At 40.4% G+C, this 59,354-nt stretch overlaps 1 protein-coding gene across 1 annotated transcript; it reads left to right on the top strand.

The window, feature by feature from the left end:
- Positions 1-9,774: 9,774 nt before the first annotated feature.
- Positions 9,775-50,359, top strand: ITIH2 (inter-alpha-trypsin inhibitor heavy chain 2). Its single transcript, XM_037847534.1, has 21 exons — positions 9,775-9,980; positions 11,317-11,391; positions 13,041-13,073; positions 14,313-14,482; positions 17,850-17,954; positions 19,796-19,958; positions 23,488-23,595; positions 30,377-30,505; positions 32,070-32,186; positions 34,059-34,227; positions 34,813-34,938; positions 36,311-36,492; positions 37,336-37,521; positions 37,918-38,057; positions 39,445-39,614; positions 41,579-41,716; positions 46,440-46,553; positions 46,972-47,170; positions 47,697-47,869; positions 48,558-48,669; positions 50,079-50,359. Exons 1-21 carry the CDS (start codon positions 9,807-9,809, stop codon positions 50,224-50,226), a joined length of 2,931 nt encoding a protein of 976 aa, XP_037703462.1. The 5' UTR covers positions 9,775-9,806; the 3' UTR covers positions 50,227-50,359.
- The last annotated feature ends 8,995 nt before the right edge of the window (positions 50,360-59,354 follow it).

A 59,354-nucleotide genomic window follows, 5' to 3' on the forward strand; every position in this document is an offset into this window, starting at 1 on the left:
AGTCATGAATCCATGACTGGTGAGCTGGAGAAGCAGGCTAAGATGTGGTTCAGAGTGGAGCTCTGGAACATCCGCCCAGTGTCAGACCCCTGCCTCTAACCCTGTGCCCTGGCCACAGCCCTGGATCACTTCTCAATCCACTGCTTCATCCAACAGCTCTGGCCAAATCCCTTACCTTCTCCAAACCTCCATTCATCAACTTTTAAATTAAGGAGTCAGGGTAGAAGAGCTCTAACGTGCGTCATGACTCCCAAATCCCAACATACTCCTTGCCCTACTTCCCCTCAGAGAAGGTCAGATAACACATATGAATGTGGTTCTCAGCCCGGCCCATGAGACACCAACACCAGAGCTAGTGATATGGTGAAAGTAGTGTTCAGGTGGGTCCTCTTCCCTGAGAGAAACACCCAGATCAACGTTGGAAGCTGCCCATTGGAATGAACCTATAATGGCTGATCGCCTGGCACCCTGAGCTCAACTGACCCTACTCTGGCAATGGGTGTAAATGTGAACTAAGATAGAGAACGCAAGACAGAACTGAAGCAACTCAACAGCACACCAAGCTTCCGTGGTGTTCCGGTTTGCCAATGCTGCCGGGATGCACAACACCAGAAATGGATCAGCTTTTATAAAGGGGGTTTATTTGGTTACACAGTTACAGTCTTAAGGCCATAAAGTGTCCAAAGTAACACATCAACAATCGGGTACCTTCACTGGAGGTGGCCAGTGGCATCTGGAAAACCTCTGCTGGTTGGGAAGGCACGTGGCTGGCATCTACTCCCGAGTTCTGGTTTCAAAATGGCTTTCTCCCAGGATGTTCCTCTCTAGGCTGCAGCTCCTCAAAAATGTCACTCTTAGTTGCTCTTGGGGCATTTGTCCTCTTTTAGCTTCTCTGGAGCAAGAATCTGCTTTCAAAGGCTGTTTCCAAAATGTCTCTGTAAGCTGATGCTCCTTTCTCAGCTCCTGTGTGTTCTTCAAAGTGTCCCTCTTGGCTGTAGCAAGCTCATTCCTTCTGTCTGAGCTTATATAGTGCTCTAGTAAACTAATCAAGGCCCAGGCTGAATGGGCAGGGCCACACTTCCATGGAAATTATCTAATCAGAGTTATCATCTACAGTTGGGTGGATTGCATCTCCATGGAAACACTCAAAGAATTATACTCTAATTAACACTAATACATCTGACCACACAAGATTGCACCAAAGATAATGGCGTTTTGGAGGACATAATACATTCTAACTGGCACACGTGGCTCAATCACTGAGGAAGAAGTTAGCCCCATACTCTCTTATTTCATATTTTTGGCTCACAGTACCTCTATTCAAGTTCTAACATTTTTCCTTCGTAAACTTCTTTAGATTCTGCCCCCAAATTACGCTACTCCACACCTATGCCCAAGAAAGAGGAGGGGAAATGGGGCAGTGTAATAGAAGATCATCTTGAGATATTAAAAACAAGTAATCCTAGCAGAACCAATAACAAAATAGGTTAACTTCACTATGAGGAGGAAGACATGAGAGTTCAGATATCTGGATGAAAAAGATCTTGTCCAAGTTATGCTTCATCTGAACTAAATAAGTATCAGATATAGTGAGTGGTTTGCAAGTTAGTTCAGGGTTGGCTTTGAACTTTTAAAATATACTCTTTCACAATAACAGAACCAGAACTGAATCCTATAAATGTGTGACTGCTATCATCATACTGTCAGCTAAGACATTCAGATTTCTATCCACACTCACAAATTTCGAGTTGATTGCTATTTTTCAGAACTCTCAATGGGTACTAAATGAGTTATTACTGTGTTCAAAACACGTTGGAACATAGTGAATACTTTTCTCAAGATTTCCACTGATTTTCACACATTTGAAAGTCAATGTTCTTGTGGCATTTCCACATTAGTGATTCCACCCTATAATAAGAGGGTTTAAGCCACAGTGAATACTGTCAATTCATCACGTTGCAGCTGCTGGGCTTGGGGGTGGGCGGCAGAGCCCCATTTTAGACCCCAATGACCTGAAAACACATACCACCCTCACAGGCAGCCACGGTGCTTCTGAACATAAAGAGAGATCAAACTGGTTGCTTTTCCAAGACCTTTGGATAAGGACACAGGCTACTCAAAAGGAGACAGATGACATTGCTTGTCCTTTATACTGGTTTGTTCTGAGGTAATTCTGAATATCAGATTAAAATCACCAAATATGAAATGGTCCCCAGAAAGGGACATAATTTTGAAAATCATAATTATTTTTGAAGAAAATAAAGCCATAGGGTCTTCATTGCCCAAGGCATTATCTCGGTGGAGAATACTGAAGCGGTGACAGAATTGTACCCACAAGGGCTGGGCTGAGGCTCACTCAGCTTGGAGCTCGCCCAGCCCATCCTGGAGGAAGGTGAGGAGCACCTTTTCCTCTCGTACATTATTCCAGAAGATTCATTTTCCCAGAAGATATATTGCCATGCAATTTCAATAGCTGAAGGGAAAACTTAGGCAGAAATATTGGGACAACTCTCAGTCATGTACCATGTGAATTTGACTTTACTCTCCGTACTGATTTTCTTTTGCTGTTTGGAACAATGGTGGCAGCAATACGGGTACAAGAGCAGACGTTCGCCTTGTGTCAGGTTCTGTACGCTTCACCTCATTCCCCATTTACCCTTTCTCCCAACAGCCCTATGGGGTAGACATTTGTTATGGGTTGGATTGCATTCCCTCCAAAGATATGTTCAAGTCCTAACCCAATCACCTGGCTGTGATCCCATTCGGAAATAGGGTCTTTGAACATGTGATTTGCTAAGCTGATACAATCTGCCTGGCATCCTTCTAAGAAAGGGAGAATTGGATCCAGATGGGTATGAGAAGACAGCCACATCACAGTGGCAGAGACTGAGTTATGCCGCAAGCCACTGCCAGAACCCTGAGTCCTCAGAGGGAGCACAGCTGGGAGTACAACTACAGATTTTGGATTTCCAGTCTCCAGATTTGTAAGACAATAAATTTCAGTCTGTGATACTTTGTTACAGCAGCCCCAGCAAACTAAGATGATTTTATATCCTCATTTTGAAGAAGAGGAAACCAAATTTTAAAGAGATAAAATACCTTGCTAAGACTATGCATCTGGCAGATTCTAGATTTTCAATACAGTAGTATGTCCCAGGATTGGGAAATAAAAAGCATAATGGTAAAATGTGAAAATTATTGAAAAGTAAAACATATGAGAGCAAAGATTTGTTGCCCTTATGCCCAAGTCATGTCCTTCCAATAGTGATTTGAGTCAGAGCCTACTGTGTTAAAATGCCTCATTGTGAGAGATCTAAGATGGTGGCATAGAGAGAAGTGGAAGCTAGTTAGTCCTCCTGGAACAACTAATAAACAACCAGGAAAAACTAGTAAATAATCTGGAATAACTGTGGGGGGACAAATGTGACCGTCCACTCATCATACACCAACCTGAATTGGGAGGAATGCCTGAGAACACAGCATAAAATCTGTAAGTAAAACTGCGGATCCAAGCCAGGAGACCCCTCCCCCCACAGCCTGAGCTGCAGAGCCTTGTGGTGCTAGAGAGCAGCACTCTCCAAGAAAGCAAATATAGCTCAGCTGAGCTCCAACTGGGGTTTTAATTAACAAACGTGGACTGCTTGATACAAGTTATGAATCCCCAACAAGCAGACAGAGGTTTTGGGTGACGACTGACCTTGAAGAGCCAGGGGGTGGCCATGGACTGGCCCTGAAGGGGGCTTTCTGTCCCTGTTTTGGCTCAGTGGAGAAAGCCTCAGCCATTTTCAGTTCCCAATGCTCTGACCCAGACAAGGGTGGAGATAGCACAGGCAGAGAGTCTATTCAAATTCTAATGACCTCTCCCTAGGGGGTTATCTTCCTTAAAAGGAAGGATGTGGGACCCAGCTCTACTACCTGCCTTCCATTCAGAACCAAACCCCAGAGCCTGGGGGAAAACAGCCATGGGCCACACCTCCTTACACCAGTCTGGTGTTACAGGCTGACAGGCAGCATCTGCTGGGCAGAAAAGCACAGTGACCTGAGGCCTCACAGGGTGTACCAATTTTCTAAGACACACCCTCAGGGAAACCGGATACTGAATATTTCTTTCTTCTGGAACCTGAGCCTGTTTTGGTCTGGGAGAACCTGATTGGGGTAACCAAGGAAACCAAATGCGTAGACAATAGAAAACTACAACCTTCACTAAGAAAAATGAAGCTATGACCCAGTCAAAGGCATAAACTTACACTTCAACTGAGATACAGGAATTTAAACAACTAATACTAAATCAATTCAAAAAGTTTAGGGAAGATATAGCAAAAGAGATGAACTGTATAATGAGAACACTGGACATACATAAGGTAGAAATTGAAAGTTCAAAAAACCACCTGGCAGAATCTATGGAAATGAAAGGCACGACACAAGAGATGAAAGACACAATGGAAACATACAACAGCAAATCTCAAGGGGCAGAAGAAAACCCTCAGGAACTGGAGAACAGGACACCTGAACTCCTACACACAAAAGAACAGATAGAGAAAAGAATGGAAAAATACAAGCAATGTCCCCAGGAACTTAAGGACAAAATGAGAAGCAGGAATGTGTGGGTCATTGGTGTCCCAGAAGGAGAAGAGAAGGGAAAAGAGGCAGAAACAATAATAGAGGAAATAATCAATGAAAATTTCCCATCTCTTATGAAAGACATAAAATTACAGATCCAAGAAGTGCAGTGTACCCCAAACAGAATAGATCTGAATAGGCCTCTGCCAAGACACTTAATAATCAGATTATCAAATGCCAAAGATAAAGAGAGAATCCTGAAAGCAGCAAGAGAAAAGCAATCCATCGCATACAAAGGAAGCTTGATAAGACTATGTGCGGATTTCTCAATAGAAACCAAGGAGGCAAGAAGGAAGTAGGGTGATATATTTAAGATACTGAAAGAGAAAAACCACCAACCAAGAATCCTATATCAGGCAGAACTGTCCTTCAAATATGAGGGCGAGCTTCAAATATTCTCTGGCAAACAGAACAATGACAGAGTTTGTGAACAAGATACCTGCTCTATAGGAAACACTAAAGGAAGCACTGCAGACAGAAAGGAAAAGACAGGAGTGAGAGGTTTGGAACACAGTCTTGGGTGATGGTAGCACAGCAATGTAAGTACACTGAACAAAGATGACTGTGAGTATGGTTGAAAGAGGAAGGTTAGGACCATGTGGGACACCAGAACAACAGATGAAAGATAAAGACTGGAACTGAATAACTCAGGAAAACCTAGGGTGCTAAATGATTGTAATAAAAGGTACAAATATGTTTTTACATGAGGAAGAACAAATGAATGTCAACATTGCAAGGCGTTAAAAATAGGGTGAGACTGGGGGGAAAGTACAATCAATGCAAACTAGAGACTATAATTAACAGAAATATTGTGTTATGCTTCCTTTAATTTAACAAAGGCAATGTACCAAAGCTAAATACATATTGTTGGTGGTGGGGGAGGGGATAGGAGAAGGGTTTGGGACTCCTGGCATTAGTGATATTGTCTGACTCTTTATTCTACTTTGGGTTAATGCTATCTTTCCTTTTGTTGCTTTCTAGATGTCATGTTTTGTTTTGTTTTCTCTCTCTTTTTACTTTTTATTTTGTCTCTCTGCCTTCTTTGACTCTTCCTCCTTCTTTGTGGAAGAAATGGAGATATCCTTATATAGATAGTGGTGATGATGCTGAATACATACATATGTGACTATACAGGGAACCAACGATTGTTTACTCAGGACTGAATGTATGGTGTGTGAACAAAACTGTCTTTAAAAAAACGGGTTGATGAAGAAACCTTGAGGGCACTATATTGAGTGAAATAAGAAAGACACATAAAGTCAAATATTGCAGAGTCTCAATGATATGAACTAATTATAATATATAAACTCATAGTCATGAAATATAAGTTACCAGGATATAGAATGAGGCTAAAGAATGGGGAGCGGTTGCTTATTATGAACATAATATTCAACTAGGGTGAACTTAAATGTTCAGAAATGGACAGAGGTGATGGTAACATGTTGTGAGAATAACTAACAGTGCTGAATAGTGTGTGAAGGTGGTGGAAAGGGTAAGCTCAGAGTCACGTATGTCACCGGAAAGAAAGTTGGAGGTTAAAAGATGGGAATGTGTAAAACAATGAATCTTGTGGTGGACAATGTCCGTGATTAACTGTACAAATATTAGAAATCTCTCTCACAAACTAGAACAAATGTATGACACTGTAACTAGAAGTTAATAATAGAGAGGCATATGGAAACCAACACATACCTATTGCAAACTATATACTATAGTTTGTAGTATTTTAACATTCTTTCATCAACAGTAACAAATGTACTATACCAAAACTATGAATCAATAATTGATTAGGGGTATGTGATTAGGGGTATGGGAGGATTTGAGTGTCCCTTTTTTTGTCTTTATTTCTTTTCTGGAGTAATGAAAATGTTCTAAATATTGAAAAAAAATTATTGTGGTGATGGATGCACAGCTGTATGATGGTACCATGGGCAATTTATTGTACACTTTGGATCTTTGGATAGTTGTATGGTATGTGAACAATCTCAATAAAAAAATATTTTAAAAAAAGCCTCATGGTGACAAGTGTGTGCAGTGCCATCACATAATAGGCTGTCCATAAATGAATACATGGTCTCTGCACTTGAGAAAATCTAAAATTTAAAAGACAAGTGTCCCAAGTGTCCACCAACCCATGAATGGTTAGACAAAATATGGTATATCCATACAATGGAATATTATTCAGCCATAAAAGAATGAAATTCTGATACCACTACAACATGGACAAATCTTGAAGAGATCATGTTGAGTGATACAAGTCTGACACAAAAGGACAAATATTGTATGGTTCCACTTACATGAAATATCTAGAATAAGCAAATTCATAGAGAACAAAAAGTGTGTTAGAGGTACCAGAGGTTGGGGGAGGGAAGGTTGGGGAGTTATTGTTCAATGGATGCAGAGTTTCTCTTTGGGGTCATGATAAATTTTGGAAGCAACATCTTCTCTGTGAAATGTGTCCCCACTTCTCAATATGAGTTGATCACACCTTCCTTTGCCCAACCTTTGCCCAGTAAACAACTCGCACGTTTATCATTTGCTGTAGGATATCATTCACCCTTCATGCCTCCCTCTCCACTAACATGATGAGCCACTTGAGAGTCAGAACTCGCTGTGAGTTATTTTCATGTCTCTAGCACCCACTACACAAGTCTCTGTCAATGTTTATGGTATATGAACTAATTTATTAATTAACTCAACTACTTTCTTAGCCATTTCTCCATCATCTGCCATTTTGCTTATCCATTTTTCACTGGTGGTTGAAACTTTTTGCTATATTTTTCCTTTTGCATTATTTCCTGGGAATTTGTTCCCCCAAGTATAAATAGTGTAGCAATGATTTTATAGTTCAAAGTTTATATTTAACATATTACTCAACAGAAAACCTGAACCACTCTGTACCACCAGCAATGTGTGATTATCTGTTCTCCATAACCTCCCAATGCAGTTTAAAAATTCCTAATTACATTTCTAGTGTGGCACATATTTGCTAGTAAATTAAAGGTGCCTTCATTTTCATTTATTTCATATGCGTCCATGAGCATTTTTACCTATGAAAAAATATTATCTGCATTTTCTTATATATAAACTGTCTGCTCATTTACTTTCCCCAGTATGGGTATGTCTTAGTTTCCTAGCTGCTAAAACAAATACCATACAGTGGGTTGGCTTAGCAACAAGAACTTATCGGCACACAGTTTCAGAGGCTAAAAGGCTTGCTTCTTCCCAGGGTCAGTATCTTCCTACTGACTGTCAACCTCTGGGGCTCCTTGACTTTTCTGTCACATGGCAATTCACATGGCAGCATCTTCTCCTTTCTTTTCTGGGTTCCATTGACTTCTGGCTTCTGGCTTCTGGCTGCTGCCTGTGGCTTCTCTCTCTGTCTGCCTTTCATTCTGCTTGTAAAGGACTCCAGTAATCCAGATCAAAACCCACCCTGATTTGGCTGAGCCACACTTTAACAGAAGAAACAACTTGAAGAGATCTTATTCACAATGGGTCCACACCCATCAGAATGCAGACCAAAACCGAGAACATGTCCAAACTGGGCTACACAGATCAATCCACCACATCATCCTACATTTTAATCTGTAAGTTTATCTTTTGGGTATTATTCTTGGCTTTCTCTTTTCACTTGCATCATTTTTTAAATAAGCTTTAAACTACTCCCCTTTAAACAAACTCAGAAGACCATCAGACAACCAATCTATTTGTCCTGTGTTCAATTTAATCCTCGGAGTGACTGTATGAGGCACAAGGAAGCCTGCTGAGTCTGATTAGAATAGGATCTGGTGTGAACAATCATAAATCATCCTGTTTCAGAGGTCATAGCAGACTTTTGCCTGTTTCATATTGGTTTTATTTACCCCATGTGAGTGGACTTTTAGAGAGTAGTGGTTTCCAAGAGTGGGTCCATGACCAAGTCCTAGATCAGGGACACAGAACAGAGGAGAGTCAAGATAACAAGAAACCACAGGTTCCATCCTGGGGAAAGAACCAAGCAGAAAGGACATGGCATCCAGGTGCTTGACTGGCTACACTGGGGTTCAGAGCATGGCCCTGTTCAATCAGATGTCTAGAGTAGATATTGGGAAAACAAGGCTCAAGAAAAATGCTAGTCCAACAGACTTGCCACCCAGCTTGGGGGTTACAGGTATGTTCTAGTCTGAATTCGCACGTAGAATACCAGATCCCAGAGATGACATGGCCAATTGCTTCTCTTAGATGTAATAATGAAGAGCAAAGACTTTGGATTCAGGCAGATTTTGGTCTAAGTCTCCATCCCACCCCATGTAATAGCCATGAGATGTGGGGTAAATTTCTTAATCTTAATAAACTCTAATTTCCTCAACTGTGAATGAGGGTGCTGACAGTACACACTCCATTTGTGACTTACAAAGTTTAAAGAGGATACATGATCCAAGTCCAAGTGTCCAACTCAACGAAAGGCTCAATAAGTCTTACTCAACAGTATTATTATATCTAGACCATAAGTGGGAAAGAATAATATAAGATGCTGCCAGGCTGGTCTTCAGTGATTCTGGGACTGGGGAGAATTGTTGACCGCTGACCAGAGCAAGGCTGACCAAGGGTGGCAGGTACAGGTGTAGTTAGCTTAATGAAAGACATTAACGACGCATCCTTACTGACAACCATGACTTTGAATCCTTCACTTCACCTTACATGGTTCCTTCCGTGCAACAGGTAGTTGATTATCAAAGAGACAGGGAAAACCATTAACAGTGGAAAAAGAAAACCTAGTTCTTTGCTCAAAAACACATTGTCTTTCTCCTCACACTGTTTCTCAATTTCCTCTGTTTTCATTGATGTCAATGGATTTTGTATATAGAAACTTTTCGGATTACCCTTTTGCTCTCTGACTCCATTTCTTGGTTCAGTTCCTCATCGGTCCTTTAAAGAGGCTGACAATAATATGTAGGTGTTTCTGATTTTAAGATCAACAAAAATCAGCCAAAGAAAAAAATAAGCACATCCCACCAAAGTTGATTTATTCTCATAGCCCAGTTACTGCCACTGCCTCTGCTGTTTGAATAACCTCCCAGTGTCCGACCCACCCCTACAGTTCAAATTTGAGTTCCAAAACAAATATTTGTCCACTTGTGAACAAAGTTTGGGCACTTTCTTCTTCTTTTCCTTCTTTTACAAAACAGGCTGTCCTCCTCTGGATGCCTTTGAACTTGGTTCAGTGGGAAGGAGTGGAATTCTCCCCACACCATCTGCTCTTGGTGTGGAGCTTGGCAAGACTGTCCGGCAAAATGAAACGACTCACGTGCCTTCTCATCTGGTTATTTCTCTCTGAAGCACAGGGCTTGGAAATCCCTACAAACGGACTTCCTGAAGTAAGTACTTCCAGAAGACTCCTTGCTGTGGGCCTGTACGTATGCTCAGTAAACAACCTCTTTATTCAGTGACTGTATTCTGTGTGGAATGAAAATTTATGATAAAATTCATCTGAATTGAAGTGTTTGTTGTTATAATTACTGGAATTGTATGTATCTTTTAAAGCATTAACAGGTTTTGAATGAGAACTAAGTCAAGGTCAATGAGCTGGTACCACAGTTTAGCACCTCACTCCTTGTCTAAAGAATGGGAATAATAATAGACCCCAAAGGGTTGTTAAGAGAATTGAATGATATGTGTAAACTACCTAGCATCGTGCCTGACATTAGTAGCAGTTAATAATTATTAGTTATTAGTAGTACCATTAAGAAACAGTATCACTCTTTTACAAAAAGCATAAGAAGTCATTATTAAAGTACTACTGCTTTTTGTACCTAAGTGAACAATGATTTCCATAGTAAGGGCACTTCAAATATTCCTTTTAAGCAGGAAAATGTCAAGTGGGCTGTCAGAATGCAGGAACAATTCTCAGGAAGCTCAAGGACCCAGCTTTGGTCCCTTGGCTCTTCCCAATAGATGTCTTTTCAGAAGGAAGGTCTTGAATGGAGTAATTTTGAAAGAAATACAAGAGCTATGTGTACGTCAGAAAAGCAAAGTGTGTTATGGAAATATCCTACAAGGCAGTCACTTGTAATACTTGCAGAATAGAATAGATTACCTCCAAAAATGCCAAAGGATGTGCTGGCATATTTGCAGGGAAAAAAAAAAAAATCACTCTGCTGCTTAGAAACTTTCATGTTTTCCAACACTTTATAAACCACCAGAGTGTGTTGTAAATCTCATAGATAGAGCCAAGAATTGAAGCCCAAATGTGTTGGTGCTTTTTCAGTCACTTCTTATTGGTATTCTTTTTAGATCTACATTTTTAATTTAGACACTCATGAGTACATCTATCCACTGAAACACTGTTAAAGCCCCAAAATCTACCTAATACTTCCCCAGACACCTATCTAATAACTTGGGCACTTAGATCTCTACTGTCTCATCAATCTTCTGGCAAACTCAGAAATGAATTCCTGCAGCCAAAAAACAAAAAAATTAAAATGTTTACTTCCATTTACTCACCTCTGGAACATAATTAGCAAACATCAATATATTGAATAAATCATTGAATAAATATGAAATTGTCCAGAGTTATAGGAAAGGGATATAAAATAATATAAAGAATACCCTTCTACCTGCCACCAGCTGTGTCAAATCTTAACATTTTGCCTCTTTTGCTCTTGACCTTTTTTAAAAAAGAATAGAAATAAACATCCTAAATTCTTTTTTAAGTTTGCAGAATATGGAGATCTTGTGGAAGTGGCTCCAGGAAAATTTCAACTTGTGCCAGAGAACCGGAGATATCAGGTACAGAAAGTTTCCGTTCCAAAAGTGCAAGAGATCATGAATGAAGAAAAAAGGGAAGCAGTAAGATGCCTTTTGCTAGATTTTCTCAAGAGCTCATTTTTTACTGGAGAAGAGTTTGATGGCTTTGTACTTTGGTGGAAGCATTGTCAAGGTGAAATAAATAGAAGACCTCCATATAGCTGTCCATTAGCCTCCAAAACATAATGGTCACCTTTGTTCTTTAAAGAATATATATATAGCTGTGTTTTCTCCAAACTTAAGGATTATGGATAATTTTACTGTCTTGTAAGGAAGAATTTCCTGTTGGGAGGAAGTTTCCTATCCCAGCGGTGACAGCCACTTCCGATTGCACCTTGGACACCCTCCTTCCTCTAAGCCCTGCTGCCTCACTGGGGGGCTGCAGCCTTGAGGTCACCAGAAGCAACAGAGATGAGGTCTCTAACTAAATGGAGTGGGTTCTCCCACCTAGACCCCACATGCTGAGAAAGGAGGTATTTATGGAAGCAAAGCAAAATTAACACATGGCCTATTTTGCATGGGTATGAATTTTTGACTTTCAAAAAGTCCAGGTTTTTATAGACCAATATTGGAACCCAATAGGCAAGTCAGCCACACATCAGGGTCTTCCTGTAGCCACAAGAGAGAAATCTTAGTCATTGGGAAGCACATTCATAAAGTCTAAAAGAAGAAGGCAGCCATTGGCTTCACTGTAGTGCATAGCATCCACTAAAATCTCATTTCTCCCAAATCAGGCAAGCTGAGCTTTTATCCAACACCTGAGATTATTTTGAGGTCCATCAGACATTAACTGTTCACCCCTAACTCTTGAGCCATTCAGCTTTCAAAAGCAAGGAGACTACCTCTGCCTGTGACCACAGGACATGTTAGATAATTCTCTATTATGGTGGTTAAGAGCACAGAATTTTCCAGGGGCCAGTCACCATGCCGGGCTCTGGGGCTCCACCAAGGAAGAAACACATCCAAGTGTCCGTTCTCATGGAACTTAGTCCAAAGGAGAAGATGGATGATAACCAAATAATCCCTCAAACAGAATGAATAACTACAGAGCAAGGTGAATGCTTTGAAGGAAAGAAATATGCTGCTAGGAAAACACTTAGTAGAGGAAGCTGACCTGGACTGGGAAACTCAGAGAGAGCTTCCCTGAAGAACTTCTGCCCAAGCTGAGAGCTGAAAGATGAGTAGGAATTAGCTCTGTGGGGGAGGAGGGTGCAGAGGGTGGCTGGAAGGAGGGGAATTGCATACAGTGAGAATGCCCAGAGCCCTGGGGTAGGGTAGGGTATTGAAATAACCATTCAACTGGATTAAAAAAATCAAATAAATAGGGTAAAGGTGGTACGTGCTACTTAGCGTGAATTTGGTTGAATAACTTCATTTAAAAATATTTGCTTCAGCATCACATAAAAAAAAAATGATATGCATGCAATGTAGTAGAGAAATTTGTCCAAAGAAACTCACTACTGGGAAAATAGTATTCAAGCATATTTGTTATTCATGTCTCAGCTTCAATGAATGAATGAATTGCAGCTCAGAATTGAAGAAATATTTTTTGTCGGAGAGAAAACAAGTTTTGCCCTCGAGGTAATAAGTAACATATAGTTGAAAAATGATTATCTACCTTCCTTTCACAGAGAAGTGTTTCTGGAGAATCTGGAGAAATATTGGTAAGTTTACTTTGATTTTGTTAAACATTGATGTCTGAGTGATTTTTCTGTTAACTATTATCTGGAAAGCAGTCCAGTTGTTTCTCTTGTCTTCATCCCTGAGAGTATCTACCTGACTTTCGAAATACCCCATTGCCCAACTCTGTTTGGAAGTGTTTCTAAAATTCAGCATTAAAAAGTGCAGTATATTTGCAGATGCGAGAGATTCCACCAAGAGCCGAAAATGTCTTTTCTGTTTCCTCAAGTTTTGCCAACAACACAGGTTTCATCCAAGCATATGTATTTATCCCAACTTAACTGTAAGTTTCGATCAAATATGACACCTAACAGCTTTGGAGAGTAAAAGAGTGTCTCTGGGAAAGGAACTTTTGAACATGAAATGGCTCAATTCCTTGAAATGTTCAAAGTAGACCTTGCTGTGGCAAGCAAACAGGGAAAGGAAGAGGTTCGTGTTGTGCTGTCTACTCTGAACAGAGACTGTGAGAAGTACACTCTTAAGGGATAGAAAGGACAAATAAAGAGCCTGGATTTCATTCCAGTTTGAAGAGAGCTAAATGTTATTCACTTGAAAGATTTACCCAAAGCCAGACCCAAAGACAAAAGATACCTAGTATTGAAATAAGCAAATCCTTTTAGAGAAAAAAGCAAAATCAAAAGGGTTGTGCAATTGCCACAGTCCTGAAGAAGATTGCAGTTCTCAGGGACCTCCTAAAAGACATGTATTTTTATCATCTTGCCTCTGAGCATACTGACACACCGTCATTTTTTACCCCAGAACTGCCTTAAGTCAATAGAGAAGGGTTGGAAAATTTGCTTCCACCCCCAGCCCTGCCCACTCTGAAAACACAGCCAGTCTCCCCTCCCAACTCTGCAATTCTGTATTCTTTCCTTAGTTACAGGTTTGTCTTTGAAGTTACTTTCTGGACTTTCTCACATCCAATCATGCTGCCCACCACAATATTCTACTTGTATTCTAATAAAAAATACCACTATCGATAGACTCATGGAGCTAAAAGGCATCCTGAGATATCTCAAAACAAAGGTAGACTCCTGCTGTGGTATAACCCAACAAACTGGGGAAATTCCTAATAATACCTAAGATAGCCTCTTAACCATGTTTACAAATCTAGGGAAATGTACTTAGGAAATAAAATGTACTGCGATTAACAACAGATATGTAGGGAAATGCTGTGTGATTTCTCTATGAGTACAGTTATTACCCTTTCTTTCCAATCCCAGGAAGAGGATGACCAAATAACTCTTTATAGCTATAAAGTGAAGTCCACTATTACTTCTCGCTCGGCCAACACCATCATCCAAAGCAAAGTGGTCAACAACTCCCCGCAGCCTCAGAATGTGGTATTTGATGTTCAGATTCCCAAAGGAGCCTTCATTTCCAACTTCTCCATGTGAGTAATAACAACATAAGACCAGAAATCATGTACGCTGTACTCACAGTTAGAATGCAACGCAAGTGTTGTCAGTTCTAGTGATTCCGTCTATCAGAGCTGTGGACTCACAGAGTGTCAGGAGTCATTGGTGGGGGGGGAGCCCCAATAATTCATTTCTGTTTAAACTATTAGGATTTGTGAAAGATTTGCTTTTTGTCTGGAATAAACCAAAGCAAACTTTAAGGTTATCTCTATGGTAACAGCCTCACATTCATTTGCATTTTAATATGCTCTCTTAGATGGAAGAAAAATATATGGCATTGCCCTTGGCGTACAGAAAACCATATATCAGGATGTATGGAGCATGTTGGTTTTATCTATCTTAAGTTTCTCTATGGGGGAAAAAAAGGTTGAAAAACTGATTAAACACAAGCACCTATCCAGGCAAGTGGGTTATCCAAGCTTGACTTGAATCTCTCCTTAACGATAAACTCACTACTTCCCAAGACAATCCATTCAATAGTTGACAGCTTTGTTAGAATTATTTCTTATACTTAATTTAAATCTTTTTAAGTTTTCTACCCAATGACTTTCGTTCTACTCACATAGGACAAAAATGGTCTCTATAAAATGCATACTGAAGTATTCATGGTTGAAATGTTTTGCTTTCTGGGTTGACTTCAAAATAATCAAGTTGGAAAGAGTGGAGGCATAAAGGAAATTAAGACTGGCCAATCGCTGAGAGATTTCAAATGGAGTTGAGAGGTCACTCTGGTGGACATTCTTATGCACTATATAGATAACACCTCTTAGGTTTTAATGTATTGGAATAGCTAGAAGTAAATACCTGGAACTACCAAACTCCAACCTAGTAGTCTGGACTCTTGCAGACAATTGTATAACAATGTAGATTACAAGGGGTGACAGTGTGATTGTGAAAGCCTTGTGGATTGCACTCCCTTTATCCAGTGTATGGATGGATGAATAGAAGAATGGGGACAAAAACTAAATGAAAAATAGGGTGGGATGGGGGGGATGATTTGGATGTTCTTTTTTACTTTTATTTTTTATCTTATTCTGATTCTTTCTGATGTAAGGAAAATGTTCAAAAATAGATTGGGGTGATAAATGCATAACTATATGATGGTACTGTAAACAGTTGATTGTGCACCATGGATGATTGTATGGTATGTGAATATATTTCCATAAAACTGAATTAAAAAAGAAAAGATTGGCCAAGTGTTAACAGTGGTATAGCTGAGTGATGGTTACATGGTTTTTTTATTTATATATTACTCTATTTTTGGTATGTTTGGAATTTTCTAAAATAAAAAGAAGTTTTTTAACTTGCTCTGATACCTTTCAAGTAGTTAAGGCCAGTTATTTTGTCCCACATGGAGCCTTCAGTAATCAAGGCTAAACATTCCCTTTTCTTCCAAGTGATTGGAATGGTTTTCTACTGCCTGGCCATCCAGGTACCCTCCCCAGAATGTGCTCCAATTTGTCAGTGTCCCCCTTAAGTCACCTAAAAAAAGAGCACAAGAGTCTGCATACAGTCTGGCTTTAAAAAAATTTTTTTTGTTTGAGATACCTCTCACCTGCTTTTGTCTTTTGTACACAAGGTAACCAATGATAAGTGTTGATAAAGTAAACAATTCAATTACCATGCACTTTGGCTTCTCAAAACTGCAGAGCCATGATGATTGTATTTTCTAAATAAAGTAGACTCAAAAAAGCATGTATGCAGCTAAAAAAAGAAAATTAAATCTAGTATTCTTTGAAGTGGCTTAAAACTTCATGATTTTTTCTTTGGTCAGCCTTTTCTAAAAGGCAAAGGGAGAAGGTAAAGTTTTTATGTAGTGCTATTATAAGACATCATGTCTAAAAATTATATTTTAAACTATTTTAATAAATTCTTATTTTTAAACCACATAACCAGAACGTATCCTAGGTGTGTCCTCTTTTCTTTTTCCTTCATGCTTTCCTTTCTTGCCCATGTCATTCCATAGAAGATATGAAGTGAGAAGTTTCACGGAATTGTGAAATATTCATTTATTTTGATCTCCCTCTACTCAGGCTGAATTTATAAGACCAGACAGGAAAACTACCTATATTGCCACAATTTAAGATCAGCTGTGCAGACCTCCATGTCTGGCCAAAAGATTTCTTCTGCCTTTTTATCAAGGTTCCAAATAGTCTACCCTTTTGTCTTGAAGACTTTTTTTTTAGTCTTTGAACTTTGGTGTGATCTCATGGAAGAGTCCTGACCTGGACACATGGGTTCCGGTTCTAGCTATTTCTGTGACCAGCTATGTGACTTTGAGCAAGTCACTTGACCCCTTGGGTCTGATTTCCCTCGTTTAAAGGGGTAAGCCTAGAAGTTTCCCTTGACAAGGGTGCTATTGGCATTCGGAGTAGGAAAACTCTCTGCTAGAATTTTCCCTCACATCACAGAGTGTCTAGAAGGCATCAGAACAACCCAAAACCTTACACTTTTCCAAATCCCCCCTCTGGAGGGAGACACCGCCCACTTGAGTATCATAAGGCCCCTTTACTTCTAAAGTTCTCTAATCCTACCGCCCTGAGCAACCACCGTTCGGCAAGGGTTAGGTGGTAGTCAGGTTGAGTAAGGTGGGTAGAGGTGGAGATGAAAAGAGAAGAAAGAGGTGACCAAAAGAAAAGTTATAGGGATCTAAACAGACTCTAAAAAGGATTCACCAGCACCCTCCTGCACCTTCCGTTATGCTTTTCCATCCTTGTAAGAGGACATAATATCCGAGTTTATGCCAGATCTTTAACTCCTAAGAAACCAGATGCAAGTCAGATAACTAGTAAGTTTATCAGTCACCTCTCCTGGGCACATTTGCAATTCAAAAGTGAGACCCAAAGACAATACGTCTCCACCTGAAGGATAAAGTTTGGAAATGAAGAAAAATTTTAAACACAAACAAAAGCACATGACAGAATATTTTTAGGACCGGAGCTTACCTTAGTCCTTGTCAAATCACACTGTCAGATAAAGGGAGCTGAGCTATGAAATAATCAAATGACATTATGCTGATTGAATCTAGAGAGTAAGAAGTAGAAGCTACTTTAGACTTATTAAGACATTTGCATGTCAAAGGGTGGGAAATACAGCCAAAAAAACTCAGATGCCTTCCGCCTCTGTGATAGTCCAAGGCCTCCTTTGGTGTGGAGCATGTTGATACATTCCTTCTAGGGTGAAGGATAGGGCAGTGAAGGCACATTGAAACTACAAGTTTCTCTTCTAGTTTCCTACAGATGCAAAACGATGACTAAATCAGCCTTGCTGCGTTGCTTGCTTGTTGTTTGTTTTGTTAAGACGGATCTTCCAACCAACTGGCTGCCTTCTGTCATTTTCTAGGACTGTGAATGGCACAACCTTTACTAGCTCCATTAAAGAAAGGACAGCAGGGCGAGCCTTCTACGCTCAGGCGAAAGCAAAAGGCAAGACGGCGGGATTGGTGAGGTGAGCCTGGGCAAGGGAGCATGGCTGTGCCGTCTCATCTCCACTGCTGCTCCCTGTGTATCCCACTCCCCAACCGCAACCGAAGAGACTTCCGGGAAGACACCAACCTAAGAAATGGGACAAGCTCCTGTAGTCAGATGGTGGAATTAGGCATCACAATTCCTGTTTCCCTACAGGACACTTATCTATGAATGGGCTTTGGGTGATATTACTTAGATTACCCTTACATATCCTGCTTTGCAGGTAGGTGGATGTTATGTAAGTAAATATAGATTGTTTTTAAAAGGTGCCGAAAGCAACGACAGAAGTATTGGTTATCTTGTTACAAAGCTTACCATATGTCCAGGAAGAAAGGTGTGATTATTTAATTATTTGTTTTAATTATTTATTCTGCCTTATTTTTATGGAGATAGGGCCTTTTAAGCATCAGCAACTTAGCTTAAATTTTGAAGATTTTTTTCCCTTCTAATCCTTAATAAGACTCTGGGAAGGCTGAACTACCTTCAGAAAGCTACCTCTTAGGCAAGCAAGTTCAAAGCAATTTTTAACCTTCACTCCTTCAACTGCATGTCTAATCTAATGCCAAATCCTGCTGTCTTCTTTTCTTCATCTCCTCTCCCTCTAGATCTCCAAACTTAGTGTAGTTCAAGTTCCTTTCATTTCATTCATGCATTTTCTCATTTAACGAAAACGCTCAGAGTCCCAGAAAGGTAACTTTGTCTGAGAGGTCCAGAAATCATTACTGAAGTGGTGAGGTTTGAGGTGAGCCCAAATAAAGGAATAGAATTCAGGCCAGGTGAAGAAAGGAGGGAAGAAATTCCAAGCAGAGTGCACATCTCCATTGTGACTCCAAGTGAATCAATTCTTTTACCTTTACCTATCATTTTTGCCCCATCACCCATTCATTTATTCACATTTTCACGTCACAAATATTTATTTGCAACAGGAACCATTTTGGGCACTAGAGAGACAGCAAAGAACAAAACAGAGTTTTCATTGAGCACACGTTCTAGAGGGTTCCTCAGATAAATATGGGAACTCCCTGCCTGCTCTCCTTCTAAACCTTGCATCAATCATTGTCATCTTTTTCTTTATCTCCCCAATTCCCAAGCTTACTTCCCCATGCCAAATGAGCTGGGTAAGCACGATCTCATTTGTGTTTTAGCCTATTGCTCGAATGACCCTCACAAAATTATCCCGATGTTTTCTCTTTAAAACTGTAAACATCTTGATGGCAATGATCACATTTGACATGTACAGTGATAAAGAAGGACTTATGCTGGAAATACGTATCCATTTTGATGAAATAAAGATGTCTTCATTCCAAAGATCTTCAAAAGTATTAAAGAATGCCTAGAATGATTCTCGACTGCAGAAAAGCGTGCAGTCTTTGGAATCATCCAAACTTGGGTTTGAGACTTGGCTACGACTGACGAGCAGTGTGGTCCTGAGCAGGCTGTATGTTCTCTGAGGCTCATTTGTTTTCATCTGATAAATGATGGTAATGAGAGCCATCTTGCAGAACTGCTATACCGGAGGTGCCTCATCTGTCTTAGAGATCAATAATAGAGATCAACAAGCTGATATCTTTGTGGAGATGACACTTAAAACAGCAAGAAGCTTGGAAAGAAAAAGATCAGCTAGGAGAGGAGACTAAAACTCTGGGTGGAATCAAATTTATCTAGAAGTCAGGTTTATCTGTCTGGGACCTACTCTTCATTTACCTGAACCCTTGAGCAGTTTGATCTGCTTGGGGGAAGTCTGGATGCCCTCTGGCTAGGTCTGGGGTCTGTGGCTCTATCGTGCATGTGATGACTTATCTTGTGGGCTCCCACCTATAGGAGCAGTGCTCTCAATATGGAGAACTTCAAAACCGAAATCAATGTCCTCCCAGGAGCAAAGGTGCAGTTTGAACTTCACTACCAGGAAGTGAAGTGGAGGAAGCTAGGATCCTATGAACACAGGCTTCATCTGCAGCCTGGACGACTGGTCAAACACCTGGAGGTGAGCACGGGCATGTGTGCATGCAGTGGGGAGTGCAGAAGGGACAGCGATACCATCCCTTATCATTCCCATCCTCGATTTACACTTCCTGTTTTTCACCGGTGACTTGTGATGTTTGATGCCTCCTCGATCCTGCAGGACAGTGTGATGTGCTGAAAAGGTGATGACTTTGAAGTCAATCAAGCACTTCCTTACAGATCTCATTGCGAACTTGGCTACTTACCAGCTATCTGATGAGGGACAAGTTATACTGAGCCTCCATTTTCTCTGCTGTAGAAACGATTCTGTGACCTACTTTTCTTAGTTACAAGTGAGACGAACTTGGGAGATGGGTGGCAGATGATAGGAGCTCAGTGATGTTCTGTACTTGTCTTCCCATCCACTCCCACCCCATTCCCCACATCACACCCCAACTATCATCCCCTCAAAGGAGCAATATCTTTGGCATTACACTGGCCACCAACTTGAACTCTTGCCATAATCTTCATCTTGCTGTAATCTTCTTCTCTTGCTTTGAAATCAGAAATGCTCTTTTCTTTGGTTGACTCTTTGTGATATAACATGAACATTTAGTGTGTCCAAATGTATGAGGCAGAACAGAGTTGGAAGAAACATGGGAGGATGCACAATCCAACACACCTTTCCCATTCGACAGGTGGGAAAGTGAAGCAGAGAAGTTGTGAATTGCTCATAGATGTAGGAGAAGAAAGGGAGTGACTTCGTCATGGTGGAATATGAATTCCAATTTGAAAACTTGCATCTTTGGTACAAACACACTTTCTTCTTCATCACCACTGTATGGCATTAGCTCACTACCAGGATATGTGGTGTGGGTTCTTTTCAGGACCACCCTAGCACCTAAAGTGCCTTTGTGCCAGTTGGAAAAAGACGTCCTTCCTCTAGGCAGATGCAGTCGCAGGCGAGGTCTCATGACTTGGCAAATAGGTTATGGGGATGTCAGTCCTCCCTTTCCCCCAGGCCAGATGTCCTGCACAGCTCTCTATGTGATCCTGGTTATTTCTCCAGCAGTGACGATGAACGTGTTCTAGTCACCCACATGCTCTTGCTTCATATATGACCTCAGGGCAAGTAGTATGAAGCAGCAACTAGATGAGACTAGCTTCTAAATTTGCAATTGTTGAACTTGTTAATACTATTCATAATTGAAATACTCTGGCCTAGGTATTTATCCATATGATGTCATATAATCTTTGCCACAATTTGTGACTTAGATATCATTATCTCTAATTCACAGATGTGGAAATTCAGGCTCAGAGTAAAATAACTTGCCTAAGGCCACAGAACTAAAACAAACAAACAAACAGACAAATAAATAAATAAATAAATAAAATTTGAACCTAGGCCTAATTGCAGCTAAAATCACACTCTCTGCCATAAATCCAATAATTCAAGTTTTTGGTAGCATGCAAACAAATTGTTCTTACACTTTGTATGTTTTTAGTGACTCAAATCTCTCATGCTCTCAGGAATTCCTCTTCTTTAAAATGGGAAAGAAAGGGTTTGGTATATCAGGAAGAGTGTCAGGCAAAGAGGCATAGTTGCTGAGTTCTGGTCCAGAGTTGGCATTAACGAGATCTGGGATCTGGGCTTCCCTTTCTGGCCTTAATTGTCTCATCTGTGAAATGATAGACCACTTCTAAGATACCTTCCAATGCTATCATGCTATCATGCTATCATGCTATGAAATGTATTCATGTCCAAAAATGTTAGCTCTTATCCAGAGATAAATTGGGGAGACAGCATGAAAGGATAGATGTCTCCTTGTCTTTATTCCAAAAAAGCTTTCTAATCCCCATCAGAAGGGTCATCAAATTGGAATACATGCTTCTTACAGGAATCAAGGAGAATAAGATCTCTTTTTCTAAAAACCCATCAGCATATCAAACTTTGGGGAAGCTTTTTATTCCAAACTCTTTCATGCCTTATAGAAAGATCAACTAATATGGTGAGTGGCTTGAGGCCCCAGTGGGCTGGTCCTGACCTCCCGGAAGTGAGCAGAACCAGCTCCAGAGTCTAAGGCACACTCTGCCCACCCCACCCCACCCCCAACCCAATGCTCAGCATCCCAGCAAGTCCTGCTAGATTTTTAGTGCCCATATCTGCATCAGATTGAGCACACGTCTGCTAGGAGCTTCTGTGATCCTAGGTGAAAGTCCTCCTTCCTCTTCCTCTTGTGGTAGACAATCTTGTCCCAAGTACTCTACGCTCACTTAGAGATGGAAGCCTGTGGAAGAACAAAAGCAGAGGCCTCAGTTCTCTGCAACTCCCATGGGCTTTTTCTTCCTTTCCTCCAAGAGCCACTCAATTATCTATCAGGGATGGCCAGTCAGACTCTTCCAAGATGGGGCACCTGATTCTGCATAGACTTAGTTTTTGCCAACATGAAGAACTATTTGCTCTCTTGGAGGTTACAGGAATTCTAGAGGCAAATCATGTTCACATGTTATGCTGGAATTTGTAATAACCAACAAAAAAAATACTGGCTCTGTTTAAACGAGTGCCCAAGATTTTAGGAAAGCAGATACCAAAAAGAATGTTGCAGAGAAAGGGTAGGCAGCTTGCAAAGCCAGGGACTCCCAAGGGGAGAGAGCTTGTCTCTGTTGCAAAGGATCCTAATAGGAAGAGGTAGATAAGGAAACCAATGTGTGCACAGGATATTGTCTGATGAGCTAACAATCAAATGGGACTGTGTAAAAGAAGGGGGAAAATCTCATGAAAAAGCTATCAGAACATTATGACTTGGGGCCTGAAGAAAAGGGTGACATTGTTAACCCATGAACTGAAAAAAACTAAGCTGAGGCTGTTGCAAGCCAAGAAACAATATACAAAATATTAGGAATTCAGGTACTGGAGACTGTCAGAGCTGGTTTTTGGAGCCAGATTCTGTTACTTGTTAACCAGATTACTTATCCTCTCTGCTTCTTCATCTGTAAAATAGGAAATAATAATATTAGTGAAGGATAAATGAATTAATACATGTGAAGTGCTTAGCACAATACTTAGAAGAGAGCATTCAAGAAATGGCAGATTTTACTATGGTTTTGCCAAGAATCACCAAAAGTGTTCTTCACCTGTTTAGACAAAGAAGGAAGAAATAGGCTCTGGATTTGGGAGAAATGGTGGATTAACAGATCTATAGAATAAATGCAGAATAATTTAACAATGGCTTTGCTGCTGCTTCTTTTTTTTTTTCCCCCAAACAATGTGAATGCCTTTATAAATAAAAAGAATTGATTATAATGAGGAGGTGGAATTAAATCCTGAAGAAATGAGATAATAGAGAGGGAGTACTATATTGCCAGAAGTGGCTTGAGCCTCCATGGTCTGATGAATCACATCCCAAGGAACTTAAAGAACTTACAGAATGATCATGGAACCATGCTGGGTAATCTTTGAGAAAACTTGAAGATGAGGAAAACATCAGAGGGCCTATTAGTAATTGTACTTCCTGATTAAGAAGCATAAATATATTTTTAATGCCTTAAATAATTTTCTCTCCCATCTCTAGGTAGACGTGTGGATTATTGAACCTCAGGGAATGCGATTTCTTCATGTTCCAGATACATTTGAAGGCCATTTTGATGGTGTTCCAGTCATATCTAAAGGAAACCAGAAGGTGCAATAGCATTGCATGCATGTTGGTAGGAGTCTAAGTGGCTAAGAGCTCGTGGTCTCTGTTCTTCTCTTATATGCTACAGAACAGAAAAGTGGTCGGGTCTTGAGCTAAAGACGTTATTCTGAAGGAACAGCAATCCCTGAATGGAGTCTAGGGTCCTTCACAGGACATACAAAAAAAAGTCCCAGCTGTCCCATTCCATCTTGACCAGTGGCTGTTCCTTTGGAGCCTTTTTTACCCCTGGTCACCCCCCCCCCCATTAGCTAAAAGACAGCTTTCATGTAACATGGTGGATTTTCAAATCACAACAGATATTTGGCTTACTTCTTTCTGCCTTAATAGCCAGGAACAACCAACTATGGAGAGGGTCACACTTTTCTAAGAACCTCTCACAAACTCTTTCTAGAGCTGGAGGCCATTTCTGCATTGGAGGCAGGGGAGTTCTTTGAATGTCTTTTTTAAAAAGCCTGAGCTATGGTTTAGAAAACAGAAAATAGCAAGTGTTGACAAGGATGTGGAGGAATTGAAACAATTGTACATTGCTGGTGGGAATGTAAAATGGTGCAGCTGCTCAACAAAACAGTTGAGCGGTTCCTCAAAACATTAAACATAGAATTACCATGTGTTCTAGTTTGCTAATGCTGGAGAATGCAAAACACCAGAGATGGATAGGCTTTTATAAAACGGGGGTTTATTTCACTACACAGTTACAGTCTTAAGGCCACAAAGCGTCCAAGGTAACACCTCAGCAATCAGGTACCTTCACCGGAGGATGGCCAATGGCATCCGGAAAACCTCTGCTAGCTAGGAAGGCAGCTGGCGTCTGCTCCAAAGCTCCGGCCTCAAAACGGCTTTCTCCCAGGACGTTCCTCTCTAGCAAGCTTGCTCCTCTTCAAAACATCACTCCCAGCTGCACTTGTTTCCTCCCCCCGAGTCAGCTCATTTATGTAGCTCCACCGATCAAGGCCCACCCTGAATGGGTGGGGCCATGACTCCATGGGAACATCTCATCAAAATGATCATTACCCACAGCTGAGTGGGGCACATTCCAAGCAAATCTAACCAGCACCAAAAACGTCTGCCCCACACAAGACCACAAAGATAATGGCATTTGGGGGACACAATACACTCAAACCGGCACATTCCACCCCCTGGACCCCAAAATGACACTATCTTTCCAAATACAAAATACATTCACTTCATCACAATATCACAGAAACTTAAATCATTTCAGTAACAAAAGTACAAGATCCCATCAAAATCAATTATAGGCATGGCCAGTCCTAAGGCATAATTTTTCTTTAGCTGTGGATTTGTGAACTTAGAACAAGTTATGTGCTCCCAATATACAAAGGAGAGACATTCATAGGATAAACATTTCCATTGCCATAAGGAGAAACAGTAAGGAAAACAGTGTTAACAGGAGCAAAACAGTTCCTAAAACCCACAGGACAAACTCCATTAGATTTCAAAGTCTGAGAGTCACTAACAGAACAATGTTGCATCCTTGGGGCTTGAGAGAGCCGGAGCCTAACCCTTCCTAAGGGCCTTTTCAGCAGCCCTTTCTTCTCCAAACGCTTGGGTGAGTGCTCCAACATACCCACACATTGGGGAGACCACCTTCTCGGCCCCACCCTCCTCAAACATCGGGGTAGCTCTCGGATTCCCTTCCATCTCCGGGGCACATGCTCAACCCCTTCAGAACAGTGTGGTGGCAGCCAGGCTCTCCCCAATTCCCTGGGAATGTGCTCCGCCCTCTTTGGGACCTCAGATGGCAAAACTCTTCCAGAGCATCGAGGCGGAAGGCCTGCCCTCGACCTCCAGGGCAAACTCACCCTTTCCATGCATGTGGGCTGCTCCGCTCTCCCAGCCCGAGACCTCCTGACTCCACACCTCAACCTCCATGGCTCTGTCTTTGAAGAGATTTTTCCTTTAATTTTTTCCTTGTCTGTCTCCTCCAGTCCAGACCGGCAATGGCTCTGTCTATAAAGATCTCGCAAAAATTCTGTTGGCTTTCCGTGAAGCACACAGGGGTCAAAGCCATCAGACAATAGGACTTTCCACAAATCCTTTCTACTTAACTCCTTTTCCAATCTTGGCTTGTACTGAAATGGCAGCTGGGTTCCATGTTTGGTTCCATCCTCACGTTGGGCTGTAGCTTCTGGGATTCCACCCCCTGGAAGCTCGTAATTTTCCAAGCCATCAACTTCTGGTTTCTTTGAAACCAAGAGTTCAGTTCTAAGTTTATCTCTCTCTGCTCGCATTTTACTATAAGCTGCAAGAAGAAGCCAGGGTACATCCTCCACACGTAGTCTGGAGATCTCCTCAGCTAAGTATTCCAGGTTGTTGCTTCCAGATTCTTCCTTCCATCTGACACCAGGACTCAATTTTGCCAAATTCTCTGCCACTTTAAAACAAGGATCACCTTTCTTCCAGTTCACAGCAACACATTGATCATCTCTGTTCAAGGCCTCATCTGAAGTATCTTTAGAGTCCATATTTCCACAAACAGTCTCTTTGAAGCAGTTTTGGCCTTTTCTATCAAGCTCCTCACAGTTCTTCCAGAAACTTCCCCTTATCCATTTAAAAAGCCGTTCCAACATGTTTGGTATTTGCAAACTCAGCAGCAAAAGCACCCCACTTCTCTGGTACCAAAATCTGTCTTGGTCTGCTAATGCTGGAGAATGCAAAACACCAGAGATGGATAGGCTTTTATAAAACGGGGGTTTATTTCACTACACAGTTACAGTCTTAAGGCCACAAAGCGTCCAAGGTAACACCTCAGCAGTCAGGTACCTTCACCGGAGGATGGCCAATGGCGTCCGGAAAACCTCTGCTAGCTAGGAAGGCAGCTGGCGTCTGCTCCAAAGCTCCGGCCTCAAAACGGCTTTCTCCCAGGACGTTCCTCTCTAGCAAGCTTGCTCCTCTTCAAAACATCACTCCCAGCTGCACTCGTTTCCTCCCCCCGAGTCAGCTCATTTATGTAGCTCCACTGATCAAGGCCTACCCCGAATGGGTGGGGCCATGCCTCCATGGGAACATCTCATCAAAATGATCATTACCCACAGCTGAGTGGGGCACATTCCAAGCAAATCTAACCAGTACCAAAAACGTCTGCCCCACACAAGACCACAAAGATAATGGCATTTGGGGGACACAATACACTCAAACTGGCACACCATGTGACCCAGCAATTCCACTCCTAGGTATATCCAAAAGAATTGAAAGCAGGGACTTGAACAGATACAGGCATACCTCGTTATATCGCACTTCACTTTATTGCGCTTCACAGATATTGCTGTTTGTAGTAGTTAGGGTTCTCTAGGGAAACAGAACCAACAGAAAGTATCGTAAATACGAGATTTTATAAAAGTGTCTCATGCAACTGTGGGGATGCACGAGTCCAAATTCCATAGGGCAGGCAGCAAGCTGGCAACTCCAGTGAAAGTCTTTGATGAACTCCCCAGGAGAGGCTGGCTGGCTGAAGAAGAAGTGAAAATTCTCTTTCTTCTCCCTTAAAAGTCTTCACCTGATTGGATTAAATCCAGTTGATTGAATTCTCTCATTATGGAAGACACACTCTTCATTGATGAAATCAGCCACAGATGCAGTCAATTGACTGCATCCAGCCTTCTGATTTATTAACCAGCCACAAATGTCCTTGCAATAACAGTTAGACCAGATACCTGGGCACTATCACCTGGCCAAGTTGACACATGAACCTAACCATCACACTGTTTTTACAAATTGAAGATTTGTGGCAACCTTGTATTGGGCAAGTCTATTGGCACCAGTTTTCCAACAGCAAGTGCTCTGTTCGTGTCTCTGTGCTACATTTTGATAATTCTTGCAATATTTCAAATGTTTTTATTGTAATTATTATTATTATATCAGTTATGATGATCTGTGATCAGTGATCTTTGATGTTACTATTGTAATTGTTTGGGGGCATCACGACCCACACATATATAAGATGGCAAACTTAATAAATGTTGTATGTGTTCTGACTTCTGCACTGACCAGCCATTTCCCCATCTTTCTGCCTCTCCTCAAACTTCCTTTTTCCCTGAGACTCAAAAATATTGAAACTAGGCCAATTAATAACCCTACCATGGCCTCTTAAGTGTTCAAGTGAAAGGAAGAGTCACACATCTTTCACTGTAAATCAAAAATTAGAAATGATTAAGCTTAGTGACAAAGACATATTGAAAGTCAAGTTAGACCAAAAGCTAGGGCTCTTGCTCCAAACAGTTGGCCAAGTAGTGAATGCAAAGGAAAATTTCTTGGAGGAAATTATAAGTTCTACTCCAATGAACACACGAATGTGTCAAGAAAGTGAAAACAGCCATGTTGCTGATGGAGAAAGTTTTAGTGTTCTGGATAGAAGATCAAACCAGCCACAATATTCCCTTAAGCCAAAGCTTAATCCAGACCAAGGCCTGACACTCTTCGTTCTATGGAGGCTTAGAGAGGTAAGGAAACTGCAAAAGAGAAGTTTGAGGCTAGCAGAGGTTGGTTTATGAGGTTTAAGAGAAGAAGCTGTCTCCATAACATAAAATGAAGCAGCAATTGCTGATGTGGAAGGTGCAGCAAGTTACCCAGAAGATCTAGCTAAAATCATTGATGGAGGTAGCTACAATAAATAACAGATTTTCACTGTAGATGAAAAAGCCTTCTATTGGAAGAAGATGCCATCTAGGACTTTCATAATTAGAGATGAGAAGTCAAAGCCTGGCTTCAAAGCTTCAAAGGACAGGCTGACTCTCTTGGTAGGAGATAATGCAGCTGGTGAGCTTCAGTTGAAGCCAGTGTTCATTTGCCATTCTGAAAACCCTAGGACCCTTAAGAATTATGCTAAATCGACTCTGCCTGTGCTCTATAAATGGAACAGCAAAGCCTGGATGACAGCACATCTGTTTGCACATGGTTTGCTGAATATTTGAAGCCCACTGTTGAGAAATACTCAGAAAAAAAAAGTTTCCTTTCAAAATATTACTGTTCATTGACAATACACCTGGTCACCCAAGAGCTCTGATGGAGAGATATACGAGATTAAGGTTGTTTTCATGCCTGCTAACACAACATCCATTCTGCAGCCCATGGATCAAGAAGTCATTTCAACTTTTAAGTCTTATTATTTAAGAAATACATTTCACAAGGCTATAGCTGCTGTAGATAATGATTCCTCTGATGGATCTGGCAAAAGTCAATTGAAAACCTTCTTGAAAGGATTCACCATTCGAGACACCATTAAGAACATTTGTGAATCATGGGAGGAGGTGAAAAACTCAACATGAACAGGAGTTTGGAAGAAGTCAGTTCCAACCCTTGTGGATGACTTTGAGAGTTTCAAGACTTCAGCAGAGGAACTGCAGATGTGGTGGAAACAGCAAGAGAACTAGAATTAGAAGTGGAGCCTGAATATGTGACTGAATCACAGCAATTTCATGGTAAAACTTTAACGGATGAGCTTCTTATGGATGAGAAAAGAAAGTGGTTTCTTGAGATGGAATCTACTCCTGGTGAAGATGCTATGCACATTGTTGAAATGACAACAAAGGATTTAGAATAATACATAAACTTAGTTGATACAGCAGCAGCCAGGTTTGAAAGCATTGACCCCAGTTTTGAAAGAGGTTCCACTGTGGGTAAAATGCTATCAAACAGCATCGCATGATACAGAGAAATTTTTCATGAAAGGAAGAGTTAATCAATGCATCAAATGTCATTGTTGTCTTATTTTAAGAAATTGCTGCAGCCCCCCAACCTTCAGCAACCATCATCCTGATCAGTCAGCAGCCATCAACATGGAGGCAAGACCCTCCACCAGCAAAAAGATTATGAGTCACTGAAGGTTCAGATGATGGTTAGCAGCTGGTGACTTTATCATTTTTTAACAATAAAGTATTTTTTAATCTAGGTATATACATTTTTTTAGACATAATGCTATTGCACACTTAATAGACTACAGTATAGTATAAACATAACTTTTATATGCACTGGGAAGCCAAAAAATTTGTATGACTTTGCTTATTGTGATATTCGTTTTCTTGCAGTGGTCTAGAACCGAACCCGCAATATCTCCGGGGCATGCCTGTATTTGTACACTGATTTTTGTAGTGTCATTATTACAATAGACAATGGTTGGGATCAACTCAAGTGTCTGCCTATCACGAGATGAACAGATATACAAAATGTGGTATATCCATACAATGGACTATTATTCATCTGTAAAAAGGAACAAAGTCCTGATACACACTACAACATGGATGAATCTTGAAGACATCATGTTGAGTAAAATAAGCCAGACACAAAGGACATATATGTATTGCATGATTTCACTTCTATGAAGTCCCTAGAATAAGCAAATTCATAGAGAGAGAAAGTAGATTTCAGGTTGCCAGGGGCTAGGGCAAGGGGCTGGGGGAAATGGGGAGTTATTGCTTAATGACTACTGTTTGGGATGATGAAAAAGTTTTGATCTTGGATGGTGGTGAATGTAATTAATGCCACTGAATTGTGCACTTAAAATGGTTATAGTAGCAAATTTTATGTTAAGTACATCTATGTTACCATGATAAAATTTAAATTAAAAAAGGCCTGAGAACCTGAGAAAGCAGCACCGCAGGCTGGCGGATGCACCCAGTGCTTGGGCACCGCCTCTTCCTTTCTGCTCCTGAGGATGGGGGATGCAGAAGGGCCCTGAGGCAGCTTTTCTCCCCCTGTGCAGCCTTGAGGGACAGGAGCAGAGATCAGGTTCTGAAAGCACTGTTCTTTCCAGGCGCATGTCTCCTTCAAGCCCACAGTGGCACAGCAAAGAAAATGCTCCAATTGCTCCGAGACTGCAGTGGAAGGGGAGCTGGTAGTGATGTATGATGTGAACAGAGAAGTGAAAGCTGGGGAGCTCCAGGTGAGTGGAAACAGACTCCAGAACTGGCACTCTGAGGCCAAAGAATTGCTTCTCGTCCAAAAACTCCCTGGCCTTTGGGTGGTTTCTAGCTACCAAGGTAAGTGTCGAGGCTGCAGAGAAGGGACAAAAATCATGTTTTCTAAAGTGTCCCTAAGTGGCATCTTCTTGTATGAAGAAAACCTAAAAAAAAAAAAGGGTCATTGGTCTCATGTCCTTGTCTCAGAAGGGCACCTCTAGTTCTCATAGGAAGAACAGTAGAAGATTCCAAGGTGGGAATGTTGGATAACTTCCCAAGGCCCTTTGCAATTAGACTTTCAAAGAAAGCACAGAGATTTGGGGGCTAGGAGGAAGATACAACCAACGTCTAGAGAAAGATCTGGAGCTAGTGGTAGATTCCAGGGTCAATGTTTGTTGAGAAATTTCTTGAAACTTTTCCTTTCCCTTTTTGTCATGTCTTAGCCTTCTGTCTGTATTTCCATTCTACTAAGATAAAAACCCTTAGAGGGTTTCAACAAGGTCGTGATTCCCTCGAAGGACAGGGAGGTAGAGAAGCGTCTTGGAACCCACTACTCACATCCTGCAGGTGGACATTGTAACCTCCTGGATGAAGCAACCAAAGGGCAGCAGAAAGAGAATTGGATGGGCCAATTATTACAGCCTGCAGTAGGAAGCAAAGAGAGGGATCAGGGTTCTAACTGGGATGGCTTCCCATCAACTTCAAGAAAAATCCAAATTCCCTAAAAGGGTGCATGAAAGTTCTCATGATCTGCCTGCTGGCACCATCCTGCTGAGTCACCTTTAGACCCCAACTGGGCCACATTCTCTCAACCCCGGGTCTGCACTGTATGGAGCGCTCCTTCCCACCCCATTCCCACCCAGGCCCCAGTTCCCACACTAACTCCAAACTCATCCTCAGGTCCCAGCTTAGATGCCTTTACCTTGGGAAAGCCTCTCCAGTCTGAGTTCAAATACCACCTGTGCTCTCTGGGAGCCCTTTGCTTTCCTGATCACAGCACTTACACTGTGCTACAATAGCCTCTTTACTCATCTGTATCTTCCACTGGCCTGGGGGCCTCATAAGGGGAGGAACTCTGCCTGATTCACAGTTGTTCAGCACAGTGCCTGGAACGAGGCTCCCAATAAATACTGAGCGAAGCAAAGAGAAGTGAAATAAAGTGAGGCAGGTGAAGAGAAGTGAAGTGAGCGGGGTGAAATGAAGTAAAGTGAAGTGAGGTGAGGTTAGATATGGTGAAATAAAATGAAGAGAAGTGAAGAGAAGTAAAATGAAGTGAAATGAAGTGAGCTGAGGCAGGTGAAGTGAAATACTTTGGGAGTTTAAACTGCTGAGAAGGCTTGGACCCTCACAGGAAAGGAATGAGGGGAAGCAGGAAGGAAAGAGGAGAGAAGGATGTATGCCAAGCTCCTACCTCTGCTCTCTTCTTTATGCCCATCATGCCTCCTGCTCACCATGGCTCACCTCTCCTCTCTTAGATCCCAGGTACCCATCTCCAGAGCTTCTAAGCATTGGTAATGATTTAACTCACAAATGTGGTCTATTTTGCAGGTATTTAATGGATATTTTGCCCACTTCTTTGCTCCTGAAAACCTGGACCCAATTCCTAAAAACATCCTGTTTGTCATTGATGTTAGTGGCTCCATGTGGGGAATTAAAATGAAACAAGTAAGTACCTCTTGTGTTTGGGACCCCCCCTGCCTTCTTTGACCCACTCCCAACCATGCAGTTGTTCCAACACTTCTCCCTGCTTAGGCTGCACTTAGCAAATGTCTTTTCTGGCTGACTGTGAACTCTTCCTAAAGTATTGAGATTATTGTTAAAAGGGTGCACACCTCAATCTGCCTGTCATTCCTCTCTTCTAAAATTTCCTTCCTTCTCATCTCCCCCTTCCCTCCTTCCCTTTCTCTCTCTTCTTCTTTTCTCTATTCTATATCCATTATTTCCTTGAAAAAAGTAGTTCAAAACTCACATTGTTGAAAAATATTCTTCTCTGTAAACTCCTTTTGTTCTGGACACTCCTCTGCTCCATATTCTTTCTGTTCTTCTGCATAATATTTTACTTTAATATTTTGGAATTGTTCGCAAGTCACGTTTTAATTGTTACATGCCTATCTTTTCTAATTATATTGGAATTCCTCGGGGGTGGTGATCCCGTCTCATGTTTTCCAGTTCTTTGGTCTTCCTCAAAGGTTTCAGTTTAGTTTGGAGTTCCATATAGGCTTGTTCAATGTCAAATGGTACAGATGCAATTTTTTTTTTATTAAATTCAGTTTTATTGAAATACATTCACACACCATACAATCATCCATGGTATACAATCCACTGTCCACAGTATGATAACATAGTTATGCGTTCATCACCACAATCTATCTCTGAACATTTTCCTTACATCAGAAAGAACCAGAACAAGGATAAAAAATAAAAGTGAAGAAAGAACACCCAAGTCACCCCCCATCCCATCCCATTTGTCCTTTAGTTTTTATCCCCATTTCTCTACTCATCCATACACTAGATAAAGGGGGTGTGATCCACAAGGTCTTCACAATCACACTGTCACCCCTTGTAATCTACATTATTATATAATTGTCTTCAGGAGTCCAGACTGCTGGGTTGGAGTTTGGTAGTTTCAGGTATTTACTTCTAGCTATTCCAATACTTTAAAACCTAAGAGGTGTTATCTATATAGTGCATAAGAATGTCCACCAGAGTGACCTCTCGACTCCATTTGAAATCTCTCAGCCACTGAAACTATTTCGTCTCATTTTGCATCCCCCTTTTGGTCAAGAAGATACTCTCAGTTCCATGGTGCCGGGTCCACATTCATCCCCTGGAGTCATTTTCTGCATTGCCAGGGAGATTTACAACCCTGGGAGTTGGGTCCCACGTAGGGGGGAGGGCAGCAAGTTCACCTGTCGAGATGGCTCAGTTAGAAAGAGAGAGGGCCACATACAGATGCAATTTTAAAGAGCAGACAAGGAAATATCTTAATTTGACATTCATCAGTCCATCCATCCAACCAGTGAAACAGCCAACTAACTCATTCAGTCATTTATTCACTCAATCATTTTTGACCACAAAAGTGTTCATTGCCATTCACTATTCTGTAGCAAATCCAAAGAAGTAAAAGATATGGATTGTGCCCATTTGTGTTTATGTGCCAAAACAGGATTTCTCGACAGACATTTTGGGCTGGAAAACTCTTTGTTGGGGGGACTGTGTTATACATTGTAGGATGTTTAGCAGCATGTCTGTCCTTTACCCACCCCCAGGCAAAATTGTCCTCAGACATTGCCAAATGTTACCTGGGGGGCAAAATTGCCCTCAGTTGAGAACCAACTCATTAAGCACTAACTATGTCTCAGGTACCTAGTTCATCAGAACTGTGTTGACTGAGGTAGATTCAAGAGGTTTTCTGGAAGAATTATAGCTTGAGTCAGTACTTCGAGGGTGATTAGGGTGAATTATTGGTCTCCCTAGTTTCCTCGTAGACTTTACAGCATATGTAATGAGACTTTTCTTTTCTCACTTTTGAAATAGACCGTGGAAGCAATGAAAACCATATTAGATGACTTAAGAGCTGACGACAAATTCTCTGTGGTTGATTTCAACCACAATGTTCGAACCTGGAGAAATGATTTGGTTCCAGCCACTAAAACACAGATCACAGATGCCAAGAAGTATATTGAGAAAATCCAGCCTAATGGTGGTGAGAGGGTTTGGCCTAAAGCCCAGTGAGAAACTTTGATAGGGTTCAAATCTTGGTTCACTTAAGAAAGGCGCCTTAAACCCTCCCACAATGCCCCATCTGCAATGGGGTCATAAACCACAAATTTATTATTAGAAGATGAATATTAAGTCTGTGGTGCAAGTACAGCACATAGTCCAGTCCACACAAGTTTTTAACTATTCCAACCTTTCTCAGAAAAGGGTGTCAGTAGATGAAATCCAACCTTCTTTGCTGCTTGAATAGCATAAAATATACCTGCCTTTACAGAAGCGACCAGTATCAGCAAGGATGGTTTAGGAACCTTAATTCTGGTGTTTCACAAAATGGCAGCCTTGGCACTTTAGAAGGGCTAATTCATCTCTAAGGATACGGTTTCTTACAAAGTGAACATTTTACCCAGTTGGGGAAACTTGACCAGCCTGGGGAAAAAATGGAAAGCAATCAAATTATTTTAGTACTGAACAAATTGTATATGAGTATTCACCCAACTGATGAATTTGAACTCAAGATGTGATTGTTTTTGTGAAAAGAAAAAGCATGCAATGGTATTTATTGTTTTAACAGGCACAAATATCAATGAAGCACTTCTACGGGCCGTCTTTATTTTGAATGAAGCCAATAACTTGGGATTGTTGGACCCTAACTCGGTCTCCCTGATCATTTTGGTTTCTGATGGAGATCCAACAGTAGGCACGTATCCCTTCATTTTCTAGTGACAAATATATTTACTGCTGTTTCATGGGAAAGCGATTGGCTTAAAATGGGAAATCTAATGGCATTTGCCTGGATTTCTATAACATTTTAAACCACACTTCCTAAAGGAAGACTTCTTCTGACCCTGAAGATCTTACTGCACCTGCCCCTCTTAACCCAGCCCTCAGCTTCTTTTTGTGGTGCCTGTGAATGCTTCGTCTTAGCCTACACAACATTGGGAAATTTTAATAGTATGTTAGCAGCTTCACTGATCCGCCCTAGAGAGATGCATTTATTTCCTCAACTTATGAATATGTGAAGGTGGTGTGTGGGGATTGTATGATAAGCATTTATCTCAGGTCTCCCAGTGGTAACTCTGGAGTCCACAGAATATGTTCGTCCATTGTTCTCCACATTTCTCTCCATTTTTTCACTGCATAAATGACTTCTCTCTGATGCATCCTTTCAGTTAAGCACAAAATGGCTTCCACATCTTCCTATTGTGATAAGTACTGTTATCTTCATTTGTTTTGTTTCTCGATGCTGGAAAATATAATTTAATAGTGAATACTAAATGGTGTCGAGTCAGTGACATAGACAGGAGCTGGGTCTACATGGTGCCTGATACACAGTTAAATGGAATAAAAATGAGTGAGTCAGTGACAACAGTGGCAACTGGGGTATTAGGAAGACTAAAGGCAAGCATTTTCTTAATAGTGAGGCTAGAATGAGCAGTTGTTATGTAGTTGCTGTAGGTTCAGTGTTTCTTCTTCAAATAAAGTTACTGTTAAAATTAAATTTTAGAATAAAAACATAAGGAATAAAAGGAGAGATAGTGAAAATACAATCTATTTGTCACCCCTGTCCCCCAACCATCCACTTCCCATCCCTGAAGGCAGCAAATGGTTACCAGTGCCATGTACATCTTTCCACAGATGTTCTTTGCATACCTGTATACTATATATACATTTACACACACATGCATACACATATATACAAATGCATCCTGTGTACACCAATCTTCACCTTGTTTTTTTCCTTTACAACTGTATCTTTGAGATCATTATACATAAAGAGTTGCCTTGTTCATTAAATGACTAAACTGTACCATAATTTAACCATTCCCCCTTACTGGTATATGCTTAAGATATTTCCCAAATGTTGCTATTCCCATTAATGTCACCCATACTCCATTTCAAAATGTGTGAGTGTATCTGTAAGAAAAATTCCTAGAATTCAAATTACCAGGTCAAAGGGAAATAAATTTTTACTTTTGACAAATTTTGCTGAACTGCCATACATACATTTTTCAAAAAACTTTATAACTTTGCTTCCTCATTCAGTTCCTTTCCGTTATCACCAACTTTAGGTGAACTGAAATTGTCAAAGATTCAAAAGAATGTAAAGCAGAACATACGAGACAATATCTCCTTGTTCAGTTTGGGAATAGGATTTGATGTGGACTATGATTTTTTGAAGAGACTCTCCAATGAAAACCGTGGAATTGCTCAAAGGATTTACGGAAACCAGGACACTGCTTCCCAGCTCAAGGTAACATTTTTTTCTGGTCTTTTGAAAATTTCCTTCACTCTAAATCATCCAACCAGCCATATTTAGTGCCTAAAAGAAGATGACCAAATTTAACTCAGTCATGTTCTGTTGCAAGAATCAAAAAAAGGATATTAGTTCCTTTCTCACGCAGCCTTACCTGCTTATATTTCAGCTGTAAGATCGTGGCTGTGCACTTCTTCTCCCCCTGAACTAGTCTTCTGACATCGGCAATGTTTCCTGTGGCTCTTGATTTCTGCTAAGCAATTGGCCCTCCTTACCCTCACAGCCACCTGGAAACTTTAAAGTACACTGGCATCTTTGGGATCCAATCTGTGTAATTTGTAAGACAGATCAAACTGCAGACAGAGAAACCTACAGATTTCCTAAAACAGAGAGGATATGGATTACTTGTTTATTTTAACTGAATGGGCCACACACACACAAAAAAAAGCAGACATAGAAGAACATACCTTAGCATGTCCTCTGTCAACACCAAGCACCATATTTAAACTTGGGGGCAGGTAAGAGGTCAGGTTCCAATTGGGTTTTCTTATTTTTGAGTATCCATGAGTTTTTTTAAACTAGTCTTAACAGAAGAACAAAATGCTGGGCTCTTAAGTCAAAGATAATGTTCTAGACAAACTTGTAACTTCTTAGGTCTCGGTTTTTTCACCTGATGATGTTGAGAATTTTTCTTTGTCCCATAGCTTCCCACAGAGATCCTGTGGGAACAAATGAAGAGATATCTACTAAGCATTTGAAGAATCTTGGAGAAAAATGCCTACAAAGCAGTGTGAAAATAATGACTTCTGTTTTTTGTTTTTGTTTTTTAATGAATTGTAGAAATTCTACAACCAGGTCTCTACTCCATTGCTCCAGAATGTTCAATTCAACTATCCCCATTCGTCAGTAATGGATGTCACCCAAAACAGTTTCCATAACTATTTTGGAGGCTCAGAGATTCTGGTGGCAGGAAAATTTGACTCTGACAAATTGGATCAATTACAGAGCATTGTCACCGCGTCTTCGGTACTTCCGCTTATCTGCTTATCCCAAAAATACTAAATGGTCCCCTGGGTATAGTTCACCTTGTATATTAACAGACTAATACCTCCCATTCCAAGAATCGTGTATGTAGAATAAAAGCAATAAGTGAAAGAAAAGGCATGGGAAAATTTATGCCATCCTCCCTAATATTCTATAAATCCTTACCTTTTCCGTCCCAAACCCAACCCCAAGCTCTGGGGGGGGTGGGGGATGGGATATGCTTACTTCCTCAAAAGATGCTATTCTTCTGTTTATTTTGTATTTCCCCTTAATGTGCACAGTGCCCTGATTCACTCACAGTAGGTTCCAAAAAAATGATAGCTGAGTAATGCTAATCATCCTCCACTGGTGTCTTCCAACCAAACCTTTGTCATCTAGGCTAACACGGAGTTAGTCTTGGAAACTCTGGCCCAAATGGACGACTTGGAGGCTTTTCTCTCAAGAGACAAGCATGCAGATCCTGATTTCACCAGGAAACTGTGGGCCTACCTAACAATCAACCAACTTCTAGCTGAGCGGTAAGAAGAGAAGAGTACATAGTATGGGGATTGGGAAAGGGAAATTTTTACCTGAAAATACACAAAGAAATGTTACCTTTGAAAATATACAAAAACATATCAAAAATTAACACCTTTCTGTATGTATGTTATATTTTACAATCATGGAAATAGCTCAAGTTGTGGAATTGTGACTCATGACATTCTCTGACATTTGCTAACTACTTGTTAAATTGTACTTTGAAAGTTATCACTGTAATGTATGTATGTAAAAATTCACAATGAAAAATGCATTAAAAAAAAGAAAATATACAAAGCAATATACAAATTGCTTTGAACCAAAAACAGCAAGTGGCACTGGATTTGGATTATTCATTTCCACTGGTCCCAAGCACTTTTGCTCAAGTTGGGACCTCTTCTCTCTTCTGTTGAGGTATGATGGGCAAACGGTTAAGTGAGTGGACTGCATTAACCTTAGGTGTGCAGTTTACTGAATTTTTATGTATATTATATATATATCACCCATGCAATCAACTCCCAGACCGAGATAGGAAACACTCCTGTCACCCATGGAGGTCCTCTTGTGTGCCTTCCCTTCCAATACTCACCCCTCACCTCACTCTTCTGAAGTCTGTGATCATCAATTAGTTTTGCCTGTTACCAGACTTCATAGAATCATACAGTTTGTTCTCTATCATTTCTGCCCTCTTTTGCTCAATATGATGTCTGTGAGATTTATCCATATGTATCAGTAGTCCATTTTGCATTTACTACTGAAGACAGGTTACTGTCCAAAGAGAAGTTTGGGATTATGATATCACACAAGTAAAGGTCTGCCTGAGGTCACCTAGTTCCCCTCTGGTTTCTCAGCTAAGACGCATTTCAACTGTCCGTAGAACTATTTTGCTAGAGAAATGAATGGTTCTTAGACCACTTGCATCAGAGTTACACGGGCTGTTTGATAAACAATACCCATTCCCAAGCCCCACTCCACCTATTAGATTCTCATGAAGAAAGAACATGGTCCTCTGAACTAGTTAGAAAGATGAACTCACTGATTTCACAGAGAAAATCCACGATGGTGGTATGATTATAAAACACTTGCAGTGCTATATGCTGTAGCTTTGAAGTAAGAGAGAAATATCCCTGGCTCTTTGACAGAAGCACACTGGATGGATTTAAAGTCATATAGCACATCACTGCAGAAGTTAGATATGAATTTATAAAAGACAGTCCCTGGGGACTGCACAGCTGGTTCAAACACTAAGCTGCATGCAGCCTGTTAGTCCTTTTCCTCTCCTACCTCGTGGCCCACCAGGGCTGAATGCTGTGAGCAGTGGGATGGTGGGATTTTAATTCAGCTTCAAACCTAATGATGTTCTACCATGTCTGCATTTCCCGAATACAGAAGTCTGGCTCCTACCGCTGCGGCCAAGAAGAAAATTACAAAGAAGATCGTGCAGTTATCTCTAGATCATCACATCCTGACCCCACTGACTGCGATGGTGATTGAGAACGATGCTGGGGATGAGCGGATGCTGGCAGATTCCCCTCCACAAGATCATTCTTGCTGCTCAGGTCAGTGGGGACCCTGGTGGAGAAACAGCACAAGACGAGCTCTTGCCCCTTATCGAGATCCTCGCACCCCGCTTCTCTCCCGCCTCCAGCCTGCCTTCTGCTCCTGGCTCACTCCGCCCCAGCTCTTCCTGCCACTTTTCTTTGGGGATGGTTCCCTGCTCAGGTCTTGGAACACCTTTGCTCACACATCTCCTAAAAGAGTTTTGCAAAACTATGTGTCCCCCCTCGCACATTTCTAAATCAACCTGTACAATTTTTTCACCCTCTTTAAATGGCTGCAAAGAATGCACATTTTGGCATGTTTAGTAACTACTGACCTTTTAAAACCAAACTGCTACATCACTGCTTTAAATAGATCCAATGAAGTGTAATATGGAATTTGCTACACATCACCATCCATTCAAAAAACTACGTGAACAAACTGGATTTTAATGATTGGAAATCTTATATTGTTCTTTCTTTCTAAATGAACTTGTATTTCCATCCCACTTTCCCCACAGAATGATATCCTGATACAATATGTTTTTATGCTTGGAAGTCTTTTATTTTTCGCCCTATCACTCCTTCGAAAGAAAGATGTTTACACATTTAAATTCAAATTTTTAAAATTTCTTATAAACTTAAGATTCTGACTGTTAAAAAAATTTTATTGGAAATCATCTCTGAATGAGACAAATGTGTCCAAGAGTTTTATCATGTGTTGATAGATCAAATGAGATGGGATTCAGCCTCAACTCTATTACTGTTTTTCATTTTTATGGCCGTAAGCCCTCATAAACCTTATTGACATAGATAAACTAAAAAGGAACGGAGAAAACTTTGTTACCACAATGTCACACAATTGTTTGAACTGTTCTCAAGCTGTATGCCAAAACTATCATTCAAAAATTATTTTTGATTACCTGTCTGCTGATGATTCAGCCCCTACTCCAACTTTGTTGAAAGTGAAGAATTGGAAAACATTGAACTCACAAAATATTCATTACCCAGGCCTCAGAGGCATCCATTTTTCTGGCACAACACTAATATTTCCTATTGACCCTTTGGTTCTGGGGCAATATCTTTTTTGGGGGGGTTGGTAAACAAGGAAAAAGCATGCCTTCCCTTTATAAACTAGAAAAAGGGTGATTGTGAAAGGGCTTTTCTTAGGAAAGAGGATGTGTGGAGGCTGAGAATCTAGAAATTGCCTTAAAATTCTCCCTGCTGTCTGTGTTCTGTGGGAAGTCTCCTGGGAACCCCCAAGGTTCACGTACCCCAGCTTAGAAGAGCTCTGGTTTATTAGTTTCTTTTTCTTCCTGTCTTTCTTAGTGACTAGTCCTATTGAGACATCCACTGAGGGGACCATTTTCTGCACTTTTAATTTAGTTTAATTAAAGCAGATTGCCAAGTGGTCTAGGATCCAGGAACTCGGATTTCTGACCTCCCAGTTCTGAGAGCCTGCAGTCCCCAATAGCTAAATGTATCTGGGGAGAATCCAACCCTGGGAACTGGCATATGTTTCTCAAAGACAGAGACTGACTGGATTTCAGAAGACAAAATGAGTTTTTTTTTAAATGTAAAGTTTCTCTCTCCAGTAGGGGAACCTCACTGGAAAACTAAGTTGTTCAAATTGTTGTTGGATGTGAGCGTGGTGACAGATGCAGAAGATGACTACAGAACCTAGACCTTCTCCAGGGGCTGGGCTGGACCTTCTCTCCCTGACCCTTCCCTGATCTCTGTGAGCCGTTCCTCCTACCCCAGACCCTAGTTAGCTAAGGCCCCAGACTCCAGAGAGAACCGTCGAGCGAGCCATGCCCTGTAGTCTCAGAGGGAGCCAAAAGAGAGACAATTCTGGGATCAAAACAGGGAGAGAAAACCTTAGCTGAGAACCTCCGGGGGCTGCAAAGAACAGATTCTTGACAATGGAACTAATTTCCTTGGGAAATTGAATGTGGTAACCAATGGACGCTGGTTTTCCCACCCAGGTGCGCTCTATTATGGCAGCAAAGTTGCTCCAAATTCTATCCCATCTTGGGTCCATCCTTCACCAACGCCAGCAATTTCACTACATTTAAAGGCAGCTCCAGTGATTGAAACAACTCCTCCTCCACACGTAATAAGAGGTAAGGCACCTGCAGCCACTGCTTGCACTTCCCAAATTGCAGTAGGATCACAATCCTGTGGAGCAGTTATATACATAAAAAAATTCCTGTGTCCTGATAAACGAGGTGACTTTTATAGGCATCATTGCCTGCCGTGAAGGAAGACAGCTCCATTTGCAAACATGCAAGGTGGACCTTCTGGAATGAAAGAGGTGTTCCCCTTGTGTTAGGTAGCCAATGGAGTATCAGTGAAAAGAGTACTCTCTGGAGTTCATACCACCTGTATGGCCTTGAGCCCATTGCTCAATGTTTCTGCACTTCATTTCCTTCATATTGAAAATAAGTCTAATGACACTTACCTAGCAAGGTTCTTGATTAATATGAAACTATCTTTAAAGTGCCGGCACATAGTAGTCACTCAGTAAGGGAATTTATTATTAAAGATTAGGAGCTCTAGGTTTTGCAATTAAAAAATACCTTAATGTTGTTTCCTCTATGCCTACATTTTTCAAATAGAATGAATACAAGTCCTAGTTTTGCTCAGTCTAAGAAACCCTTTCTACGGATGATTTCAGTGGAAGATATGGGCTATAGATGTGATCAACTGAAAGTCAGGAGAGCGTATTTCCACAAGAGCGTCTTGTAGCTGCTTCTTTCCCAGTTGTGGATCCATTTACCTACCCTTTACCAAGCCCTCCAGCATCTTTCCTTGCAGCCAGACACAGGAGCTGCCTGGAGGCAATGGGAGGGAGAGGGTCTCCACTCCCCTTCCCACCTCCCCACTGTTACCCCAAGAAACCAGGGACCGCTGCCTAGCAATCAGCTAGCCTGGTGTAGAAAGCCTGTGCATGCTTCTTTTTTCTTTCTTTTCTGCTTTATTAGAAAGGAAAGAGTTTCCTCATTCAAAGGGAGAGCATGTCCCTCTCCCGATAGGAAAGCTCAAAATAGCAGGTTCGCTTGTTTCCTGGACTGTTTGGAATAGAGATGATTCTACCAATAAATCCCCAGAATTGATTTCTCAAGATGATTGTGTACTGACACCGCTGACCAAACATGGTATTACAACAGAGAAAACTGAGCAAGGAATTCGAAAGGATATTTAAAGTGACTTCAGGTCACTTCTGTGGCTTGTCTCTAAAATGATGATGTGTGGGCCCAAAGAGACTTGTATCTTCACTTTTTTCTTGGTTATAATCATCCATACAGCCACGACCCACCTCCACTGTCTGGTCCCATCACCCCTGGCTATGAAGCATAACAAGAGACTTCGGATTTAACTTTCAGTTAAGAGAGGCAACTTCAAGCTGCACTTACGAGTAGGGAATCGATGTGGGACATCCCCACCCTTGCACAATCGCCACTTTTACTGTCTTTTCCAGTGACAGGCAGCTAAGAAGAGGAGACGACTGCAATGGCCTGAGAGCAAGCCGCTTAAACAGTGACTTTGCAGAATGAAGCTTTTGTAGAAAAATATAGAGATGAAGTTCTTTTCTTTTTAAATATTCTTTCCACGCACTTCCCTAACTTCCCCTCCCACTAAGAAGACAGCGCTTGCTCCGAGTTCCCAGTCTCTGCCTTGGGGGTGCACTAAAAGGACAAGGGCTTGAGAGTCATCAGTTATGGGGTCAAACTCTGCTCACATGACTCTGGACGCGGCACTGAACGGTCCCTGGGTCTCAGTGAGCCCAGCTTTAAAAGGGGATGATAATGCCTCCCCTGCAGAACGGTGAAGAGATAAGTTCCTGGCATCCAGTAGGAGCTCAATACATGCTGATTAGTTGTATGCCCTGAACCTCAGATCCCATGAGTCTATAAAATTAGCCATGGGCTAGGCCTCCCTATGGTTGTGCCTAAGAGCCTCCTCCCGAATGCCTCTTTGTTGCTCAGATGTGGCCCTCTCTCTCTGGCTAAGCCAACTTGAAAGGTGAAATCACTGCCCTCCCCCCTACGTGGGATCAGACACTCAGGGGAGTGAATCTCCCTGGCAACGTGGAATATGACTCCCGGGGAGGAATGTAGACCCGGCATCGTGGGACGGAGACCATCTTCTTGACCAAAAGGGGGATGTGAAAGGAAATGAAATAAGCTTCAGTGGCAGAGAGATTCCAAAAGGAGCCGAGAGATCACTCTGGTGGGCACTCTTACGCACACTTTAGACAACCCTTTTTAGGTTCTAAAGAATTGGGGTAGCTGGTGGTGGATACCTGAAACTATCAAACTACAACCCAGAACCCATGAATCTCGAAGACAGTTGTATAAAAATGTAGCTTATGAGGGGTGACAATGGGATTGGGAAAGCCATAAGGACCACACTGCACTTTGTCTAGTTTATGGATGAGTAGAAAAATAGGGGAAGGAAACAAACAGACAAAGGTACCCAGTGTTCTTTTTTACTTCAATTGCTCTTTTTCACTCTAATTATTATTCTTGTTATTTTTGTGTGTGTGCTAATGAAGGTGTCAGGGATTGATTTGGGTGATGAATGTACCACTATGTAATGGTACTGTAAACAATCAAAAGTACGATTTGTTTTGTATGACTGCGTGGTATGTGAATATATCTCAATAAAATGAAGATTAAAAAAAAAATGTAAAAAAAAAAAAAAATTAGCCATGGGGGTCCTCAAGCTATTTTCAGCCTAACAAAATGTAAAGCTGCACAGGCTAACTGTAACATAATGTTTCATTTATTTTGCCTGGAATTGTATCAATGTACTAGGGTAGCATTGATTAGCTATGGCTTATCAGAAGATCTGGATAGTAGGATTTGGGTTAATTAAAATGGCAAAAACAATCATTATTTTTAATAAAAGCAATTTCCTTCAAACAAAATATTTTTAACTTTGCATTTGTGTAGAGGAAGGAAGAGGATATCATGATAAATGATCTTTTGATTAAAAACAATGGATTGATAACCTCTTTTCTGTTTTAATGATGTAAAACAGTGCCCTGTTCCAACATGAAGTCAATTAATCAAATATTTATCAACTACATAGCATGAGTGTGGTAGTGTGAGGGATGCCCAAAAGTATAGGACTTTGTTCCTGCCCTGAATTAGTTTATCCTTTCTGTCAATTTCCAAAGTACACACTTGAAAATGAAAACAAAAAACAAAAAACAAAAAAAAACAAAAAAAAAAAAAACAGGGCTGCATAGCAGAGTGGTTGGGGCATGAGCTTGCCCTTGACAGCTAGAGTTTGAATCAATTTGGCCACTTATTAACTCTCTGATGTGAACACGGGCAAGTCACTTATCCTTTCTTCAAGGATATTGTGAGAATGTATAATTAATGTTTACAAGGAGATATGCTTAAAATATAGAGAAAACAGTAACCTCTCAATGGATGGTAGCCTACTCTTCCAATTTTATTCCAGAAATCACAACCACCGCAGTTCACTCACTCCAACTCAAATTTTCCACTTCCATCCCTTCAGTTACTGAGGTTAGAAATCTGGCTGCATTAAGTTTTTCCTATCCTCTTAGTTTACCAGATATTGTGGATTCTTTGGAAATGCCTCTTGAGCTTTCCCTCACAAGTCGATCGTAATTCATGATTTTAGTTCTTAAATATCACATTTCTCACCTGGGTTACAGCTTTAGTTGCTAAAAGGATCATCGATGTCTACTTTCCAATACTTTATTTATACTACTGCCAGTAATTTTCCTAAAATGATGGTCAAACCATGTCACATTTATGCTCCAAAACCTTTAATAGCCAACCAACAGAATGAAGGTCCATTCTTTAGCACGGTGTCCAAGGATATTTACGATCTACATTTTTAATCTTATTCTACGTTCTTCAAGAACCTATCCTCTAGCCACATTGACTGACTTTCCTAAACACATCACAAACTTATTTCTATGCCCTTCCTCATCTGTCCTCATCTGTCCACTCAGAATGGAATTCTCTCCCTCCTTTGTCCTCTCTGCCCCTCTTCTCCTTAGTTCAAAAGCCAACTCTTTCACGAGGCCCTGCTCAATTTTCTCAGGTGGAGTTAATCATCCTTTCTTCTCCATTCTCACAGCATTTTGATTGGGCCATTGATGTACCATTTACTTCATTCTGTCTTGCGATAGTGGTTATATCTGCCTCCTTCGCTAAATTATTTCTTTCTTGAAGCTACAGACTATGGCTTATTCATAGCTGCATCAAACATTGTCTGATTTGGTATTTTGCTCATAGCTTTTGTTTTTTCCTCACCAAATATTTGTTGAATGTTTAAGTGAAAGAGGAAAAAAAAAAAAAGACCAGGATGGACCAGCCAGGATAATTGTGTCCAGGGAATAAAGGAGTACTCTCCTAGGAGTGGCTTGATTCTTCATTGCTCTTGGAATTGATTCTTAATCTCTATGCCAACAAACGAAATTGTCTCCTTTAGTTTTCTGTATTTAGTATGACTACTCAAAAATACATATCTATCATCTACCTATATTTTTCTATCTATCTATCTAATGTGTCTCTCATTCCTTGTGTTCTTAACTTTTTTACCTCTAGTGTCTAGCGCAGGAAGTACACAATAAGTACCCACCATATGTATACAATAAGAAAGCTCTGATGGAGGCTCCAGAAGGAAGGGCTGACGGGGTGGGGACCCTGGGTTCCCAATTCCTAGTAACAGTACCAAGTGCACAGTGGAAGCATAAGAAATATTCGTTCTTGGTAAATTAATATTTGGGAATAAAATACTGTTCAAAATCGTCTTTCTTTTATGATTTTGTTTTAATTTTCTTTGTATGCTTTTCAGTTGAAAATGACCCACACTTCATCATTTACCTACCAAAGAGCAAAAAGAATATTTGTTTCAATATTGACTCAGAACCTGGAAAAATCCTCAACCTGGTTTCTGATCCAGAGTCAGGTAAAGTAAAATGAAATTCCATTTGAACTAGGAAAAGTTGCAATTGTCATGTTTCACTGTCACTACCTGGGATTTCTCTTTTTTTTTCTCTCACTTAATGGAAATCCTATATTTTTCAAACCCCAACAATTAGTGAGAAATAATTTATAAATATATTCCTAAGTATTTAGAACCATCATAGGTGAAATACTATGTAGTAGCAGATCTTATTTTGATATAATTACTTTATACTATAATAAAATATAATGGTTATAAAGTGAGGGATACAAAGGAAAAAGTGCTATTTAAATCCTGAAGTGAGATAGTAGTAATAATTTCCCCATATCGCAAAGTTTTATCAATTTGAATTACAGTGCCCCACCCCACCCCACCCACAAATGACAAATAAGAAAGGAAACCCTTTTTATTTTTTCTGTAGGCATTTTGGTCAATGGTCAACTCATTGGTGCCAAGAAGCCCAAGAATGGAAAACTAAACACCTACTTTGGAAAACTGGCATTGTATTTCCAAAGTGAAGACATGAAAATAGAAATCAGCACTGAAACCATCACGCTGAACCATGGGTCTCACACATCCATCTTGTCCTGGTCTGACACAGCTCATGTCATCAGTCAGAGGCAAGTAGGATCACGTCCAAATGAGGACCTGTCTTTGAGACATTATCACGTACATAACTCCAGACATCAGCAACTTCAGCATAGAACTTAAAGACATCATCTTGAATATGAGGAAGCTGAGGTTCAGAGAAATTTGTCTTATCCACTACTTGCTCCGCATCAGCAGGAACCTTGGTTTTTGGTCACCGTTGTGTCCAACTGACTAGCCTTATGTCTGGCATATAGTTAAGTCTTCAGTAAATATGTGTTTGATAAGTAAATGAATCCATCAACTGAAATCTGTAACTCAATCTTTGTCAAGGAGCTCAGAATTATTATGCTTGCATCTTATGTCTTATACATGATAGTATCCGTTAACACACATTTCAGCAGAATTTTAGAGATGGGAGCTAAAATAACATTCTGTAGCAAAAACATTGTAAAGTTCTAGAACACTAGTGGAATGGAAGTTCCATATTAGGGATGAGAAGAATGATCTAAAAAAGTCTGTTGCAGAATATTTCATTCCATTCTGACTATACACTAGGGTGCTCGTCTCAGTGAAGAAAGAAAGAACTCTGACGATCACCCTGGATAAAGAGGTGTCCTTTTCTGTCTTACTTCATCGTGCTTGGAAGAAGCATCCAATCAACGTAGACTTTTTGGGGATCTACATTCCGCCGACAAACAAGTTTTCACCTCATGTACATGGACTAATAGGTAAAGTAACTGTCAACCATCTGGCAAGTATGGGCACCATTCTCGGCTTTAGCAACTTCGGGTGGCAGTTGGTTAGACTTGGGGAAATGACAGCAGTGGCCTGAAAAAGAGCCCCAGAAAGACCTAGGAAGGCAGGGCAGTGGTACAGAGGGGTGGGGGTGCTTGGCAACGCCATAGCCAAGACCATTTGCCCCTTCAGATGAGGTTTTCCCAGAGCCAAGATTGCGTAGTTGCAAACTTGGGAATTTAAAAGAAGGGACAGATAAATAAGTTTTACGCTGAAGATGTTTTCTAACTGGAGCAAGGTGAACTGGTTTAGAAACCTGTTGATGGCCCTCATTTTCCAAGAATGGTTCAGTTTGACCATATGACATAAACAAACCTTGTCTCTATGATTTGAGCTCTGCTCTGTGGTGCTAACCTCCACCCCGCCCATCAGGGCTTTGGATTTTACTTATGGCATGGCAGATCAACCTCATATGTTAAACGACCATGTGGTGAGCAGCGTGGATTTGCTTTTTGAAAGGAGCCCATCGCTCCCATCTCTGCTCCCTTTTCCTCTCAACCTATCTTTCTACGCTAGAAGTTCCGGAGGGAGGACAAAAACGTAGCTTGGATCAAATGAGGGCCCTGTCTTTTTATTTAACCTTGGGTTAAATGTAAATAATTGTGTGGATTTTGTATCTAGGCCAGTTCATGCAGGAGCCAAAGATCCGTATCTTCAATGAGAGACCAGGAAAGAACCCTGAGAAGCCGGAGGCCAGCATGGAAGTGAAAGGACATAAGTTGACTGTCACCAGGTAGGCCTTAGATGCCTAGCACAGTGAGGAAGGGGTACTTTTAGGATGGGACTCAGACAGCAAGACAGCACAGTGAGAAAAGCGGTTTTAAGCGTCATCTGTTCGAACTAAACAATTCTTTAGGAATGGACTCATGCCTAACGTGCATAAGGACACTGAAGCTAGTCCATCTTTTAATGTAAATAATGGCTAGATAGAGGAGTATATGTCATAAAATGCCAAGACCAATACAGATATGAATCTGTTGTTCTCATCTTCACACATTGGAAGCCTGATGGTGACAATTTGGATAATTGAAAAATTTGATCAAAGGATGATATCATAAAGTACGTACTCGCCATGGTGCGAGAGAATGAATGTATACTTTTATGCAAAGCCAGAGCCTTCCTTTTGAGTATGTATCTGCTGAATGCATTTTTGTATAGCTTTACTTACACAAACCATATCCATAGTGCTTCGTTTTGAAGTGAGAACTTGCAAAACGTTAGTATAAAATTCTTATAAAGCTCTATGATTTTCCCAATCTTTTAGAATTGTCTCACTCATACCTAATTTGGTAACATGTTTCCAGCATTTTTTTTTTTGTCTTTTTGGAGTTTTTACAAAGCAACCAGCTTTATTGGAAATGACTCTTTTTGGCACGCAAAGATCAATGGCTTCCACATGCTTAATTAAACCATAAATTTACAGTAATAATTAAGTGATAAAATTACCATAATAATTACAACCACGTAAAAAATAAATTTGTGAACTAAAAGTGGTCTCCTGGTGAGTATAGCACTCAGCTGGTATCGGCTTATCAGTAGGCATCAGTGAGCAGTTTTCTAGAAGAAATGGTAAGCACCAATTAAAAATAATAAACATGATTAATAGTAGTAAGCTATCTGAGCTTGGTAAGAGCACATTTACTCCACCCTAATGTCAAAAGGCGATAATGTTGAGCCTCAATTTCATCAGCTAGATGCACCTCATGATGTGTAACTGAAACTGAGTTGATGTAGCTGTAGACTTGGCACCATTACATATTATTAAGGCTCATTAATGCCGATGTCCCACCTAACTTTTCAAATCATCAGCTCTTTGTCCTCTACATGGAGGACATGAATTTGCTCAGAATCAGCCAACAGTGACTTTAAATTAAACACTGACCCCTCAAGTGAAGGTAAGACATACCCCAGTTCATCTCTATAAGAGTTATTTGAATTATATAAGGATGCATCACTTATTCTCTGTCCTTTTAACACCAATTCCCAGACAGATGTTTCACATGATTTGGAAAGCATGAATGGGTGGTGGAGAGGGCAGATATGGTACTACAAGGGGCACAAAGAATGAGGGAAATAGTCTCTCTTTTCTAGACAGCCGTGCCTTGATCCCTTCCCTGACCACGCGTATCATTTTCCTTGCAGAGGCTCACAGAAGGACTACAGAACTGACATAGTGGCTGGGACAGATGTTCCCTGCTGGTTTGTACACAACAATGGAAAAGGTTTCATTGACAGACATTACAAAGATTACCTTGTGCCTCAGCTCTACAGCTTTCTCAAGTGGCTTTAAGGGCTTCAAAAAGAGAATTTTTGAAATTATATGTAAAAATAAAATTTTCCCTGCCATTTTTGTAGTCATTCTTCAGTTTGAATCATTAAAAACTAACCAGATAACCTGAAAAAAATAAATATTTTGCAAAGAAGCTTTAGGATCCTGTTGCATTTTTAAATGCTAAGGTGAGTTCATCAAGGGGATGCAAAGGAAAGCTGCTTTGACAAGTCAAGTAGGTATCCAGACAGAGCCCCAGATTTGGCAGACTGATAATTTCACTGTTGTTGAGTGTCAGGCCCTCAGCCTTGCAGACTGAGTACCCTTTATGCTGTGGGTTACATGGGAAGTTCATTATGCAAAGGTTATTTGGTGAGCATGGAAAGGAAAGAAGGGAAGTTACTTGGTCTTGATGTTTTGTAGCAAAATTAAACTAAAGCCTTTCGCCCTCTGTAGCAATAGCCTTGCCAAGGTACCTGTGATGCCCAATATGCTTAGCTGAAATTCCCTCCATCGTGCTGGTCTAGAGTCCACGAGGCCTTGGTTGAGCAAGCCCATTCTGTTCACGCAAAGTTCTCCAAGTCAGAGCTAACGTAACTGGGAAGATTCTGCTTATTAAAGTACAATCGGTAACAGTTCAGCCTTCCTGAGCTTACCCAAGATCACCTTGGAATTTTTGTTGCTCCCAAACTCTTCACCTATTTAAAATCACTTGGGATACCATGCCAGATGGCTAATTGCATTCAGTTTTAATGTTATTAAATGAATTCTTTAGAAGCCCTGTCTGTGAAACAATTTTCACACAAATTTAACATACCTTGAATGCAGTGTTCTTAGTAGTCCTTGTAGACCTTTTATTTTATATTTCCATAAAATTCCTAAAAATACCATTTATATTTTAAAACTTTATGATATGACTTTATTTCAAAGTAACCAGTAAGTTATATCCTAACAAAAATGCCAATGATATTTATCAGGCAATAAGTAACACAAATTTAAACAAAATTAGGTCACTTTATTTTCTCTGCATTAGTATAGTGGATTTTGGTGATAAGGTGCAAGTCTGATCCATTATAATTCTGTGGCTTCTTTTGTTTATTACTTTCTTTAAAAATCAATTTCTAAAATGGATATATTTTCAAAGGCCAAAGTGGTAGCTGCGTTTTTTTTTTTAAGTTGAAAGTTACATTTTTATGAAGCTTTTTTCTATAATCTGGTAAAAACCATTTTTCATTTTTTGAAAGTACGTAACACTCCCCTTTTTGCACATACCCAACCCACAGTTGAAAAACAAGTGTTTATCTTTTGACCTAATTGTAAGATACTAAGGAAGTGCAATTTCTATAATTTAAAGATAAACTGATTACAGAAGAGGCACTGCCTTTTAGTGTCATTCTTCTAAAAAATTGGTCACCTATTTTCAAAAAATGCATTGCATGTTATCCATTTGCTATTTCAAAAATGCTAATATTCAACACAAACCTCAAAAATGGGATCTTATAATAAGTTCTGTTACTCAGTAAAAATGTTGATTTCAAAATTTCTTCTAGTTAAATAAATTTAGTTTGATTCCTAATATTTTATGCTTGCTCAGTTTCTAAAATGATGAAAATTTATATGCACGATACTGGGCAAAAGACCTGTCAAAAAAACTGGATTTAAAATCAAATCCATATTAGATTGAAATTATCGAAACTTTTATTAATAGCTGGTGTTATGAAAGTCATTGAGTGTAAAAATAATCTTATTAATAACTGTTAATGTGTTCCCCTTGAGACAGATATATGCCTTCTCTACATAATTAAATCTGAGTTACAATTAATTGTGAACTTCAAATGAAGGAACTAAATTAATGGGAATGGCTAAAAAGCAGGAAACTATTCCACTGTCTACCTCCTGATTAGTTTCTGAAAGTATTATGCATGTCAGGGATGAAGGAAAACAACTTGACAATGACCTATATTTTGTTTATTCCTTGGAGCACTTTGTAACCCGCTGGTACTTGATCAATATTTAATTTTGTATAGAGTAGTGGTATTCAATTTAAATCTCAGCTGGTGTATGACATGGCTAATATTTGTCAGAAATATTAATCATCTTTAGGACTTATGTAGCCTATTTCAAAGCTTTTCCTAAGTGTCAATCTAAACAGTTGCCATTAAGCCAATTTGATATATGTCTCATTGTCAGGAAAATGGAAGCTCTGTGTTGGAGAAAAACCACTCTTGGCCCAGCTCATACCTTTGTCATAAGTTTTTGTTTGTTTGTGTTTTCAATTTACTAAAGATTTAGCACATTTTCTTAGGGTTGGAAAAGGGTCAATCCAAAGAAGCAACGAAAGATAATTAAAAACATCTCATTCAATGTATAGTAAAACTTAGCTATGAATCAGGAGTTACTTTACTATCTGCTGACATGAGGTCTTCTGGGAATCACTCTCCATGCTTTAAAGAACTGGATAATACCATAAAGAATGGTATCTTCTCTGCAGCTTCATCCCAAAAGAAATAGCTGTGACTCCAGTAAGATTAAAGTGAAAATTACCCAGCTGTCTGAATACATACAAATACTTATATGCTTTAAGAATATAGTACCATTATTTTTTATTAACATTTTTTCACACTGGTCAGTTCTACATTTTTTCTGAACTATCCATAAAAGAGCAAGAAAAATCAAGAATGTGTACCTTTATTGGCCTAATGATTCACTTCTCCAATTAACAATGGTTAACTTATAATCAAGGTGATTAATATTCTAAATCCTTGGATCCCACTTGTTCTGGTTTGCTAATGCTGCTGTTCTGCAAAATACTAGAAATGGATTGGCCTTTAATAAGGGGGCTTATTTGGTTACAAAGTTAGAGTTCTAAAGCCATAAAAGGGTCCAAACTGAGGCATAAACATGAGTACACCTTCACTGGAGAAAGGCCATTGGCGTCCAGAAAACCTCTGTTGTCTGGGAAGGCATGTGGCTAGAATCTGCTTGCTCCTAGGTTGCATTTCAAAATGGCTTTCTCCCAGGACACTTCTCTCTAGGCATCTGGGGTGTTATCTTAGTTTCTCCCGGGCAAACTCTGGAGTAGCAAAAGTCTACTTTCAATCATCTTCAAAATGTCTCTCTTGGCTACAGCTAGTGTCTAGGCCTGCATGGCTCTTTTAAAGTACTCCAGTGAATCAATCAAGACCCACCCTGAATGGGCGGCAGCCACACCTCCATGGAAATAATCTAATCAAAGGTATTACCCACAGTTGTGTGGGTCACATCTCCATGGAAACAATCTAATCCAAAGATTCCAACCTAATCAACACTAATACCTCTGCCCTCACAAGATTGCATCAAAGAACATGGTGTTTTGGGGGACATAATTCATCCAAACTGGCACAACACTTTACCAAATCAGGAATTGGAATGTATAGGTATCAAGTTAATGGTCACTTATTGAGACCCAGAGAGGTCAGGCATATTTTTAATTAGCCGCTCTAGATTATCAAGAGTTTCTCTTTATTGGCTTATTTCATTTGAGTATCAATTCACGGAACATTGTCAATTCCTATTCAACACACGCCTTGGGTCTATACTTGCTTCCCCCTCTTACATCTCTTGCACCTAGTGTGTTCTCTTACATACTACAGGCACTCAGTAAACATTTGCCAAATGATTGGACTCCAGTGTCAGCAAAATCTGAAAGCAGTTAGAAGTAGAAGCCAGAAGACAAAAGAAAAACTAGCAAATAAGGCAATGGAATTCAATGGTGTGCTGGTTTGAATCGATTATGTCCCCCACCAAGAGCCTTGTTCGTTTATCCAATCTTGTGGATGCAGACTTATTCTGGATGGCACCTTTTGATTAGATTATTTCCATGGAGATTTGACCCCACCCATTCAAGCAGGGTCTTAATTAGTTTACTGGTGTTCTCTATGAGAGGATAAAAGGTAGAGAAATTTTGAAGAGATGCAGAGAGATGCTTAGAGAGAAAACGCACAGAGACATTTTGGAGACAGCCACTGAAACCAGGTGTTTGGGGATGCTATGCCAAGAGATGAAGCCCAGAGTTTGCCCCAGAGAAGCTAAATGAAAACACACAGCTGATTAAAACAATAGCTTATGATGCTTTGAAAAGAGAAAAAAAGTCAATATAAAATTTGATTTTAGGTGTCTGAAGTAATTTTGCTTAACATAACCACTATTGGCCTCTAAGAACTTAAGAGAAAGAAGGTATTCTATAGTCTAGGATCGTATTTTGCACCTCCTATATTTTGTATTGAATTTAAACCCAAGTATGCTACCTCATTTCATTCTGAAATGATTTCAGGAAGATGCCAGAGAAAAGAATTAAATGAAGGTGGTGACAGCAGAAGGTAGGGATGAAATATTTATTCTATGAAGCAAAACCACTGAGATGATTCCAAAAATAAATTTGGGGAGGCATATGTAATTTGTCATGTTTTATTTATGATACTATTATCAGGAAGAAGCATTCTTCTACGGAAACTCTTCAGGCCAGTTTTACATGAGGCTGTGCTTCAAAATATTATGGCTTGGCTCCATTTACTGCCACTACCATTCACTACCATTCATTAAACACCTATTGTGTGGGGAGCATTGTCTGACACTTCATATGTATTTTTTGTAGTTCTCACAACAACCCTGCAAAGACACATCATTTTTGACAATTTATAAATTAAAAGCATTGGAATTCAAGAAACTTCTAAGATTACATTGAGCAGAACAGCCAATATTCAATTCCAAAACCCAGATCCTTTCCAGGATGTTATGCTGCCAAGTTATTTCTGAAACACCTTATTTCACCCAGAAAGAACATCTATAAAATTGACGTCATCTTATTACTAATTCTTATAGCACTTCTTATCATGGACATCCATTATTTCCATTTACCAGGATATAGTCTCCCATTTTCTGATAAGGAAACTTACATTTTCTTTAGGAAATCACCCCTTCCCAACTCTCAGCCCAAGAGAGATGGCTCAGAGGTTGGCACATAACCGAAGTCTGGCCCATCAGTACAGTATATTCCAGCATGCTTATTTGGAGTGATTGATCCAGCTATGGTCCAAGGAGACTCAATTCCAGGCCTTTTGTTTGAACTGTGTTCGAAAATAATCTCTATCACTGGTGACACTGGAGGGTAAGATGTAAACCTGGAGATGTTGGCAGTGATTTTGCCATTCTAAGAGTGCCTGGGAATGCAGCCAGAAAAGAGGAAGTCAGAGATGCAGAGACCAAGCCCCGATGAGACTGCTTGGATCCCATTGCAACTAAAGCTAGGGTCTATTCCTTTTCAGTTTTGTGAACTATAAATGTCCTTTCACTTTTTTGTTTGCAAAAGCAAATGTGGATGACAGACTTGGGCAAGATGGCGGCATAGAGAGGAGTGGAAGCTAAGTAGTCCCCCTGGAACAACTACAAAAAACCAGAAACAACTAGTAAATAATCCAGAATAACTGCGGGGGGACAAACGAGACCATCCACTCATCATACACCACCCTGAATTGGGAGGAATGCCCGAGAACACAGCATAAAATCTGTAAGTAAAACCTACGGAACCAAGTTGTGAGACCCCCTCCCCCATAGCCCGAGCTGCAAAGCCTCGTGGTGCCAGAGAGAAGCTCTCTCCCAGCAAGCGAATACAGCTCAGCTGAGCTCCAACTGGGGTTTTAAGTAGCGAGTGTGAACTGCTCACTACAGGTATGCATCCCCAGAAAACAGACAGAGGCTTTGGGTGACGACTGACCTGGGAGAGCTGGAGGGTCACCTTGGACTGGGTCTGAAGGGGACTATCTGTTTCTTTTTTGGCTCAGTGGAGAAAGCCCCAGTCGTTTTCAGTTTCCAGGGCTGTGACTCTGGGAAGGGTGGAGACAGCACAAGCAGAGAGTGAGACCACTGAAATGCTAATGAACTCCACCTGAGGGGTCTGTCTTCTCTAGGAGGAAAGGGGTGGGGCTCTTTCCATTCAGAACCAGACCCCAGAGCCTGGGGGAACACGGCCACACCTCCTCACACCAGTCAAGAATTATAGGCTAACAGGCATCACCTGCTGGGCAGAAAAGCATAGTGACCTGAGGCATCAAAGGGTGGAGCAATTTTCTAAGACACACCCGCAGGGAAACCAGATACTGAATATTTCTTCCCTCTGGGACCTGAGCCTGTTCTGGTCTGGGAAAACCTGATTTGGATAACCAAGGACACCATGCCTAGACAACAGAAAATTACAACCTACACTAAGAAAAACAAAGTTATGGCCCTGTCAAAGGAACAAACATACACTTCAACTGAGATACAGGAATTTAAACAACTAATGCTAAATCAATTCAAAAAGTTTAGAGAAGATATTGCAAAAGAGATAGAGGCTGTAAAGGAAGCACTGGTCATGTATACGGCAGAAATCAAAAGTTCAAAAAAACAACTAGTAGAATCTATGGAAATGAAAGGCACAACACAAGAGATGAAAGACACAGTGGAAACATACAACAGCAGATCTCAAGAGGCAGAAGAAAACACTCAGGAACTGGAGAACAAAATACCTGAAAGCCTACACGCAAAGGAGCAGATGGAGAAAAGAATGAAAAAATATGAGCAACGTCTCTGGGAACTCAAGGATGAAACAAACTGCAATAATGTACATATCATTGGTGTCCCAGAAGGAGAAGAGAAGGGAAAGGGGGCAGAAGCAATAATAGAGGAAATAATTAATGAAAATTTCCCATCTCTTATGAAAGACATAAAATTACAGATCCAAGAAGTGCAGCGTACTCCAAACAGAAGAGATATGAATAGGCCTACGACAAGACACTTAATAATCAGATTATCAAATGTCAAAGACAAAGAGAGAATCCTGAAAGCAGCAAGAGAAAAGCAATCCATTACATACAAAGGAAGCTTAATAAGGCTATGTGCGGATCTCTCAGCAGAAACCATGGAGGCAAGAAGGAAGTGGTGTGACATATTTAAGATACTGAAAGAGAAAAACCGCCAACCAAGAATCCTGTATCCAGCAAAGCTGTCCTTCAAATATGAGGGAGAGCTAAAAATATTTTCTGACAAACATCCAATGAGAGACTTTGTGAACAAGACACCTGCCCTACAGGAAATACTAAAGGGAGCACTACAGGGTGATAGAAGACAGGAGTGCGTGGTTTGGAACACAATTTTGGGAGATGGTAGCACAACAATATAAGTACACTGAACAAAGGTAACTATGAGTACGGTTGAGAGAGGAAGGTGGGGAGCATGTGAGACACCACAAGAAAGGAGGAAAGATAATGACTGGGACTGTGTAACTTGGTGAAATCTAGAGTATTCAACAATTGCAATAAACTGTACAAATATGTTATTTTACGAGGGAGAACAAGCAAATGTCAACCTTGCAAGGTGTTAAAAATGGGGAGTCATTGGGGGAGGGATGCAATCAGCATAAACTAGAGACTGTAACTAATAGAATCATTGTATTATGCTTCCTTTAATGTAACAAAGGTGATATACCAAGGTGAATGCAGATAAGAGGAGGGGATAGGGAAGGCATGTTAGACACTTGACATTGGTGGTATTGTCTGATTCTTTATTCTACTTTGATTTAAGGTTATTTTTCCTTTTGCTGCTTCCTAGCTGTCATTTTTTTTTCCTCTTTCTTTTGCCTCTCTACCTTCTTTGACTCTCCCTCCTGCCTTGTGGAAGAAATGTAGATGCTCTTATATAGATAGTGGTGAAGGTGGTGAATACATAAATGTATGACCATGCAGAAAACCATCGATTATTTACTTAGGATGGAATGTATGGTGAGTGAACAAAACCGTATTAAAAAAAATGAGTTGATGACAAAACCTCGAGGGCAATATACTGAGTGAAGTAAGCCAGACACATTAAGACAATTATTGCAGGGTCTCACTGATAGGAACTAATTATAATATGTAAACTCATAGACATGAAATATAAGGTACCAAGATATAGGACGAGGCTTAAGAATGGGGAGTGGTTGCTTAGTATGAGCAGAATGTTCAATTAGGATGAACTTAAATGTTTGGAAATGAACAGGGGTGTTGGTAGCAAGACGTGAGAATAACTAACAGCGCCGAATGGTGTGTGAATGAGGTGGAAAGGGGAAGCTCAGAGTCATATATGTCACCAGAAGGAAAGTTGGAGGTCAAAAGATGGGAATGTATAAAACTGAATCCTATGGTGAGCAATGTCCATGATCAACTGTACAAATACTAGAAATCACTTCCATGAACCAGAACAAATGTATGACAATACAATTAGAAGTTAATAATAGAGGGGCATATAGGGAAGAACTATATACCTTTTACAAACTATATACTACAGTTAGTAGTATTTCAACATTTTTTCATAAACAGTAACAAATGTACTATATCAATACTACGAGTCAACAATTGAGGGGGGTTGGTTAGGGATAGGGGAGGATTAGAGTTTCCTTTTCTTTTTTCATCTTTTACTTTATTTCTTGTCTGGAGTAATGAAAAGTTTCTAAAATTGAACAAAAATTAAGTGTGATGGATGCACAGCTGTATGAGGGTACCCAGGGGCAAGTGATTGTACACTTTGGATCTTTCAATAATTGTATGGTATCTTAACAATCTCAATAAAAATGAAAAAAAAAAAAAAAAAAAAAAAAAAAGCAAGTGTGAGGTGGGTCTCCTGGTCTCCTGCATCCCTAAATAACATACCGCTCTACTTATTTAAAATGTATATAGGTTGAGGTCGACGACATCACTGCTGAGACTGTAAAATGATGTAGCCACTTTGGAAAACATTCTGTGGTCCCTTAAATTGTTATATCTAGTTACCATATGTACCAGTTTGTCTATATTATGTCCCCCAGAAAAAGCCATGTTCTTTGATACAATCTTGTGGGGCAGATATATTAGTGGGGATTAAGTTGGAACGTTTGGATTAGGTTGTTTCCATGGAATTGCGCCCCATCCAACTGTGGGTGATAACTCTGATTGGATAGTTTCTGTGGAGGTGTGACCCCACCCATTCAGGGTGGGTCTGAACTATTTTACTGGAGCACTATATAAGCTCAGACAGAAGGAGTGAGCTTGCTACAGCCAAGGGGGACACTTCGAAGAATGCACAGGAACTGAGAGAGGAGCTGCAGATGAGGGTTTGAAGAT

Source organism: Choloepus didactylus, chromosome 8 (assembly GCF_015220235.1).
Source record: "Choloepus didactylus isolate mChoDid1 chromosome 8, mChoDid1.pri, whole genome shotgun sequence".
Lineage (NCBI taxonomy): Eukaryota > Metazoa > Chordata > Mammalia > Pilosa > Megalonychidae > Choloepus > Choloepus didactylus.

Excerpts from the sequence above, each read along its gene's own strand:
- ITIH2 (XM_037847534.1), top strand. The coding sequence starts at position 9,807 with ATGCCTTTGAACTTGGTTCAGTGGGAAGGAGTGGAATTCTCCCCACAC. Across the intron at positions 36,493-37,335 it reads ACACTGCTTCCCAGCTCAAG|AAATTCTACAACCAGGTCTC; the intron begins GTAACATTTTTT and ends AATGAATTGTAG. Across the intron at positions 37,522-37,917 it reads GCATTGTCACCGCGTCTTCG|GCTAACACGGAGTTAGTCTT; the intron begins GTACTTCCGCTT and ends TTTGTCATCTAG.